The sequence below is a fragment of the Mizuhopecten yessoensis genome, unplaced genomic scaffold (genome assembly GCF_002113885.1).
Source record: "Mizuhopecten yessoensis strain PY_sf001 unplaced genomic scaffold, ASM211388v2 scaffold4511, whole genome shotgun sequence".
Lineage (NCBI taxonomy): Eukaryota > Metazoa > Mollusca > Bivalvia > Pectinida > Pectinidae > Mizuhopecten > Mizuhopecten yessoensis.
Window position 1 is genome coordinate 286,951 of NW_018405583.1, and position 72,089 is coordinate 359,039.

At 33.3% G+C, this 72,089-nt stretch overlaps 3 protein-coding genes and 1 long non-coding RNA gene across 15 annotated transcripts in view; 1 reads left to right on the forward strand and 3 right to left on the reverse strand.

Annotated features, from left to right (window-relative positions):
* Nucleotides 1–2,617, forward strand: part of LOC110449140 (carbohydrate sulfotransferase 1-like) — a 9,079-nt gene extending 6,462 nt beyond the window's left edge. The window contains exons 2-4 of the mRNA XM_021495784.1: nucleotides 620–859; nucleotides 1,292–1,457; nucleotides 1,825–2,617. Of these exons, the coding sequence (XP_021351459.1) occupies nucleotides 620–859; nucleotides 1,292–1,457; nucleotides 1,825–2,617 (1,199 nt within the window). The remainder of the gene's footprint in view (nucleotides 1–619; nucleotides 860–1,291; nucleotides 1,458–1,824) is intronic.
* Nucleotides 2,618–19,338: 16,721 nt separating this feature from the next.
* LOC110449150 (ankyrin repeat and MYND domain-containing protein 1-like) lies at nucleotides 19,339–54,674 on the reverse strand. Of its 11 annotated transcripts, none has more exons than XM_021495810.1 (22): nucleotides 54,596–54,674; nucleotides 52,771–53,036; nucleotides 52,223–52,317; nucleotides 45,501–45,647; nucleotides 44,618–45,289; nucleotides 44,091–44,465; nucleotides 43,215–43,495; nucleotides 42,597–42,768; nucleotides 41,263–41,295; nucleotides 37,927–38,067; nucleotides 37,326–37,427; nucleotides 36,689–36,796; nucleotides 36,015–36,146; nucleotides 35,323–35,430; nucleotides 34,108–34,273; nucleotides 33,113–33,302; nucleotides 31,104–31,172; nucleotides 28,589–28,743; nucleotides 27,433–27,723; nucleotides 24,893–25,017; nucleotides 24,331–24,399; nucleotides 19,339–19,596 (listed from the first exon to the last, which is right to left on the reverse strand). In XM_021495810.1, the coding sequence occupies exons 2-22, from the start codon at nucleotides 52,976–52,978 to the stop codon at nucleotides 19,450–19,452; spliced, it is 3,786 nt and encodes a 1,261-aa protein (XP_021351485.1). In that variant the 5' UTR covers nucleotides 52,979–53,036; nucleotides 54,596–54,674; the 3' UTR covers nucleotides 19,339–19,449. The 11 variants fall into 11 exon arrangements, with proteins under 11 accessions (XP_021351485.1, XP_021351491.1, XP_021351492.1 ...); XM_021495816.1 differs by lacking the exons at nucleotides 27,433–27,723; nucleotides 31,104–31,172 and adding exons at nucleotides 26,774–26,857; nucleotides 32,239–32,316; XM_021495817.1 differs by lacking the exon at nucleotides 31,104–31,172 and adding an exon at nucleotides 32,239–32,316 and having other exon boundaries at nucleotides 27,688–27,723.
* Nucleotides 54,675–58,001: 3,327 nt separating this feature from the next.
* On the reverse strand, nucleotides 58,002–59,283 carry LOC110449168. Its single transcript, XR_002462825.1, has 2 exons — nucleotides 58,794–59,283; nucleotides 58,002–58,716 (listed from the first exon to the last, which is right to left on the reverse strand). It is a non-coding gene; the product is annotated as an uncharacterized LOC110449168 (long non-coding RNA).
* Nucleotides 59,284–59,399: 116 nt separating this feature from the next.
* The window catches only part of LOC110449152 (kyphoscoliosis peptidase-like), a 19,084-nt gene continuing 6,394 nt past the window's right edge, over nucleotides 59,400–72,089 (reverse strand). Inside the window, exons 1-5 of one of the 2 annotated variants that reach the window (XM_021495821.1) lie at nucleotides 70,133–70,482; nucleotides 66,677–67,116; nucleotides 63,695–63,810; nucleotides 62,177–62,293; nucleotides 59,400–61,567 (exon numbers count right to left, since the gene is read on the reverse strand). In XM_021495821.1, coding sequence (XP_021351496.1) covers nucleotides 60,262–61,567; nucleotides 62,177–62,293; nucleotides 63,695–63,810; nucleotides 66,677–67,090 — 1,953 coding nt within the window. In that variant the 5' untranslated portion in view covers nucleotides 67,091–67,116; nucleotides 70,133–70,482 and the 3' untranslated portion in view covers nucleotides 59,400–60,261. Of the gene's footprint in view, nucleotides 61,568–62,176; nucleotides 62,294–63,694; nucleotides 63,811–66,676; nucleotides 67,117–70,132; nucleotides 70,483–72,089 lie in introns of those variants that run through there. The other variant, XM_021495822.1, reaches the window with a different exon arrangement.

Genomic DNA, 72,089 nt, shown 5'->3' on the forward strand with positions numbered 1-72,089 from the left:
ACATGTTTAGAAAGATTTACTTTTGTGTTCTGATTGCCTTGTTTTGGGAGGCATGCTTATTTGTTCATCTTTTGCGTGCCGTCTTCCCCACTGGCTTTATGTATGATAAAATCAATCCTAAAAGAAAATAGTAAAGCTGAACTAAAGGTTTAAATGCATCAGCATCTTAAAGTAACTGAGTTGACAGTGTTTAAATCCGGCCCATACTTCTCTAGAACAATATTGATAGAGACTCGAATTTAAAAAGAAATGGCGATGAGCAAATTGTCGAAATTATTCATCAAAGAGAAACAACGTAACGTTTCCAATCCGAAACGCCGTGGGATCCTACAAACTGGTTGGATTGAACAGAGTGTCAGAGTATACAAGTTTGATGAACACAAAAAAATGCGATAAGAAATGTCGTAACTGTTGGGTGTCAGTGTTGACCGAATGTCAGAATATTCAGGGGTTAGGCCAGACACATTTCATTGCGTATTCCTATTCATGTGCAGGTACCTGTGATATGTATGTAACTTATTGCATCCACATCAGTGCTGATGTAAACAGCCACTCTATTCAAATTATTTCCTATCTTTTAACAAGTACCTGTACTAAATAATTATCATTTTATTTGCAGACTGTCCAAGTATGGCTTTAAGACAAATGTTCAAAAAGAGGGATGACCTAGAAAATAGCTATTTATATAACCAACAAACATTAATCGGCAGACAGAAAGAGAGAATTATTGACGATAATGATAAAGTAGTATTAATGTTAGAATCAAGAAAGATGTCTAGTACAACAAAGAATAGTGCAGCCAGAAAACTGTTACGGGACGATGTAAGCCGGAAACAGACAACAATAGCGCCTGAAGCAGGTTAGTAGCCACATATGCGTAAAGATTAAACAAACAGGTGTTTCTAACTGAAAATAGTTCCCCTTTTTAGTTCCCACCTGCCGTTACTTGCTTTACAAATGATCATAATGTTCTTATTAAGCAATTCCAAGAAATGCTTTATACCAAATTCGGTTAATATCCGTTCTATCGTTCGTCTGGGGTTATCTGTTAAGTTAAAGTTGACAGACAATTAACTGTTGCTTTTGAAATAACAGCACATTATGTTTAGGTTTATATTTTTTTCCCATATCTTTTTACGCTATGATCTAGATGCCAGATGTTCAATCATGTTTATTTCTAATTATTATACAATGTATCATGCTGTGTAACTCGGGCCTTTATTGTTGAATCAAGCAATAATAATTACATACATTGTATCATTTTACATGTGTACTATTATTTCATCTGCAGGACCAATACCTATCCTGTTGGTAACATACATGCGCAGTGGATCATCTTTCGTAGGGGATCTGCTCAAGGCTTACCCCAAGACATTCTACGCATTTGAGCCCCTGCATATATTACAGGTCGACGTGAGGAAACAAAGACCTATACGATACTTCGACGGGACGATGAGGTACCTGATTTAAAAAATCATTTATTTGAATATAATCAATTCATGCATTCGTGTGTGCTTTTCAAATATTACATCAAAATTCGAATTGGGGCCAAATACCGCTCATGTAATTTGGTAGGAATAATACATACTAAGCTTTCGAGAACGCCAGTTTCCGTTGCCAAGCAAATAGTGCTCTTTGCTTGCCAAATGAAACAGACTTTTCGAAAGCTCGCAATAAGTTTTCAGTTACTGTTTATTCAAAAATAAACCTAACATTTAGTTACTCTGGAAGTTTCGGCAACAGTTGCATTTCATAATTAGGTACCATGCATCTTTAATTGTATTTTGTATTAATCTATAATCTATCACGTCTTTATCATTTCAGAAGTAGGAACAATTTCCTAGAACTATCAGTTGATACGATAAGAGACCTGTCCATGTGTAGGATGGAACAACTACCACTGTCATTTTACAGTGATGGATTCTTTACTGCCTGCACGGATTCCTCGAAATTCCACATATGCATGAACGGAAGTAAAATAGAAAATGATCTAGAAAGTGGAAGGAAATGTTCACGTATTCTTTCGAAAGCATGTCAGAGATCGGAATATTTTGTTACAAAAATAATACGTATGCCTCTTTATGCTTTGGAACCTCTCCTTGAGAAAATTCCAAGATTAAGAATTATTCATCTACTAAGAGATACAAGAGCGACAGTCTCCTCACAAGTCAACGCTGTTCGATATGCTATGGGCAACCTCCAGCCTTCAGTTTTGAAATTTTGCAACCGTGTGTATGATGATATCGTGACCAGGGAGGCTCTGGAAAGGAGATATCCAGGTCGACTGATGACAATTGAATATGAGGATATAATTAAAGAGCCTATTGATTCCACGAAAAAACTTTACCAATTTTCTGGTATGAACTTAACCCGACAAGTACAGAAGAATATTCTACGATTGTTTTCTAAAACCAGAAAAGGTGTCAACTTCACTGTGATATCTTCAATATGGCGGACAAATCCTAAAATGTCCGTAATTAAAACAGTGGATAATAATTGTCAACAGCTGTACACAAGATATGGTTTTAGAGTTTTGAATGAACAAGATTTAAAAAACGTTTCAGTATCTTTGAAACTGAAATCAGCACCAGCTTTTGATGATTTTAGAAATGAATAATATTAAAACGGAAGTCTATTTGAATATTTTCTTCAGATGTTATATTGCGTATTCCTCATAGATGTCATGATAATTTTCAACTCAAATATGAATATTGAGCTTAGAAAATATGTCGTGCGGAAGGAAAAAATCTATCGAACTGTAGGTTAACTAAATCAACATCATAACTCCAAACATTAACAATAAGAATAACCACGATTATACTCTATTAATCAAATTACAACTATTCAAACTAGCGTCAGTGTGATTTCTGCTAAATTGATATGCCCTACCCCCAACCCCCATCCCTACAAACCCACAACCGAGTCAACTAGAGTGATTGATATAAATTGGAAAACAAATTGTTTCATAATTGATGTAAAGTAAACTTAAAATAAAATAGCAGCTTTATTTTTGTTATTTGCTTTAAAGAGTTATTTCTTTGGACAGAGTTGTTGACTTTACGTCTTCTCAGACGAGCAGGTATGGATCAGTCATATATCTGTATTAGAATCATGCCGTGTATCAAATACAGACTCTAATGCAAATTTTATTTCTTCATTCTCGATCCCTAGATAGCATAACAAACAAAAGTGGGTTGCAATGTATACAATTTTCTAATAAACATAATAGCCAGCATAATAATCACAACTAAAGATAAATATAGTATTGGTGGTAGATAGTGTACATTGTTAGATTTTATTGTTTTGTCGATAGTATATGTTGTTAAATTCATTTAAATGTTAAAATGTTACAAACAGCACTTTTCAATAGAGCCTTACTTAGTATTCTTATATGGAACGGAGTTGATACCAAGGTTACTGACAAAGGGAAATATGGTACTTTTATGATTTTATTGCAAATGTGACGTTTCTCCTTAAAAAATATATTTCAAGTATTACTATTTACAAATCCTTTGTCCTACAGAAACAACAAAGTATTCATCTTTTGGATTTCACATTTTACTGTGATAAATAATGTATAAGCAGGCGTGTTAATTGTAGCTTACATATTATTCTTCATTTGACAAATAATGCTGTGCAGGAACGCTTACCTTTTGAGAGCGCATTGCTATTGATTCTGTTGTTGTGGGGTTCTTCTGGTTAGGTGCTACCTTGGTTCTTGTTGTTTTCCGTCCATATCAACCTAGAGTTCATATGCTGTCCTTTTGTATTAACGATGTGAGGCGCAGTTTGTCTCCATTTATCAAGGTTTATTTGCCACAATACACCGGCATAGGTGTACATCATATCTATTTCATTTTGTGGTACAATACACAATCGCAGGCTCTGATAGACTATGTATTAATTAACAAAACATGATATTAAAATGAAGCGACATTTCATCATAACTGATTACTACACCATAAGTTAAGTTCGTGTTTTATGAAAATGTTAATGTGAAGTATCAAAACCAATCATCTCAGCAAGCTTATCTTTTAATCCATAGTACTCCCTTTCAGTTCTGTTTTTTCCACTAAAATGTAATATCCGGATATTTTCTATTACACGTGTCATTTCACCTTGATTAATTTTCCTGTTTGAAGTCAGATACAGGTAGCTTGTATTGATATTGCTTCGCTGAAATGACACTCTCTCTCTTGTGTTACGGATAGGTCTTGTAGAATGACATGATTGCATTACTCTCGTTTGATAAAAGGTAAATGAAACAATTGTTAATCCCCTCAAGAAGTTAATTGTTTCGTTGTGTGTATCGTTTTGCCATAAATATAATATATTAAGATTAACATAAAATCTGACACCGAATTTAGGTCAACAGTGCATACAAGTTGTGTAGATGTAAACAAAGCCAATCTTCAGTGTATCACAAAACACATCATACGGCATATTTCTTTTTACAAAAGAGTTTGTGTTTATAACAATTATTCGTCAGTCAGTGTAATTGATGCTATATCAATGTATGTGAACAGCCAATGCTAACCCTCCTCTCACCACTGCTTCCTAACAGTGTCAACATGTCACAGTTAATTCGGTATTCAAGAGCTTACTCCAAATAGCATGACTCCCATGATAGATGTCGCCTGATGACGGACAACCACACAACACAGGGTTTCCAAAAGATGCATGTTGATTTAGACTATGAACAAGACTCATGATCAACTTCATGATATCATTGAAAATACACTATCTATTTGTGGGAATGAAGGTTGATTATTTTGAGTATCCTCATTATTGTGCTTTGTTGTCACTACTCGATTTCCCGCTATGATGACGTGACATTAGTTGGATTGGAACTAGACTTATATGGTGGGTGTCGTCGATGAAGCATAAAGCGCTTAACCTTCTGGAACATATGGTCTTATTCTCCTTAATTTGACAATGGTGTCAATATAAATCTTTCATTTGTTCAAATTTTGCACTAGTTTTATCGATTCTTAGTTAAGATTTTTGAAGGTCAATTCGATAGTTTCTTTTCTTGTCCAACGGATAAACGGCAGATAAATACCGATTTTTACTCCCAACTTTACGAGTAATAAGGTAAGTGTGGTTGCTTGTTGTTGTTGTTGTTGTTTTTCTTGTTGTTAGTATTCAAACATTTCATTTGAGTAACATTATTACAAACAATCTACATTTTTTCTACTACATAACTACTATTTTAATTACATATTGACATAAAACATTTATTATTTATATTTGGATACCATGTATACAGTTAAATCTCGTTATAATGTCGCCATTTGTCCAAGGAACGTTTAGGGGGTTTAATGGGCATGACAATAAATTAAGGGAAACGTAGAATTCTTAAATAACATAAAAAAGGACTTCGAAATACGTTGGCTATTATCGAGTTTATACGAGGGTCCTTATATCGAGGTTATACTGTACTTGGTATAGTGTCTGAAACTACATTGAATCAATAAAGTTTGGCACATTATATCTGTCCTTTAGTGTTCATCGCCTACTGTTGCTATTTGTAGCATTATTTTTGTATTCTGAGTATTCCTGTTGTTAGGCATATATATCCTACGTTACTTTTAACTCCGAAATGATACCAGTCACTACATTATTTAGAAACACTTACTTATGTGTGGTAGTGAGGACACATTCTGTGTCAATATTATGAGAAACAGAAATGCAAAACTATTCCCATTATCCTGAATGTTATAGACTGTTTCTTAGAGCCTCACCTATGGGAACATCTACAAACCAACAACAACATCACCAGTTGTAATACGTATTAAGAAATACTGCATACCGGCATGCATACATAAAATACATTCTAAGATTGTTATTCTTGATCTAACTATAAGTATTTCATTGCAAAACTAAAGTAAATGTATATTCAGTGCAAGCGTTTTTTAGAGCAGAATAATCTCAACCGAATATATGCTTCTTGCGATGGTCTAAATCCATGCTAGAAGCATAAAAATAAACGGTTTTAACTCCTAGTGTTTACATAAGGCTTGTAGCAGAAATCTTAATATATGTATTTGCAGTCAGCAATATTGTCATGAGGTCGTATTTGTGTGGTTAGTCTCCTAACTTTTATCGGAGCTTGTGGCTATGTTTTCACATACATGTCATAACGTACTTTATTTAATTCAAACATCCGAAGTGTAAGATACGGTAAGTCAGTTAAGACATGAATGTTGGTTGGTTTTTGTTTATTTCTTCAATGTTTTGTTTAGAAATGGCGAAATCATAATTTGAAAAGATAGTTGTTTCCGTTTCTTTTCTCGAAGTGAAGTTATTTGATTCATAACCAACAAGCGGTATCATATCATAAAATGGAATTCAATATAAGGCTGCTTTTGGAGAAGTCTTTATTTGTCTTTCCTTTTTGTTCCCTTTGCCACCATATCTGATATTGTTTCCTTTTAACTCCCGCTATCCTATTGTTCTACAAAACAAAAAAAATAAACTTTGATTATTCTTGAAAATATAAAAACGTTTAGAACTCATATGACAGTAGTACTATGGCAATACTGACGAAGATATTGATTTTAAGTAAGTCTTTGATATAACAAGAAGTCGAAGAAGCAGAATCCAGGTCGTTATTCTGCACAAGATTTGAACTTGTATCACAAAATCGGTTCAGAAACATGTGACCAATAGGAAGAAACGTTACAGTACAATCCCCGATCATACGACAAGGAAGTTGTGTGAGAGTGTCGAGGGCTTTCTGCTGGTCTTCATCTAGTGGTTGATAGAATACTACATCGACGTATATCTCAACACATTGTTTCTTGTTCTTTGTCAAACCAGGGATGCTAACAAAATCACTCATCCTGTAGAGTAGCTCTGAGGATAGAATATTTCTATAAAAAGTCTTATGATTGAAAACAGCTTTGTCAAGACCGCCAACAGTCAATAGCGGATAGACAAATCTGTAGTTAACTACACAAACGTTTGGTTGAAACAGTCTTCTACAGTACCCATCCACCTTCATATTTCCAAAACCACAATCTTTCCATTTTGGCATTCCAGTTTCCTGACAACGACATAGATGAAATAAATTATAAATGAACATGTTACATAATTTCTTAGTGTAAATTAATGATGAGAAGAAATCGATCTTTATTGAAATAGGAAATACATCGTATTTAAAAGTACTAAGCACTAGTTACGTAAACATTTTATCGACCTTTAAGGTTATAATGACAGTGTACAACCTACAGGAATGTTGAGAACACAACAGGAGAAAATACATGTACAAGCATGAAAATGAGACATATCAGATAAACGATAAAGACAGAAACAAATAGGGAAAAACATATACTCAAGAAAGGAAGGGAAGACAACAAAATTACGTTCATAATTTTGCAACAGTGCTGAGACAAGGGTGTTTACAAGCGGTTGAAGAATCAAAAGCTAAGGTCATAAGACGAAGATATCCACACAGGGTGGGAAATTCCAAAGAAAAAGTCATATGACGACGTTGTTAACGAATGACGGTGAAATCAACTTTTAAGATATGATGACAATGTCCTCAAATGAGGAAACGTTCAACAACTATTATGGAAATGGCGCTTTTATGTTCGAACTTTTACTGGTACCTTGATCTCTTACTCAGGCATATTGCTCTTAGCATTACAGAGGAAACAGTGTATTCAGGTCATTAATCATTGTATACATCATCAATAAAAAAGGAAGTAACAAAGAAATACAATTAAAGAAACGACAAAGACATAGAAAATTTGCCTTTATAAAAAAAGAAGACAAGAAACAAATATAGTGAAAGACAGTATACCGAATGCAGACAATATAAAGAAAGGGCAGACATTGTAACGAATGTTTCTCTTCAGTAGTAGGCTATATTCCGAGTTAAAATATACTTCAGTAAACCTAATATAAATCTAAAAGTATATCAGTATCTAACAGTTTGTGTTAGAATTCTTCATGTTTGATACGTCACGTCTATACCGTTTGAAATATTAACTCTTTTTTTTTGTCAAAAATGTTCAACATCAGATATAGATATGAAGTATGCAATAAAAATCTGCAAGAAAGGGAAATTTGGCACAGAGGATTGTATTGTCTGAACTAAATTTTGTTATATGTTGCTTCATTTTGTAGCAACATGTTTGGTCCCGTATTGGCTACTGAAGAGACCGAACAAAATATAGGGTCAATATAGCATCACAAGGACAGGAAGGGTACACATAATAAAACAAGGTCAGGAATGGTACATATAACGTCACAATGACAGGAACAATAGGGTATATATAACATCACAAGGACAGAAACAAAAGGGTAAATATAACATCACAATGGCAGGAACAATAGGGTAAATATAACATCACCAGGACAGAAACATAAGGGTGAATATGACATCACATGGACAGGAACAATAGGGTACATATAACATCACAAGGACAGAAACAATAGGGTAAATATAACATCACAATGACAGGAACAATAGGGTAAATATAACATCACAATGACAGGAACAATAGGGTACATATAACATCACAAGGACAGAAACAATAGGGTAAATATAACATCACAATGCAGAACAATAGGGTAACTATAACATCACCAGGACAGAAACATAAGGGTGAATATGACATCACATGGACAGGAACAATAGTGTACATATGAAATCACATGGACAGGAAGAATACGGTACATATAACATCACAAGGACAGGAAGGGTAAACATAACATCACAAGGACAGAAATAATAGGGTTAATATAACATCCCAAGGACAGAAATAATATGGTTCATATGACATCACAAGGACAGGAACAATAGGGTACATATGACATCACAAGGACAGGAACAATAGGGTACATATGACATAACGAGGACAGGAACAATAGGGTACATATAACATCACAAGGACAGAAACAATAGGGTAAATATAACATCACAATGCAGAACAATAGGGTAACTATAACATCACCAGGACAGAAACATAAGGGTGAATGTGACATCACATGGACAGGAACAATAGTGTACATATGAAATCACATAGACAGGAAGAATACGGTACATATAACATCACAAGGACAGAAAGGGTAAATATAACATCACAAGGACAGAAATAATAGGGTACAAAAGACAACACCAGTACAAGAACAATAGGGTACATATAAAATCACAAGGACAGGAACAATAGGGTACATATGACATAACGAGGACAGGAACAATAGGGTACATATAACATCACAAGGACAGAAATGATAGGGTACATATGACATCACAAGGACAGGAACAATAGTGTATGTATGACATCACAAGGACAGGAACAATAGGGTACATATGACATCACAAGGACAGGAACAATAGGGAACATATGACATCACAAGGACAGGAACAATACGGTACATATAACATCACAAGGACAGGAAGGGTAAACATAACATCACAAGGACAGAAATAATAGGGTTAGTATAACATCACAAGGACAGAAATAATAAGGTTAATATAACATCACAAGGACAGAAATAATAGGGTTAATATAACATCACAAGGACAGAAATAATAAGGTTAATATAACATCACAAGGACAGAAATAATAGGGTTAGTATAACATCACAAGGACAGGAACAATAGGGTACATATGACATCACAAGGACAGGAAAAATAGGGTACAAAAGACAACACCAGTACAAGAACAATAGGGTACATATAAAATCACAAGGACAGGAACAATAGGGTACATATGACATCACCAGGACATGAACAATACGGTACATATAACATCACAAGGACAGAAATAATAGGGTACATATAACAACACAAGGACAGAAATAATATGGTACATATGACATCACAAGGACAGGAACAATAGGGTACATATGACATCACAAGGACAGAAACAATAAAGTAGACATGACAGCACAAGGACAGGAACAATAGGGTTCATATGACATCACAGGGACAGGAAGGGTACATATAACATCACAAGGACAGGAAGGATACATAAAACATCACAAGGACAGAAAGGGTACATATAAAATCACAAGGAAATGAAGGGTATACATAACATTACAAGGACAGGAAGGATACATATAACATCACAAGGAAATGAATGGGTACATATAACATCACAAGGAAATGAAAGGTATACATAATATCACAAGAACAGGAAGTGTACATATAACATCACAAGGACAGGAAGGGCACATATAACATCACAAGGACAGGAAGGGTACATACAACATCACAACGACATGAACAATAGGGTACATATAACATCACAAGAACAGGAAGGGTACATATAGCATCACAAGGACAGGGACAAAAGGGCAACACTGTTAACGGATGGTAACATGACAAACATAGAAAACAAATCCAGTTCAACACATGAAATGATTAACATTAAGTTAGCAAGTACAATGTACCTTAGTTTGTGGACACTTCAAATGGAATGCAGAATTCTGTGACTCGTCTGGAAATATCTCATGGAGAAAATTCTCCATAAGAGGGTAATCTTGCCAACACGGACAGGCACGCAGAACATCAGTGTCACCGTCAAATACATATATGGCACATTGTTGTTCGTGTATGGTCGATACAATTGAATCGGTGAGTGTCCTGTTGAGTAGTAGAAATTTGTGTATGCCAGTCTCCAAATTGCAATCAAAAACGTTAACTACAATAGGAACTGACTTATGATCTTGCTGGCCATGACAAATGGCGCAAAATTTGTTCCTAAAAGTAACGTGCAAACCTGTGTTATTGACGGAAGCAGTGACCGGTACAAAGTCGTCCAGAGACTTTTCGTGTGGACCCTCACACTTTCGACGAATTTGGAAGTCCTTCCAACTGTCAGGGCATTTAACAATAATCTTATGGTATGTGTTTATACGATTGTCACATCCGGAACTATGAGAATATTGCAAATATGTATTTGTGAACCAACTGTTTCTGGCATAACATATGTAATTGTTTTCATTTTTCAGATTTTTGGTGCTTATTTCACAGAATGTCATGTCCTGTTGTTGTTTGACATCGGGGAGGTAAACAAAATTACACGAACATGAAGCAGATGCATCCTTGATCCGTAACATTTCACTTTCATCCGGCCGAGCGAATAGCACTTTTGTGTAAATAACTGCACATTTGTTCCCGGAGTCAAGATGATATCCGTTATAGCAAACACTTGAATACTCAATAATCCAAAGGTGTAATAATTCAAATGAAGATAAAGTGTCAAGTAGTTTCAACACCTCAAACACCTGAGCTCTGAATAGGTCACCGTCTGTAAATGAAGCCATTGATAAATCAAATGAGGAAATAAATGTGAAGGTATCAAGACACCTACTGAAAGCTATCACCTGACGACAGGTGCCGTTCACCTCCACAAAGCCGAACTCACAGTCTTCCTTTGGTCCATTAAACGTCTCCTGAAATACAGAAGTAGTGTTACTGATTTAAACAATAATAATTGATACAGTATTCAGCTTGCACTACTAAATAACATGTTTACAATTGCCCTTGAATTAATTAATAACACATGGCTATATGTGGTATCCTTTCTTTTGGAAATTACCATTTAATTGTAAATCTGCTCCCCAAAAAAATGACATTTAATGACAAGATGAAAGCTTCGGTTATATCATATTTCAACAATTGAAACATTCTTAAATAAGTCATCATCTTAGCATATAAGCCTTGTGCAGGTGATTCACTGTACATGTATATGTCCATTTTTTGAACGACTTTTTCGCTATTCCCGTTTATTTTTAATAAATGTCAAAGTAATGAAAGTCCTGAATCACTTTTTACATCTGATCATAAAAATGGTTTGCATGGCGGTCAGTACCCAATGCAAATAATGATCAATTGATTGGAGTATGCTCAAAATCAACAGTTTCTATTTATATTTATTTACACGGAGTGTTACTGTACAGCCCTAATTATTTGTTTGGATTTTTTTAATACATCAATATCGATTCATATTTTTATCCTTCGTGAAATCGGTTTTGTTTATATATATCTTCAAGATGTGCTCTATAGTACGAATATTCGCTGTACTACATTTGTTTATCGCAAAAAACCCCACAATAAGTGCATAACACATTTTTGTTAATTATAATAATCATAAATCGTATTTTAGAATTTAAAAAGGAATGCATAAACGATATATTGCTGCTGCAGACATAACGCATGACCCATCAAATAAATATAAAATAATATCCTTACAGAATTTGTTACATATAAAAGGCACTCAGGCCCTACCAGTGACATATATGTAGTTTCTTCTACGATGAACTATGAAACTGCCCCCCCCCCTCCACACACACACACACACACACACACACACACACACACAAACACACACACCTTTAGAAATATAAAGAAAGAAAAGGAAAGAAAATGGTCACACCTACCGAGGTATGTGTACAGTTTGGTGTAAATATTGGTTCAAAATCAACATCCAAGTCGTAAACAATTTGAAACAGCACACTCTCAGTTTTGTGAACAAAAGGAGGTTGACACGTACAACGATTAGCGGCATTCTGCATGATATATGGAATGTATGTGTAACATAAAGCAAAATTAAGCCAGAACTGCTTTGACACAATCTCGATGGTATGCATATTTAAGAAATGTCCAAGACTAGTAATGAATTGTTCTGGACATGTTCGTTGGTCAAAGTACATGGGTGAATTTCGATACTCTAACTCTGTGTGACAAATAGCGCAGTACTGATTTCTGAATGTTATTTCAAAACCGAAACGTTTCACAGTCACTGGTATGAATTCTTCCGGCGTCGCTGGCGTAGGTTTCTCACAACGATTGCGTACTGCTTGGTTGGTCCAGTCATTTGGACACCTCGTAACGATCAAATGAGGTGACAGGATCTGTGGGTCACAATTAAAGTACTGCTGGAAATCCTCCGTCCGATGAGAACTAATGTTGCCAGAACCACAGCAGAGACTTGGTTGCGGGCAATGATCTGTACAGGAACAGCTACACTGATCAAAGAAGGGTTGCTGAAAACACGTATCAGTGGTATGGTTAAACAGAGCGGACTGCGAAAATCCACAGGTAAGACGCATGATAATATACAATGTCATATACTGTAGTTTTATCATTGTACTTCTTCCACGTTTAAACACTTGAGAAGTTCCAATAGTATGACTATTAGAAACAAATTTCTGCAGCTTTTATACCCATATAATATACTGTGAAATGGAAGTATAAAAATACTTTGATTTCCCTATGAAATATAATCTACAACAGTAGATTATATTCCATAGGGAAAGCAAAGTATTTTGTCGAAAGACACTTAAAAATTATGAAAGAAAACATAGAGATATAATGATAACGCAAAAATCTAATTTCCTCACGTGACAGCTTCAAGTATGCAATTTACGGGAAATTAGTCGCAATAAAATAACTATCCAGATGATTGGCTCACCTGATCAATGTCTGATACAAAATAGAGCGAGATTAATGAAAAACAGGTTCGTGTTTCAAACGGGAAATATAACTTTTACAGTAAATGCTGATATTGACACCAAAGCAAAAACAAATCAATGTAAAAATTATGTATACATTTTTCTGATGCAATCACAAGTAGATTTCAAATGCCATTGCATGTAATTACGTAACATATACATGTAGATCAGATAAAACAAATCCTTATCCTGACCCCTCTTCGTTACTACCAACATGCATAAGCAATAGTACATAAAGTACTGAGCCAGTAAGAAAAGAAACTGTGAGCGAGGCCACAAAGATATACTCTCGCTTCATCTGATCTAGGTATTCCTTGGTGCCCCCCCGAAATCAGTTAAAATATCTATTAACAGTGTTCCTTCATGTACATCATCAAACGGAGTAGTTCATTTGTGTTAAGTTTCGACGAAATTCAATGTCTGGTTTAGGGAGTGTTAGGCTTACAAGATTTTCAAGCTACAAGTACTGTACAAGGTTACAAAACAATATCCAAAAATTAAAACAGTAAGAGTTACGCGTATACAGTTCATGGATAGGCTGGCGGACAGGATGATTCCTATAGACCCCCTTCCCTAAAAGTATAACTTAAGTTAAGTCTGCTGTCAGAATAATATCAAGATTTTCGTCGTAATAACACTCAAATATGCAGGCAGTCAGAGAGACAAGTAGTATGTTCACTCAATACGCGCCTTATAATATGTGGATGTCAAAATAGGTCATAAAGATGACTCAACTGGTAACCCCAGCCACCCCACCCCTCGTCTCTGATCATAGATTCACCTTACCTCCTAATCCAAATGGAGTACACCCTTCACGTTCCGTTCGGGATGGGGGGGGGGGATATGCCTGCTGTATCCAACTGCATGACGGTAAAGGCGACTAATGTGCCCCCCTTCAGAATCGGGGGACACTAAAAAAATCACATTGATCTGCTGCCTCTATTGCAACATTTCGAATCCTTATATACTGTATCTCTCTACTCTCTAAATGCCTTTTGTTTCCGAGTGTCTTCCGTATCAATACCTCTCTTTTTGGCCTCATTATTAAGTCAAGTGATGAAGGCATGCCGGGAAATATCAAATTTCTATACGATGGTAATTGTTATTCCCTGCTTAACGTACAGTATTTTTGAAAATGGCAACAACCGGTTCATCCGGGCGGAATGCTGTGCTTGGGGCCTTCGGCATGGCATTTAAGTGAGGTAGCACTATATGTCGGCATCAGATCCGCGCATAAGTAGGAAATTACACAGCACACATGAAAGCATGCACGTCCTTAAATGACCTTAGCTGTTGATAGGACGTTTAACCTTGTACAACAAACCAAACATCTGGATTGTTTGTTCAGTGTTTAACAGCGAAGGTCATTTAAGGACGTGCTTCCTTGTGCGTTGTGTATGTGTTTTGCAGGCATGGAAACAGAGGAAAATCAAAGAATCCAAAGGTGTTTTTCATCTGGTCGTGGTGTGAGTATATTGGTCATCGTCACCTCTGATTTGTATATCTTCAGATCATTTTCTTGCTTTTTTGTGATAACTGTGTTCAGATTGTCTTTATGTTTTGACGATTTGTTGCATACTGAATCCTTTTATTTTATTGAGTTTTGTACGTTCACTTTGAGTGTTTCATTGGTTCCTGTTAATGCGTTTTCTTATCAATTTCGAGTTTTGTTTCTGCCTTAACATGTTGAAAGTATGGTTCAACATACTTTTAAATGGGTATACAACGGGGGAAAGCTTTGAAACTTCAACAGAAAGCGTTGGGGAAAACGACCGGAATATATGGAAATAACCCGCATTTACATTTCAACGTCGAAATTTGTTTCCGCTCTTGTAATTAGTTACTCTAATGATTCAAAATAATATATCTTTGTAAACGTACCTGCCAAAGGGAGCGCGCCTCTGGAATTTCGAGTGTGTTGTGTATGAGCTAAGACAGAAAGCATATATCAATAACTAAAACAAACAAATGTATTGTAAAGAATGAAACCGATTTTATTGTATAGCAGATAAAACCGAGATAAGTGTGACGTCATAGTCACAAGGAAACCATATAACTATCAAAGCGCAGAGTCATTCGGAGGCCAGCAAATGGGGAACATAAAAATATAAGTAATAGTACTAGGTTTTAGACAAAACGAAAATCCCAAACCTGTATCATTTCTCAGATTTATCCGAATATTTTTCAATGTCCTTCTTCAAATATTCTGACAAAAATATTTTAGAACAAAAGTCAAACCCGAAAGCTCATACTATGCATAAACATCTAAAATGACAATATCAAATAAATGACACATTTCGGCTATTCCATATATGAACTGAAGAATTATTGTTTTGTTTTTCATCATTGCAAAATCTTTTAGAATTCCTGATCGTTACTTTGGAAGAATAAAAAAAAATCAGAACATTATACAGCACGATATTGCGGACGGATGTGTGTAAAATAATAGCAAACATTGTATGTTTGTACAGTAAATAATGAATAGCACATACGTCAACAACAAACCTACGTATATATATATGTGTGTGAAAAACAATGGCTAATACAAATACATTATTACAATTTGTCAAAGCATATGTAGATTTTGAGAAAGCGAAAATAAGGCATCTTGATAGATGTATATAGATATAATATAAAAAATAAAAGTTAACAATCTTTGATTTCATACAACGGAATAAAATAATGATTTAATAAATATGTTTAACACAAGAACAAAGCGTTGTAGGTTATGTTGTATCAAGAGTAACTAGGTTGAAGTCATATGAATTCAAATTTTCAAAACTCGTGAAAAAAACAATCAATATTTGTTTGATAGCTTAGCTTATCTGCAAGTGATCCCTGCAAGCCTTTTCTCAAATCACGTTTGTTATTGATTGATGTCAATAACTATTTCAAAATCATCTCTACACTTTACCTCAACATATTTTCCAAAACTTATCACAACCGTCACTTGACTTAATGTAATCAGTTACTTCATAAAATATGTCGAGGAGTGAACTAGAATGTGAAAGTTATTAAATGTATTCACACATTTGTTTCAAGTTGGTTATATGTTCCAATCTGCTAATTCGTAAATACGAAATTGTTAAAGCAAATTTAGATTATCTTTAATGGTTTTTTAAGAGAATCATGATTGATGTATAGAGACAGTCCCATTTCAACAATAGTCTATGTGTAATGACTTCTGCTAACAGTCTGCGAAAAACTATGTGCATTGAATTTTTGAAGCGTGTCCATAAGGCATTTCAATTTAATTCCACACGTACAGGGATATCATAAATATACGCACGTGTTTTCCAAAATAAAAAATACATTTAAGAAATACGCCAAAGAGTGTGAAAATCTAATTCTGAGTATGTGAAATTGCAACGTAGATGAGAAAATTGAATTGTGTCTATTCCATACCTCTATATTCATTATTATTTACGCAATCGATGTCAATGTAGCGCAAAAACATCATATTCTACAAACAGGAATTATCTCGCATAAACTCGCGTTTTCGATTGTTGGTGAAATAATTGGTATTTTCAATGATAATCAACAGCATGAAAAAGCAATAATTTCAACAAAAGATAAAAACACTAAAACGAAGCGTTCGTCTTGTATCCACCTGAATCATCTACCGTACGCGTCTACACTTTTGAAAACTGTTTTTCAACAGATTACAAATAAAAAAGGCACTTAAGATTATTTGTATAACTCTACAAAGATTATTGTAGTCAATGTTTTCTACATAAGTAGTATGATATTGCCACTGAACACGTATCAGTCCGTTTCGTATAATATTGCATTTGTGTCAGACGCCCATACAAACAGCATGCACAGCCTATCAAAATAGTTCACACACTATATCGTCACTTTAACCTTTATATTTCACGTGATAGCCTTTTTTTTTATTCCTATCGGATTACTTATCCGATTTGTTTAGATTTTTCTAGCAAATGAGATTCCATAAAATAAAATACTGGAAATGAGAGACAAGATGTTTAATTATTACTTGCAGAAAAAGTCTGTTATTTGCCTTTAAATCATGTAACATTTATCCAATTTCAATTAAAAAAAGGTGATTTATCTTCAATATATATCAATTATAAAGTATACGTTCCACTACCAGATTGGTCAACGGGATTGAATACTTGAAGAAGTTTCAAAAGTATTGGTTTCTCTGGTTTGGAATTATTTTTTATGAAAACTGAGTATTTAACGAAGTTTTGCAGAAGGTCACGTGTGTCTTTACTGATTAACTAGAATACCACTAGAAGTGCAACACGTACAACACAGTACGGATAATACAATAATACATTTGGATCATGTACATTTTGTAGTATGAAAATACAATTGTAGACAAAAATCATGTTTAACAAGTTAAAAGTTTATTCAGCAGTGTGACCACAATGGAATATCTATCACAAATCATTAATAAATTTCAGCAGTTAATTTTAGAAATATGAATTCTTCACAGAAAATTCAAAATTTCCGTTATACTTATCACAGCAAGATAAAAACTGAAGTTCTGTTCTCAAATAAGTTATCCTTAGTGAAATACTGATGACAAAATATGTCACACAAAATGTCCTTGCACGCGCTAGTCGACTCTTCAGTACGTGTCTGTATATACGTGCGTGTCAGTATCATCTTAACTCGCCAATGTAACTTTTGATACATCTCGACGAAAAAAGGAAAATACTGAACATAATTGATTCTTGACAAATTAAAATTGAATTCCACTAACTGGAAAGATAACAAATGCTTTCCCGTTAACAACTTGGCACCGATTATGGAAAATGTATTTGAACTTTTAATATATTTGCGGGTAAAGCTTGACATTTACATAAGACTTTTTGAACTTTTCCTTAATGTTTAAAATGATGATTTACTCACCTAAAAATATGCAGCAAACATTCTTCAAATAATACTTACATGCTTTTACATTTATTTAAAAATACAATTTCCGAAATATGTAAATGTAAATGTTTATACTGATTTAGTGTTGACATGTTCTTTTTCTTTTTGAAATTTTCTTTTCAATACTAATATGGATATTTCTCATAGAAATTCATGTAGGGCAATGATAAAATTAATTGAAACCATAAAACCTTTGTATAGCGTAGATTACAGTATCATATCACTATACAATTATAATAATTCCATAAGGCAAAGAAAACAAAGATATGGTGAGGTATAGCATACCAAATTTCACCTTAATATGTGTCGGACAGATGTAAAAGACAGGTGCGAGATAGTGCAAAATTGAGCAAAAACTAAATAGAAAGCTATCAAACGGACGTATGTCGTAATACAAAACTATAACAATGATAAACTATTTTTATTTGAATAAGAAAATAAAAGAATAAATAAACGACTACATTTATATTCAAACCAAATACTTATACAACTATATTGGTCACATGATCATATTTTTTAACAATAAAACAGAACACAATTGAATACTCTGTAACATGATTGACTGCACCACAGACTAAGGATGTTAATAAGTGTACACAAAGCTCCAACACTGAACGGTATAAGCTAGCAAATAATTAGCGGTACATTATGCAAATGATGAACAAATGCATAAAAATCCAAGGTACACATAACAAATAAAGGATAACCATGATCTATACACCAATACAACATAAATTGTGTCATGAAAAAACTCTTTATATTGAAATAATGTGATTTATCGCATGTGTTGCGGAAATAACAATGAAAGATCTTTTTTAGTTTCTTCTGTTTTTCTGTAATGTAGAGAAAAATAAATTGTCCTGTTTGAGAGGGGCAAAAAAAGAAAAAAAAATGTTTTCTTTATTTTTATGACTTTAAAAATAAGATTTTTCATAAAATCTACGACATATATATGAAATGCTTTTAATTTTATGATCCGAAAAAAAATCGTTTTTATTTGATGATGTTAACAATTTTATTTCAATTTAAATCTAGTGAGACCGGTGTATACTCTACATTTCTAACAGATATCTAAACATAGCTATAGTTATGTATAATGACACCAGGGGGCGGGCTAGTCCAACGTCTGTTGCCTTTCTCCGACTGCGTCATCCGCCGCATTGCATCCGTACCTATGAACTGGCCGCCGGCACTCCGACTGAACCCCTTATACGGAACCTGTAGAAACAAGACAACGGTAATGAGAGAAGGCAGGTAAGTATTACATCATCTATTTAAAGGCATTAGAATAGTAACTAAATAATATATAAGTAATGTAATTACAGCTACCACTACTTCTAATTTTATGTATGATATGTTAAGAGTCAATCGTCGTCACATTTATTGGCAAATCATATGTTATGCTGAACTATTAACGCAAGTTAGGAATGAGTTTACCGAAGAAAGGCAAACAGGTTACTTTAACCATTATTCTTGATTAGAAAAAAGTACATGGTATTAGAAAATAAAAAGCTTTGAAATTTAATCTAAAATATCTATCAAAAAGGATAGAAGATATTAAACTCTGGAACTATTTTGTTATTAATGTTATCAAACAATGATTTAAATGAGTTAGGATGAGTAGGGGAATACAAAAATCAATATTTTGTGTTTCAATTTTTTTTCACAGCAAATTAGCGGAAAGACCACAAAGGGTGACAGCATCGTAAAAACCTGGTTTTAGACATAAAGATGGAAATTTAACTTTGTGTTAAGAAATTACCTAAAAACACCTATTTTCACATCAAAATATTACAAAGACCACAAAAAAAGTTACAACATCGTAGAAAATTGTAGAAGAAATAAAGTTGGAAAGTTAAATTTGAGTTTTTCAATTACCTATAATACCTACAGTCAACGGTGAAGACCATTTGGTAAACTATATGTTGTGTAAACATTAAGCGCTGTGCTGTACTACGTTAATATGTAACAAACGTGGTATAAGATATGTTATATTCAAATAAAAATAAAAATGGCATGTATTGTTGAACAACAGCTGATAATTGACCATTAATATACCTTCCTTCATTTCCATGTCTCTGATACAAGTTAAATTCAGATGTTACTTTTTGCTATATTGCTTTATTGCACTACATTTGTATTTTTTGTAATTTTTATTTAACCGTGATTTTAGATTCGCTTTAGTTTGTCATAAACTTTTCATGGGCGATTTTTATGAACTTTCTGTTTGCAAGAAGATTTCTAGTAATCGAGCGTTGGACATTATTTTCGTTTTACATGTACACGTGCTTAGTTTATCGATTATACCTTTTTAATGTTTTCGCGTTAACTTGAAAGTGCTAAATGATGATAAGTTTTTAGTTTTCAAATGTTGCTATTATACATATTACAGATTATCGCAGCAGTTCAATCAAGTAGTGAAGTTATTTTCGTATGGTAAGGGATGAGCCAAATATTACATTGCGGCACTTCAATCTCTAGTGGGAGTAAATGATGACAAGGGAAACACACCAACCAGAAATTAGTACAAAGAATTGTAAGGTAAGGAGATAGAAGGGAGGAGAGATAAACAAATTTCCCCATCACCTCAAGTTACACTGCTCCGAAGTGTTTAGGACGATTTACCCTGCAACATCATCAACACCAAAAGATTTGTTGCAGAGAAATTTCAAACACAATCTCCAGTTTTGGAAATATCTCATTCTTAATCAGTTAGTTTTTACAACAACATCGTTAGTAAAAGGTTATCAGGCTAATCCAAGACAGCAGCTTACTTTCAAAAAAACCCATTTAGAAACGATGCCATTTAAAAGACAGAGTATTACATTTCAATCATTCATGCTCTTTAATTTAAAGTACAGCATCTACATCATAGTAATGAATAGAAAACTATAATAATGGAAGCTTATTTAATAAAATATGGCAACATTATCGTCTCTACAAAGTGGAAATAATCATAATATTATATATCGTGATGATCAATAAAATCTAAATATGAGAGAAATAGACATTTTAATACTTAAACGAAAGACTTTTCAATTTACAGTCGAGGTTTATACACTGTTAATTTAATGTGAAACATTGGCAATATCTGATATATCGATCTATAATTTATAAACAATTTGGCAGAACTTCTATTTTGTGCATAAATGAAGTAAATATATTGCGAAACTATTACACACTATCATGTTTTACAATGCACAATTTTATTGACATGCCATTATGTATTTCACTGTAATCGAAAACACCGCAAAAATATCCCGTTAAACAATATTCTACAAAGCAATATATTACATATTGATCTTTAATAATAATGTTAATGTCTATGAGTGATAAGCAATAAGATATATAAGACTGAACAATACTACATTATCATCTAATATGTAAGTGTAATCACACGATTCACATACACAAATGTATCTGCAAAAAGTAAAAATGTAATGTTACATTTATATTGGGGAATCATGTACGATCAATTATACATATTGGATGTGCTTGTGAATTTCTTATTAGTTCACGTGCTTGATAAACATACTTTGATTTTTTTAATAATAATTCATTTTAAACTTTCTGATGAAATTCACCATTACTATCAACACGCATACAATGCCAGGTTGTTGTTTTTTTGTTTTTATATTTAAGGTAACGTTTTAATCCAATTTCCGAAGAGATTAAGAAACTTGACACAGAAAAATCGCCCCTTTCCGATTTTTTTGATTTTTTAAATAGGAGTTTTACAATGAGAAATAATTAAGAAATTTCTATATTCCTTAGAAGAAAAATAAAAACAAAAGTCAAAATTGATATTCAAATTGCCATTGTGTATCCCAGCGGTTGAGGAAACGGTCAATTTCTGATCTACTCGGTCTTGATGTTAAAATATTTTGAGATAAAAAGTGAGTTAACTGCTTACTAAATGTGAAACCTAATTTTTATTTTTATTTGAATTAAAAAACAAAAACATTCTATTTACAGTAAAAATCATATCAATCCAAAGACACTTACAAGATGAGTCACTACTCTACTACTGAGGCTGTGCTGCGACTGCATTAGTGAAATCTAAGATTAAATCTTAAATACAAATTCATAGGTTAACTGAATCAAACTGAACATATTAATAAGTGATGATACTATCAGCTGTGACTTTACAAACATTCTTTTTGTCTGTAGAGCTGAATAACGCATATCTATCTACCAGTATAAGTAGTCTACATACGGATAACGTGAAACCCCGTTATATTCTTCATCTGGTATTTCAGACGAATTGATACGAAGTTGTTCAGACAAAACAAATAATAACTGTACATTATCATTTCTACGTATTTTTACAAATATACTTAGTAAGTGTATATAGATGTATCAATCAAATGTATGTTGATTGAAAATAAATATCTCTCAGATTATAATTCAAGGTGATTGGCATTAAAACGAACCATGATCGAAACTTTTAAATGATTTTGGAAATGAATGTATAAAGAAAAACACAACTTCACATTTTTTTCCAGAAACACAGAACTAACGTGGTTTCACTGCTGCCAAAGCTTCATCTATAAACGAACACGCAAAACCCTACGGTTTACGCGTCAAAAACTCTAAATTAACAAGAGTTAAGTGTTTACCCAATCTCAAATTTGTACCAATATCAGTAACCACTCTGAAATACACTGATATACAATACCTTCAACACAATAACTTACATTTTGTTTGCCTCTTGACTTTTTCTTGAAGATTAAATGAGTACATATTTTGATGTTACACACATCCACCCTAACATTTTACATATCAAACACTGTTACTTTGTCAGGTTGCTCAAAATCTGAAAAGGCTCTTTTGATAAAACCAATAGTTCTTGTTTTAACCGGTAATAATAATTAAAGTTTGATCATTTATCTGATGTCGTTATTGACTCCTTAAACATTTGAATATGGATGCTCTAATATCAATATTTATAAATTCATATATAATGTATGTGTATTACAGAGATGTATACATATACTGTAATCGATCGTATAAGCATCTGATCCCATATATGCGCCCTCTATCCCTTTTCTATTCCAAGCGCACATAGTGTATACTTTTTTTTGTTAAAACTTGAAATGCTCCGTTTTCTAGTGTTTCAAAATTTCTAAGCACAAAGAGTGTTTATTGGGTCAAATACAGCCAACTTTTTTCAGATTTTGGACAACAATATTCGAGAAGAGAACATAAATGTACGTAAAACCTTCCAATAACACAGCAACAACGGTCACACTATCATCCTGTAACATGCAGTGACCCAGCACAACTGTACACATACACTGTCACATGCAGACATTTCTCAGTGTTATCAACATTATAACTGTATCTAACTGGTTCTTTAGACAAACAGTTCCATTTCTTAACCGACATATTAGACCAATAAACGCTAAGCATGTTAAACACGTGATAACAAGTAGGCCACAGTGACCTAAAAACACATATCCTGCAACATGATTGATGCATTATTAATGTAGTAAGAACCATTGAATTTTGATGTCGCATTTTTTCAAACTGTCCAGATTTCCACTCTGAGAATATTGACTAAATGATACAAATTTTTTGATAACAATTGACCTTGAAAAATCAAAGTTAGATTTCACATTTAAAGATAATCCTAAATCTATCAAATTTGATATTTTTGAATGAAAAATAGATTCTTTTGTTTTTTGAAATATCAAACTTTAGATGAAAAATTAAGATTTTTTTGCTATGACTTCTAAAATGAATAGAATGTTTTTAATTTTAAAAGTTTAACTTTTAAGTAACACAGGACGTTTTGTACATCAAAATTTAAGGGTGTTGACTATGTGGAATTATTCAGCAGCTGCAGCCCAAAATGATGATAAAATGCCATGCAATCTACTGCCATGCATTGGCGGCCATTCCTGCCCATAACATTGGTATATACTGTGGAAAAGCCACAAACACCTATACCTCAGTGTAAGAGCGCTGAAACATGAAGCGAGGAGACAGAGGGGCCAGAGGTCGTCTCCGCAAGTATTTCTGTTAATAGGGTGTACATCATTTATTTTGTTTTATTTTCAAGAATATATAGTACATTTGAAGAACAATGAATCATGTTTGATCCTGTTAAAAATAATTTGAAGTTACCATTATGTATTTATGCATCTTCATTAAAAACGGGTAAAAATACAATTAAAAAAAATATGAAATTGAAAAAAATATTTATAAGATTTTGGAAAAGAACTAAATACAATTTTTGTTTGAAATTCAATTCTAATTTTTAGATTAATAAAGACATAGCAATTCTGTGCTTCGTTTAAATGAAAAAATGCTGGTCAAAATTATCTGTTTGATGTTGTATTCTCACGTTTATTAGAAAAAACAAGTTCACAGGGTCTAAATTCTAACTCCATTGCATTTTATTCTGAACTAATGATGGATCAGTGATTTTGCGAAATGATCCACAACACTGTTATAACATGGTACTGATAGATTTACAGACACACATGTTAAACATAACGTGAATACTTACGTTTATTTTGACACCCTTTTGAAGCTCAGCTGCAGTTGTTTTCTTTCCTTTGTTGATGTCGGTGGCTGGTGTAGGACTGTCGGCAGCGCCCTTTCTCCCCATGGGGCTCGGACTTCGTGATCGCCCTAATTGCATTAAATATGAAAATAATGAGTTTCATTTTTGTAATACAGGCATTTTGCATTATAAATTTTGATTTATAATACGTATAAATGCTGTGTTATATTAGCACTTACTGGCATTGATTCCCATAAATGTGAAAAGAAACCTTAACTGTAATTTATTTCCCATGACAAGCCATACACTGTCAAATTACGGTTAATCAGTTACATTTAAATGGTACATTTTGTTTTAAGAATATAAATGAATGGCACTATATTCCAACGAATTCTTTTTTATTCCTTTAACTTTGCTAAATAGAAATATTTTTTCGAAACTTTCTTAATAAAACGTTAATGTGAATTTAAAAGATCTTAACAAAGGACCATAGAAGCACAGATATGTGTATAAAAGCTGTGGAAAACAGTGATGACAATTCGTGTAATTTCCTGAATAATGTTAAACAGTTGTGTTGCGTGTCAAAGTACATGTAAGCAGACGATTTTGCATTCTGTTTGTGATACAATACTTGGCTATACAATACATACACACACCGTGAGTTTCAACTTATATGTAAATAGTTTGTATATAATCACACACTTGTAACACGTACAGTAAATCAGGTGTAAAACAAACACCCGTGGGACCTAAGAAATTTACAGTAAACTGTTTTACTGTCGTCTCTTTTCCAGCAAAATATTGACAATATCAAAAGGTCTGGAGCATTGTGAAGAGGGAAAGATACCAATTAAATATTACGAAAAGGAGGGACATTGGAATGCACAGGCCATTGCATGGCAATAAATGATTTTTATGAAAAATATTTCTTTTATCTTTCTTTTCAAAAAATTAGCGAAATTTTGAATTATTTAACTGATCATATTAGATGCAATAAATTAAAATTATACTACTTTTGTCACTAATAGTAAAGGGTTCCAAGTTCAAGTTACTTAATTAGTTTTATGCTTAATCAGTTCTAGCAGCAGAATTGTCAATCAGAGTTTATGTTTAATGGGATTCTCTACCATTTTTTTGAAGAAAAATCTTACTTCAAAATGGGAGTGAATATTACTAATTATGATATTAAGGTATACTAATATCAAATACCCCATAAACAAGTGATTACATAGATACAAAACAATATGTGAAACAATATGTGAAGCGCCAAACAAGTGGGTATCTCAGTAAATACATGTACATGAAATAATTCTGTGAACTGAGAATAAACGCAAAAACATATTTAAGTCTGTATTAATAATGAGTTCGTTTCTGTGTCATTTATATCTAAAATTTATCATAACACAAGACTTTAATAAGAATGAAATGCACTTAACACATCTATCAAAGATAAGTACCGACTGGGTTTTCGTTCTGGAAAAAGTAGTGAACAACTTCCCTTCACTACTTATCCTCTGAAAGGTTTTGCTGATCAATGATGTTTCTACTATTTTAAAGTACTCTATAAAACTGAACCTTAGTATCAACAAAACTTTTTTTTAATTAATCTCTCTTAAGGTTAGTACTTGTTACACATAATTCAGTAATGTATACGTACATTCAACAGATGTTTTAATATAAAAAAATATAGTCACCGAAAAATTGATTTCATCCGATGTTTAAATATATATAAAATAAAAACTGTTCACTTAAAATTCATTTTAAAAAGTGACAATGGAAATGAAATTGATACACAAGCGAAACATTAGTGCATCAAACTTATCATGGAGGAATGTTAATGACTGGGGGAGGTGTTCCAGATAAAACAAAATGCAGCCAACTTACGAGCCGCGCCTATAAAGGCCACAGCAGCCCCCACTTTTTGTACAGCAGATAAAATGGGAACATTTTCTGGTACATCCGGTGGACCTTAAAATACCATTATGATTTTTACTTTGCTGTCGTATTAAGGTATATTTGTGTATATTTATGTACAGTGAAATTTCAGTATTTGTTCCGTAAAATTGGGATTTTTTTTACATTAATCCCACAAAGAAAGTGTCTGGAATACTGTCCAAAACAACCCAATGTATGATGTTTGAAACAGTTCATCTACACACATTGAAAACATCTGTCGACTGCCAGTTTATAAAATAAAACTATCTCCATGACACCCAATGTTTACTTATTTCTCCACATGTTACTATACATAGGTTTAATTCTATTTCCATGCCTTAACAGTAAACTGAAACAGTTTCTGTCATTTTCATGAAAGTCCTTTAAACTGTGAAAGGAGGAAATATTTTTAAACAAAATACTACGGTAAGTTCATTTCTAACACACAAAGCACTAGACTATTAACTGAGAATCACACAGAACTAAAAGCAATCTGAAAAAAAAGTAAGCTTCAAACATGTCAGCAACCTAAATTAAAAATTGTAAAAGTCAGAGCTTTAGATGTAAGCAGTGTGTGTTAGAGCGCAGCAGAAATTGTGCTGCCTTGCCTCGTCTTCGGCCACCACGCCCACCGTTAGGCTGAGTTAGGCTGCCACGCCCACCATTAGTCTGGGTTAGGCCGCCACGCCCACCATTAGGCTGAGTTAGGCCGCCATGCCCACCGTTAGTCTGGGTTAGGCCGCCACGCCCACCGTTAGGCTGAGTTAGGCTGCCACGCCCACCATTACTCTGGGTTAGGCCGCCCCGACCTGTGTTAGTCTCATTAACCCAACTGTCAATGTTAGCACTTGATTTGTTTCTACCTGATGTCCATGACATACTGGCACTGAAAGCTCCGCCTGAGATCAAACGTCAAAGCATATCAACTTGGATTATAAAATAGATTGAAAAGCAGCAGCGAATACCCGGTAGATGAGAATATTTTGTTCTATTTATTTGTGGTTTTAGATTTTTCAGGAATAGCTAAATTCTGGCACTGCTGATAAAAGATGTATGTAAAAATAGCGTTTGTGATTTCAGATTATTTTGACGATAATTGAATGTAAAAATATTTTTCTGTATATATTAATTTAGTACAGTTGAAAATAGGTACTTGATTTCAATGCATCTTTTGATATTTTAAATGTGCACACAACATGTATGTGTGTGATACAATGACGAGGAAGACTTTGGAAGAAAAGGTACAAATCAATATCTGCCAAATGTGTATCTTATAATATTTTACGGAATTCCATTTCAAACCTAAGAAAATACATAAATAATTGAAAGAACTAAATGTTATATAAGGGGAGATAACTAGCTTGCAGCAAAGGAGCAACAGCATATCACTGCCCAGCAACCATGTTAGGGGTTCCAGCAAAACAGTGCTGTAGCTTAAATGTTTATACAAATGTGGACTTCATCCATCAAAATAGAAATATTGAAATTACAAAAAAGAAATTTGAAAATATATAATAGTTCAGTAGAAGTAACAGAAAAGAATTTTATTTTATTAAAAATTGTTAAACATTACAAATTTTACATAAAAGTGGTCTATTTATAGTAAGGAGAAATTATGTAAAATGTTAAGTTGTAAAAAGAACTTAAAAATGCAAAACAGAACAGGATATTTTAACATAAAATATCCAACATCCTCTATTTGAATGTTCTCTTCCAGCATCATAATTTTTCCATTTATGAACCATTTTTTTCAGAAATACCCACCTCCTATACGGATACATTCCTCTTTGTGACGCGCATTCCAGGCCTTCAGTTTGCATGCCTTACTGCAGTAATACACCTCTTTACACCTTGTACATGCAGACAAGCGCATGCCTACTGAGCGACCGCATTCGTAACAGTATTTGAAAATAGGCTTCCTGTAAAAAGAGAGAATGGAATATTAATGTGTTGTGGTTTACGACATTATCAGATATAGTAGAAGCCTATATTTGTTGATATTTATTTATTAATAAAATATTTATTTGTTTATACATATATGTTTAGAAATAAATTTAATAGTGTCCATGTGATCGGTACAATGAACATAAATGCACAAACTAGGAGACAGTGTAGCGCTAGCTGATGAATCGTTTGTTTTCTTATTTTTTACAATAGTCCCCCGAAATACCGTACCCGCTTTGTTCTATTGTCAACTCCACACATTGCCATGCTTTTGATAGAAACATTTTCCCTATTATATAAAACCCCGTTAATACTGCCATCTCCCGTATACTCAATCGGGAAAAAAATACATATTATAGAGCAATGAATTGACATTACTATGAAATATACAATACAACATCCCTGCCAACATAACACATGAACATTTCTACTTTCAGAGTGATTCTGATATTCAAAAGACTCTGGTAGGATACTGGCAACTAAAATCTTTCTCAGTCTGTATTATTTACATTAAATATCTGAAACTATACATTTATCAGAGATTTATTGCTATTGATATCAAAATATAATTTTAAAGTCTTCCGATGTTTCATCTTATTAGCAGGTTAACTCTGGGTTCAAAACTTACACTTGTAAGTATGCTAAATACAAGTTGACTAACCATTTGTAGGCTCAAATATTCCCCACTTGAAATATTATACAGGTTGCTATTTCCCAGTCTATAATATTCTAATACAATATTTTAAAATAGAATGTAACTACACTTTGCATTTTTGTTGACAGTTTATGATTTCATTCAACAGCTATATTTTGTACTTGCTTGCAAACTTTTGTGAGTAACTAAAAACCTTGAAGTTAGTTTCCAGCCAGTGTTACTTCTATGTATAGTTGAGTAATACACTCAACCATTATATACAAGTTTGTTTGTTAGTCATAACATTGCCAGGTTAATTCTTACAATTTCAAAATACTGAACACTTTTCTGGCATCAAATTTTCACTCTAAGAGCTAGCTCTATAAATATATAGAAATATGCAAAATCTATAATGAAGTTTTCTTTTATTCTCTTCTTGTTCACTTTTGAGAAGATGGCAAAAACCCTTCAATTCCTGAAAATTGTTTTTTCATAAACTTTGACATGCAACAGAAAAAGCACTTCTGGACATAGTGTTTAGTTAGCCTTTAACCATGTCACTAGGAATATAAAATCACTCATTAGATTATAACATTAATTCTTTTTAAATACATAAATTGTTCAAACACATATACATTTACACATTACAGTCATTTAACTTGTCTTGTTAACTAATTTTCTGGCAATTATTCAATGAAAATCAAACAAAATTTCACAAATCGTACTTAATTTTTTACTCTTGCCATATGTCTTCCAAACAAATATCAATAAATCCAATAACAAAAAATTGCACATGAAGAGGTCGAGTCCTCAATCCCTTGATTTACGACTTGTACCAGACATAAGGGGAAGGTTTAAGTTGTAAATAGAGCAAAACATTATCTAAATCAAAACATTCTTGAAACAGAAGTAGTAAAATAAGCTGTTGTTTTTTAAATTCGGTTGAAGACTCATTGACTTATCACCCGAAAAGATATGGTTAACAAGAAAAGTGTTATAGACAGTAAGGTAATTATTTAGCATGAACATCCACTTCAATCAATAACAGCACAGTCAATTTGACCAATGCAATATTTTTCCTGATTAGTATATCTTGGGATTCATCCTTGTAATCATCGGAGCAAATGCATGCATCTAATGTTGCTTTAAGTCAAATGTTTGTTAAAATGGTCAACCTTAAATTCAACAACAAACCATCAATGCTCAAATATCGTTGAAATACACATTTAAGGATTTTCTGAATTCTAATGGAAGAATTTATAATTTTAATGAAAGTGTCTATATAATGACAATGTAAAATTTTCAAACATATTATTTATCAATAAATTCTATAAAATAAAAGTGTAACCTTACAAAAGTTCTGCAAAATAATGAATTTTCAAGTATTTGTTTCTTCTCCTATCTCTATATTACAAATCCTTAACTTCGCTTATAAAATGCTTAAATCTGAACCTTTTGAATCGCAAACTAAACAAACTCAAATATAATTCATGTCAAATAGAGATGCTCTGGAATATAATTAAGTGCGGGTAGAGTGCAAAATAGGATTGAACATGTCACTTATAGATAGACCGCTGACACTGTTTGGCATGGTACTGATAATGGTGGTTGATGTTAGTTAAAACTTAAGGGTTTATTGGTAGATTAGATATTAGTGCTGGTCTAGCCCACACAGTTACAAAGACATGTAGAGGTACGTGCAGTGGACTCCAGTGATAGGAGCTCTGTAATGAGCTGGTAGACCCGTGCAAGTGGTGAATAAACTCTAGACTGGAACACAACAAAACATGGAATGCTACATCACTGCGTCAACTAAAGCTAATAATACAGGTCATATATCAGTTGTGCTTTCACTGATCATTAAAAAACTAAAAAGAAAGAAAAATACAAATTTATCAACAAAATTAGGTATCCAGGTTATTTTTACAAGATTTGAGGTTCAAATTTTTTATGAAAATAGTCTTTGATTTTACTCCCAAAGTTCAAAATTTTTCTCATGCTTTTTCTTTCTATCAGCTTCTTCAGTTGTCAGTATTTTTTTACATGTAGTGTAACATTATGTTATTATCATTTTACTCAGGTTCTCCTTGCTTTCACTAAACAATCTGTTATTATCATGATTTTTTTTTAAATTAATGAAATAATCCTTTTATCTAAATTAACTCTTTGAAAATGTAAATGGTTACCAAATAGAAAAAAAAAGTAGTTATTTCTCATTATGTATAGATTTATAAAAAAAAAAACATACACGGCTAATTTCTATTTTGAATGGACAAGAATTAAGAATTATAAAAATTAGATATGTTTATGGTATTCTGTTAAAATCCTAATGATATTTCTACAAAATAAAATCTACAAAATATCTACTGTAATGAAAAACTATTAAAAACTATAAAATATGAAACAAAAATATACATTGTAACTGAAACAAGATCATATTCAAAACTGAATTTCCAGTTACATCATTGTGTTAAAGAGAGGAAAATTATGACAATTATCCAAGTAAGAAAAAGGATAACTGAGTCGAGTCCACAGAAGACTAAACTAGCCAAGTCTCTAGAAGACTGACAGGTGTGTATTCCGTCTTTGCGTATTGCAGAGTTATCTTCTCTTGGGAGCAGGTATTGATTGTTACGTCATTGGTCTGTGTGAGAAAATTACGTCGTTTTCTCAAAAATTGATGACGTTTCTCTCACAAACAAGTGACGTAACAATCAATACCTGCTCCCAAGAGAAGATAACTCTGCAATACGCAAAGACGGAATATTCTACGATGGACTATTATCCTTGCAAGGGGAGACAACTACATTAACAAAATAGTCTGCTAATTTCAAACCTGATATTGTCTGTTTTATTAGTTTTTCTGAAGTATGACTTTGTCGACCTAGATCTCCGTTGTTTGCCAGACGAGGTGCTAGAAACGTTACAGACACAATAATGAAACTGACATGTGGGTAATGTGGTAACATTGGAGATGTACAACCAAGGGAGGGAACTTTTGATGTTACCTTAGATGTGGCCTTTTGTCATGGTGGAAATAAAAATGCTATGTGATTATTTTTCCGTTATAAAATTGAGAATTTATTGCAAAGGATTTTCTTTAATATACCTGTTATTTGACAATTAACAATTGTTTCTTAATAAAAAAAAAAAGTAGATACTGAAAGTAGAAAAGTTATATATCAGTACTTGTTTAGAAAAATACCCTTCTGTATCAAAATAAAACAAAATTTATGAAGCAGAAAATATCACGACTTGGATTAATTATGTGAAAGGTTCAACATTTTTAACAAAAAACTTGTTTACCATCATCAAAACAATAAAGAGAAAAAGACAGACGAAAGGTTGTTTTAAGAGACTACAATATCCTAGTAAATTTCAAGTTGATATATTTAGCAAGTATTTCTTAACTATGATAAGATGTAAATCAAAAGGAATAATAATATATACAATAAAATCTAAAATCAATTATTTCTTACTAAAAAAAAACAGATCCATCATATCATTAGAGAGAAATATGTTTCTAATCATAATCGGTTAAATCTGAAGCATCTTAAAGCATAAAGTTAAATCTAGCATGTAGTGATGTTTGCCTTTTGCGGAAATCGTGAGAAATTTTCAATTTAAAATAAAGTGCAAATAAAATATATTCTTTTCAAACTTCACAACTTAAACTGAAGCTAGTACAATATAACTTGCGTAAAAGTTACCTGGAGGGTAAAGTTCCCGGGTCCCGCTCGGGGTATCCTCTCCCCATTATTGCTCCTTCTTTTGTGGTGGCATCAAACGTCACCTTGCTCTCGCCTCCAGGATCGGCTCGTAAAGACTTTGGACGACGTGAGTCTGAGGGAAGGTCGGCCCCGGCACCAACATAGACAAAGTTAGGACTGGGACTGCGGCCTAAAGTAACAAAACTGACTGTTAAGTCTGCAGATTTCAATAGATATAAGTTATACAGAAATTTTTATGGATGATATCATTAATTCATTCACCCCTGAAATTTCATAATGAACTATTCCAACCTTTGAATTGGAAGAGTTCAAAGGTGTCTTCAGGGGTGAATGAGTAATTGCACTACTGAATGTTTATAAGATGTCTGTCAAATAAATGCTTTTAAGGTTTATATGTTTTGTTCCAATCAGAGACTGAAGGTAAGTTCTTGCAATTTAAAAAACAAATAAAACACCTTCCCAAGACATGCATGAAGGTTATTCACCAAATAGTGATGAATGTTTATCATGTTGGTTTAACTGTCTCATCTTCCTGATCAGTCAAAGAGAGTCAAAATGAAATTGAATATGCTGTTTCTTCGTTACAAATGGTACTGACCCTGTACAAAGTTTCAAAGAAATCTTCTAAACATTAGAGTAGGGTACGTCTGCCAATTTCACAAGAAGGGACATAATGAAATGAGGCATAACTCCACGGAATTGCATCAGAATGAAAAATAAATTCATTATTAAGACCTAATTTGCATAGTGATAAATTCTGTAAAGTTTCATTGAAATCTATGCAGCAATCCATCCAATCTTTTATCTATAGACCAACAGACAAACCACAACACTGATTCTAGCACATCCCCCATTAACTGTATTGCAGCTGTGTAAAAATAAGATATATTTCCAGAAGTCATTCTACAAAATAAGCTAACATGACAAGTAAATTCTTTATATCAATCCTGATATATAATTCACACAAAACTTACTCCTTTTGCCCAAACTTATTTCATCTTCTAGTCGTCGTCTTTCGCGATCCACTGCTTTGGTGCGCAGGATATCTCCAATATGAGCGAGCAGCTTACGACGAGCATTGTATGTTTCTCGCTCAGCATGCGTCAGTGCATGGTAAGGCATGTGTGCAATACGACGATCCTAAAGTTGTGATTGATAAAATTGTGATTGAACAAAAAAAATAAAAATTAATCATGCAACTTATTAATCATGAAACTCAATCGGATTGAATTTTCGAAGTGTAATAAAATCATGCAGAAATAATGAAATAAAATGGTCATGAGAAAAGTGAATAATTTTTAGGCATTTTCATGAGATAAAACATTGTTGAAAATAACATTGGAATTGATTACCATGATTTCAAAAACCTTTTGACAGAGAGGAAACAAATTTCTAGCATCAGCAAAATGAATTTTAATGGTGCTAACACAATTAATTTCAATCAAACCTAATTTTGACTTCAGGGACACAGAAGTAATTAAGAAATACTTGAAATATCAAACATGGAAAAATCCATATACCACCATTCCTGCATGGTGAAAATATAGCTAAATGATAAAGTTTAACTGAAGAAATGGAGCTAAATTCAAAGTATACTAAAGTAAGTTAAGCAAAATAAAACATATCATAGTGACCTACATTTGATATAATGGTAAAGTACTACTTGTATCCACTTAAAAAGTTTGATGACTTCTAGAGTAATGGAGCTTATCGCAAAGCACAATGTACTTAAGGAAATCCCAGGGCTCTACGGGGGCCCTATATATATATTAGTTGCCTCATATGATAATGCAATGGGAATGAGCAGGTCAAAGGATACTTTGTTCCCAAACCTAAAGAAGGCACTTGCTTTAGACAGATGATTTCATGAAAAAAAGGAAGATTCATTCAGGTAACAGTTCTTCATTCATCGATTCATCATTTTGATTTTATTTTTAGGAAAAAAAATACAGACTTGAGGTAATTTATTGTATGATTTTATTTGTCGCTATGTACACAATGGACTGTCTAGATTATATTCATCATTTTTATATATTATTTATAGGATTGACAAAAATGTGAAGTTGACTGGTAAATATATTCATGAGAGATCAAACAACAGAACTGGGTGTTGGGTAGGAAATGTGAGTCAAATGAGCAGGGGTTTCTGTGTAAATTAAAAAGGAAAGGGGCGACAGACAACGCCTTACCTGGTTAAACATGTAGTAGGCGTAATCCACCGCTGTGCCAATGACACGTTTTGGGCCAATCGGTATAGGAGCAAGAATGTTAGCACCCGCTCGCACCAGCTTGTCAATCTGTTCAGCAAAATAAAACTCCATTTGTGTATGAAAAGTAATACAGCAGATTTCACTTAAAGTCAAATCACTAAATGTCACATTTTTGTTAATACATGTAAAGTGATTTTCTAAAGTATCTTTTTTTCTACATCTACTGGATGCTATTTATTTTTTATTTTTATATCATGTGATTTCACAAGATCCCCTCTTAATATCATGTGCTATCATCAGTGTCCTAACACATGTAAAATGACCCATTTAGGCCTAACTTGACCTAGGGCAAATACTGGGGACTTTTTATTTCTCTTCCTTGGCTTGAAATGAAGATATTCAAAATCTGATCTTGTAAAAGATACAAAACTTATCTTCAAAGAAACATATTTTCGCAGGAAAATATTTCTGTTTATAAATTCTGTATATGAAATTATAAAACCATCTAAAACTGTGTAATTGATATGCACTGACAAGCTTAAGAATGAGATAAATGTCTTCAATCGATTGCCTTTTGTTTGAAAACTAGATTTCTATCAAATTCAAAATATACATTGATATATAAGCTTTCAATCAAACTATTGTTATTAGTATCAATTGTCAGTAGTTACCAGTTGAAGACGGCCGTTTATCTGTCGTCGATGTTCATATTCCGTGGAAGTGGCCGCACAGAGGGCGCTACCAACACCATGGGTTAGAGCGAGGCTCGTGTCGGCACCAAACAGAATCAACTCATCTAAGGCCTGTTGATAAAATGAGAGTTAAGGTATAGTGGGTGATTTAGTTTTCAATTTAGCTTAAAAAGCTAAAAAAAACTGTTGTGAATGTCTTTAAAAGGTGTATTTGGTTGAAAATCTAATTTTCATAAAATGGTCATGCAATTTTAATAATGAACATTTGTTTATTAACATTTCAAATGGTACTTACAGTACCATACAACATCAATTTATAGTAAGAAATTATACATTCAGATTCTTTTCATGTTTTATACATGATTTCTTTATAAACATATTCTAACATGTAGGCGATATAAAGATGTTTTTCACGGGTAAAAAAATGGATTACTGGACAACAGACTATAGCTATGCAAGCACCCCAATCATTAATCACACAAAAACGCGTTTTGCTTTATACAGCATGGTGGAATAGATATAATTAAGATATATTTGTACATCATGGTAGAATATACAACTCGGGATTAAAAAAAATAAACAATGACCTATTTTCTAATGCTGGTTACATATTCTATCATACAGTGGAACGTATCTTCTGCATCCAAACTTACTAGGTCATTTCCACAGGCTATTGTCAGAGCAATGGGAGAAAATCCGTTACACATGAGGTTAGGGTTGGCCTTGTGTTCCAACAGTAGTCGGGTCACTCGACAGGCTACCTGTGTAACACACAAATAATACAGAATCACAAAACATTCCGCCTTATATATAGTCTTTCTAATAACGCAAGTCACTTAATTTTTTAGATTGTTTTTCCAATGATTAAATGTTCACGATATGTTTGAACTTGTGATCAACTTACATTTGTCACAAAGATTAAAAGGTCTGGTAAATTTTCACTTTTATTTTTCGAAAAATTATACTTTTATTATCGCCATTTGAATTTACTTTAGCAAACAGTTAATTATTCAGAGCCACATTAAAGAATGGAATTAGTGAAGAATCTTTTAGTTCAATATTAAGTGCCCTGACAGAAATTTTTAATTCAATATTAAATGCTACGACAGATTCTCTGACTGCTGTATGTTGTGTTTTTAAGAAGAAAAAAAACATGATTATTACACTTTCTAATTTTTGTGGAGATGCCAAAACATTTTCCCAAATGAAGAGGCAAAGTCTCCTGTTGAAGGCAGACAGAGAAATCACAGGATTATTGTTGACTTTTATCCCCAATCCTAGTAAACAAACCTTGTAGTTGTCATCGCGTGCACATGCTATCTGTAGTGGTGTACGCCCACCCAGGCGGGCTAGACTCTCAGGCATAATGGCGTCTTTACTCCACTCCTCCGCCTAAAACACCAACCAAAAACTCATACTTAGGATCACATATGACATTAGGTGTTTTGTTCTATTTCACCTAATTGGCACTGATATTTATATTGATAACCTAACCTGTATATAAATCTAATTTCCTTTTTATTTGGACATCCAATTTATTACCATATTTATCCAGCAATAAGCCCTTGCCTGGCAATAAGACCACCAATATATTTTGCAGTTTGGTAGATTTGGTGGACATTCTGACAAATGTTATTTCATTGTCCTTTAATAAGTCCATGACTCTACTTTGATTCATAGATTATCTTGTATGTGTTGGCCCCCTGGGCTAACTTTAGGATAAATAAGTTAAATAAATTAAGTGAATTTTACAACACATTCAAATGGATTGATCTGATTCCTGTACCATAACATTTAGTTTAAAAAAAAAGAAAAACAATCCTGTACCATAACATTGAAGAAAGAAAGAAAAAACCAGAAATAAATTACGTATACAATTTTTCTATATTACCAGACTCCTGTTGAGAAATGAGTCATCCTCGGCAGCTCTGACATCAGGATCAGCCAGAGCATTGAGGAGGAGCTCAGTAATGAGTACTCCCTCCTCGCCCGGGATTCCAGCTGCAATGTGTAGCGGGGCCAGGCCTCCTTTCTGAAATACAGTAAGACAAGCCTAGTAGAGACAATGAATTAAACATTCCACTAGTTAAAACATACCATTTTTTGGCAATAATTTTAAACTGAACTAAATGTTTTTAAAATATACCAAGAGAAGATATAATTACAGTAACTGAACTAAAGCGTTTCCTTCCCAAAAACATATCATCTTTAATAAGAATATAAAATTGAACCAACCATTTGAAAAAAAATTAAAAAAATCATGACATATATATGTACGGTAGTTTGGTTTTATAACTTAAATTCATAAATTTTGATCACGTTCAGGGAATATAATCAACTGAAAAGGATCATTAAAGCTACAACAAATTAATTCTCAATGTAGAATTTTAAATATTAACACAATATTTAGTAAGAAATATATTTTTCTCTATGACAAAATATCAAAGTACCAGGTATGTTTAAAATATTTAATGTCAGTGTCCCTTCAACCTTCCATCACCTGTGAGAAATTTCTCGTGAAATGAGATTTTCTGTGCTTTGCAACTTCATCTAAATACCAAAAATAATCCACCATCTACACAGCAACCAAATACATTAAACTAATAACAATAGTGTACCATACATTATTGTATATTCCAAATGAAACTAAACTTAACACCTATGTTTCCGGTAATGGAAAGAGGGTAACAATTTTCACTCTGTTTAAATTAGGCTGACTTTTTAATGAAAAATTACATTAAGGTAGTTAAGGCAAATTAAAATTGGCAGCAAAACTTGCAGGGTATATGTAGTCACTTAAATTTGTGTATGTAGGTTTACCGGAAACACAGGTATACATGTATGTTTACTGTGGACCTAAAAGGGGTTTCCTTGAAAATTTTACTGGAATTGAAACGATGCTGCATGAATTATATACAATAAAACCTTGTTATACTGCCACCATTTATCACTAGTTTTCGTTATTTGACAATACATGCATATTAATGAATAATTAATAATAATAATAATTTTAGGTTCTTATATACCGCTTTATCTCAACCTAGTTTGTAGGTCGTCTCAAAGCGTTTCACAAATTATTATCCGTGGTTATAGGGACTTTGCAACCAGCCAATACCTTTCTCAACTCCCTAGGGAGCATACAGCCGGAGCTACCATTTTGGCGCTAACAGCTAGCATTCAACAATTCTAGCACCGCCCAACCACGTACTCATTTACAGCTGAGTAGACTGGAACAAGCGGAGTAAAGTATCTTGCTCAAAGATACAACACAGTGCCGTGACGTGACTCGAACACGCAACCCTTCGGTCACGAGCCCGGCGTCTTACAACTGGACCACTGTGCCTCCTGAGTAGAATAAACAAATGTTTAAGAAAGGAAACGGGAACACTGAGATAGTGTATGCTGGCAGTATGTTTTTTAACGTGGTGTCAAATGAAATAAGGGGCATAATATCAAGGTTTTACTGTAATCTAAATTACTGTATATGTACTGTATAAGTATGGAGTTTTGGGATTCTGGAATTTCTAACCACAGGTTAATGAGTCTAGCTATTTATCTTTGATCTATACAATCCTGATCTTGTTGTGTGCTTAATCTCGCTGTGTGCTAAACAGATTTAGAGGTTTGTCTGACCAGAACTTACATTTTGATGTAAAAGGTTACAAATTCAGTTAAAGGTTCAAATATCTCCTATAAAGTCACAATATGAGGGTGACATTACAAGACAATGATAAAATACTATCACAAAATCTATGATCTAGGACTTTCTTCTTTGTTACTGAAGCATTGTAATTAACCTAAGGCATACAGTGAACTTTTGTTCTACTAATGAAATTATATAAAATATATAATTATATAGTGGGGAACATAACATTTTCCATCCACATTTGCATTAAGTCATATATGAATTGTAATCGTTAGTAACAGTTTAGCCCTCTCCTGCCTATAAATTGTCTACAGAGCACCATACTGCCCAGAGATTTCCATATTTGGCACAAAAACATTACCATAGTTACCTCAGAATTAAACGTTTTACCATATTTACCATAGAACTCCATTTTACCATGTATTTATTAGTAATTTATTACCATATAGTTACCCAAGAATTATTACCATAGTTACCCCAGAATTGTTACAATAGTTACCCCAGAATTATTATCATAGTTACCCCAGGATTATTACCATAGTTACCCTAGAATTATACCATATTTACCACAGAATTATTACCATAGTTACCCCAGAATTACTACCATTATTACCACAGAATTATTACCATAGTTACCACAGAATTATTACCAGTTACCCCAGAATTACTACCATAGTTACCCCAGAATTATTACCATAGTTACCCTAGAATTATACCATATTTACCACAGAATTATTACCATAGTTACCCTAGAATTATACCATATTTACCACAGAATTATTACCATAGTTACCCTAGAATTATGACCATCATTACCACAGAATCATTACCATAGTTACCAAGAATTACTACCATTATTACCACAGAATCATTACCATCATTACCACAGAATTATTACAATCATTACCACAGAATTGCATGTTCTATCATATTTCCCAAATATATCTTTATTTACCTTACCCAAGAATTATTATTACCATAGTTACCACACAATTACTGCCATCATTACCACACATTTCAGTGTTACTTTCACCACCATGTGTATCAGTATATGTAGGGAAATACTTTTGCTCTGGGAAAACTGTTTAGTTATTGTGCTTGCTTAAAATATAACTTATACAGATGGTCCAAAATCTAATCAGATTAACCTTTAATTAAGTTAACATTATACATACAAATGTATATACATAAACTTATCCAAGTTGCATAGTTTTTATATTTTAAATTATAACTTCAATATTTTTATTTTTTTTAATTTAATATCAAATGTTGGATATTTATTTTCATACAGGGCAGTTTCAAGTCATTCAATTGGAACTTGAAACAATGGATATCCCATCCCCACTTCATTTCAAAGAAACAAAACTGATTAAAATAATTTGAAAGTCATGAATAAAAGAACTCTAAAATGAATCATGCACAATGAAGCATGCAGGTAATGACAGAAACATTTCATCAATCAGGTATTTAGGTAAACTAAACTGTTTCTAAAAGAAGGAAATAAAAAAATAAATGACAAAATAAGACATGAAGGGAACGAGAATAAAAGAGACTCCTACAACTGTGTAAGTGATAATGTACCGTGGTGTCGTGGCCATTGACCAGTATTTTGAGCTGTGGAACAAATGAAATCAATCCAACTTAAAAATAACACACATCAATCACACTCCAGGTTCAATAAACTGTCAATAAAATCAACATTTCTCTAATACATTACAGATTATGCTATAAAATGATATGATTATAAAATGATTATAATACATGCATATAAATATGTTAAACGCTTTTTTTGCTCTTTGTTTTGATAACAGGAAAATATAAGACAACCCTCAAATCAGAACTTAGTCTTGAGTTGTTCAAGATACAGGGGATTAAAGTTTATCACAAGTTTTAATCAGTCCAGAGTTTTTTGACAGGATTGGTTAAACTGTGATACATAATAATCCACTATCCACTATTAGTGTTTTTCTGAAAAAGGTAGAGGATTATAAGACCACTCTTTATACTCCACCATCACAATATCACATTTCTGTGACTACATGGTTATGCCGGAGTCATAATGACTTTTAAATAACATGTTGTTTTTTCGAATTATCTCCCTTCCATCACAATCCTGTTTTAGGGAGTGCTCTGCTACATACATCTAAATCATTGTTCATTGTACAGCATATAAACACTTACCTTAAAAAATTGGTGAACATGAGTTAGGTATGTTTGCATTTTAAATTACCTACTAGATGTATGAAATAAAATATGCATTTCTTACTAAACAATACTAAAACACTATCACACCAAGTGGACTATACGGCAGAACCAATTTTAAATGGCTGTCGTCACTGTTTACTTAATCCTTGTTTTGTTCAAACTAATTTGACATTTAATAAAATTCTTCAATATGATTTTTTATCTGATGTTCCTCAAATCCAAACAATTCCCCCAATAACCTAATCGTCCTTCACAATGAAAATGCTAAGTACAATTAGAAATGTATTCATATTCACCCCCATGATAAATTTGCCTTAATTATATAGAGGACAAAAAGAATGAAAATATACAACGCAAGTAAACACTTCCTGGGATGCTAAAGCATGCCAAAGTGAAAATAAATGTATAAGCATTGATTTGTCACGACCATAAAACAAATTGGATATAAATAGTGTTGTTTTTTTTCCATTAGACTCTATTCAATTTATAAACTTACATTAATCAAGGTTGTTCCAGATTGGAAATGTGTTGGGGTCTTAATATGGGTAAAAATTAGTTTACATGTTCAGATTTAACTAGTTTATTAAGACACTTACTATATTCCTGTTAGAACAATCCAGATTTTTTTAATTTTATTTTTAGATTTTTAGAAAATTAAGTATGTGTTATATTGAGGCTCCATGGTATTCCCTTTGTATTAGATATATTACCTCCTTCGGCAGGGTGATGGCTGTTGATGCTCCTTTCATCAGCAGGGTTTTGACGACCTCCACATCCGCTGACTTGATGGCGAAGAAGAGTACAGGCATTGGAACGCTTGAGGCGTTGGGGTCGGCCCCTCGCTTCAGCAGCAAGTCCATTGTGTTCTTCATCCTTTCCTTCCTAAAGTAGTAAATAATATAGATGGTTTAATATTTCAATATACTTCTCATAATTCAAACTCAATGAGTATTATATTCCTGACCTTACTTGAACATGCCTACATAATACTTACCTTTTTATAAGGAAAAAGATTTTAACAATATTTTTACATTCGTCAGCAAAATATCAAGGGGGAAGTTACTTGTTCTGGGTTTAACGTCTTATTAACAACTAAGGTCATTTAAGGAGGAAGAAACAAAAAAACAGAAAAAATGATTTTGACATTATTTGATATGCTGTTGGGTTTTTTTCAGGAATTGAAGGAGCTACAGGTAGAAATAAAGAATATTGAAAAATTGAGGAATAATCCTGATAATGTAAATTTATTGCTTTTATTTAGCAAGCGAGCTTCATTGAAAGCAATTATGAATTATAAAAATCAATATTTATATCAAACCATTACTCACTCATTCTTACAAACAGCTAGATGTCTGACAGTACCAAGCTCCATACTGCTGTGTGACCTCCGACCTCCCACTACTTTCTCATTGGTCGACAGCTGTGTGGCACACCTCTCAAGAAGCTGTTCTGACACCTGGATCTCGTAATCATGGAGCGTCACCGTAGACTCAAATTCTACTTCGTCAGGTCTCTCCTCTCTGGCGCTGCCCGGCTCTTCACTGTCTGCTTTCTCTTGGGAAGGGCGGGACACGGGTTTGGCCTGCTCACTAGGGTCCATGATTCTCACCTGCTCAAAATAATTGTAGTACATGTGTACATTGTATACGTAATTCAACGCGAATATTGTTAAAGTAAACAATTTTCAATCTCTCGTTTGAAAGGAATTACATAGCCCCTAGTGATCATTTGCATAAAAATCTAGTTTTCAGAAAAATATTCTGGTATCTTAATCTAATTTGGATATAATGAAATCTTACAGCTACAGTTCAAAACAAAAGTCAGCCTGAGAAATTAGTAAGAGCCCAGAGTACAGGGCTATAACAAATGTGATCAGGGCTGTCATAAAACTGCTTTTAATAGTGAAAAAATAATTTCAATTAAATTCAATAGGGCTAGGATAAAACAACTTCTAATTGAAAAAAAAAATCAATATTATATTTTAATATATATATAAAAAGAGAAATCATTATCCTTAATCTTGATATCTTTGAGCCTTCAGGTAGAAATATATATCATATGGAGAAATATCAAATTAAAAAATAAAACTCCAAACTGAAAATGAATGTTCAAAATTACAGATACAAATACTGTATAACATTTCAAATATTTGCTTTGGCATATCTCAAACTAACAAAAAGTACTGTTGAGACCAGATTCCTCACCTGAGGTTTGGAGGGACTCCCCATGCTCTGGTTGCTGTCAGTCTGCGGGAAGCCACTGTCCACACTTGTATGGCTTTGATTGGCTGCAGCTGGTTTTGGTTTGGCAATGATTCCTGGCTGGCTTGGCTTCGTAACAGCATTACTCTGTTTTTTATTTAAAATACTTTTAGGTTTGACAGGCACTTTCTTATCTTTATTCTCCTGTACTGGCGGAGGACGTTCTAGATATCGCTCTGCGATGTTGTAGTGGAATCCTTCCACCGGGTAAAAGAAAATAGTCCCTGCAGAAAGTGCCGAGCACCCTTCGTCGTTTAATTTGTTGACGTCAGCTCCATGGTTTAATAGACAGTTTATCACCTCCATATGCCAGTTTACCTGTCAACAAAATCAAATGTAATAATGTTTATGTTAGATATATTCTACTGTAATACTTGAATATCAACAGTTACATTATCTCAATAATAACAAATCAAATTGGATAACAAATCAAATAAATTTTAAAAATGTAGATGTAATAAAATACCTACCGTAGCACCAATTAAAGCAGTATGTCCATTCTTGTCGGCCACATCAGGATGAACAAGTCCAGCAGTAAAGAGGTCTTCCACAAGTTTGATGTCCCCACACGTGGCAGCCTGTATAAGTTCCTCTGAAGCACTCTCCAGGGGTCCTTTGGGCCCAAATTTGGACCGGTCACCTTTTAAAAGTTTCTGAACATCGTATGAAAGTTTTTTCTGTTCACTTTTATGCCTATGAACGTGCCTTTGCATTTTTATCACAGATGGCGTTTTGTTCCATGCTGGAACTTTTTCGTCCCGGTCCGATTTTTCACTGTCACTTCCGGGAAAGAACTCCTTATCGAACATGTCTCTGTTTACAGTTAAGCTACGAGGGTCCAGCGGTTCACTGTAAAGGTCGGTTACTCTATCTGATAAACGACTCTCCGGTAAATAGTCAAATATTTCTGGTGTTTGTAACATTTCTTCCACATTTGGTTTTTCGTCATCTTCCATAGAAATGTACATGACATGTTCCTTGGGATTAAAGTCGAATTCTTTGTGTTTTTCCATGGTAAAAGCGCCATCTATGGCTGAACATAACTTAACTAGTTTTTCTCTTATCCACAAACCTGCATCGTGTTTACCATCGGAATAGGACAGAACTCCCGGCCCCATTCTCTCATCATCTTTATATAAACCCTGCACAGGAAAGCAAATTCAATTTCAGATTATTAGTAGAAAGAAAGCAATTTTTATTCAAATTTCAATAATGATTTCCAAATGTTTCTCAAAAATTGATTTATAAAAATTATTAATTAAGCAACAATTTTCAGATAAACAAAACTGAAATGCATTTTTAAGGCTTTAACTATCAAAAGGACTGTCTTTGGTACTTATTATGCTGTGTTACCTCAAATGTATTTCCGTTTGCAAATCTGAAGATTCCGTGTCCCTCCTTACGATCCATGTAGAAGGTCCCTGTGTAGGTGGAGCCATCAGTCCAGGTATACTCCCCTTTACCATGGCGACGGTCTTTGAAGAAGGAACCATCATAGGACTAGAAAACAAAAGTCACAGGAAGATATGGATTAAATAAATTGAAAAGGCCAAGTTTCTTTCAATTTTAGGAACCAGGTAGATACTATTTATAACTTTTCAGTACTAACTATATGATCAGAACAAATTGAATGTCATTTTTGCCAAAACCAGTTTTGCAAATTTACAAAATGAATACATCAGAAAAAGGTCATTTAAAAAGGCCAAAATCAAACCAAACCTGTCATATTTATAGTCTGCTGCCTGTTTATTAGAAAACCATGCATTTTTTTCCCATTCTTATACTGCTCTAGTCTTCATAAATATATTAAAAAGTACAATATACTCTCCAACTGTTTGACAATATGCAGACCTAGAGGTATAAGGGGCATTATCTAGGATACCGCTGATAACTGGTCTGGTAACAGAAGGAAAAAAATATTCGAAAATAATTGTTTATTCATTCCTCAGAATTTCCAACTTGTGTAGTTTGAAATTATGTTATAATTTTGAATAAATGATGAAATATAAAAGGTTGTACAATGTTCTTGATTTTTCTTTTTTCTATAATTATACAATATATATCAAATGTTTATTTTTTTGGCCAATTAGCTCCTTTTCCTAAAAGTGATTTGAAAATGAAGATATTTTCGTAAAATAAATGTTAGTATTTATAAATATACATATGTAGGTGCTATGTTTATGGGCTGTGATGTGTTGAAATTGACTACATTAATTATCTATCTGGTAATGTACATCAGGCATGCATTATATACACAATTTACATAAGTGCCGAATTCAAGCTAATAAATGGCCCATGAACTATGTGCAACCCTATACACTTTTCTGGTCTGAGATTCCCACTATTAAGTCACCATACCCCGGTAATATACCAAATGACTTGAAGAAAAGTGTCTACTATAGTCTAGCTAATACTTTTTTGAAAAGACATTTGCTAATTAAAAGTCCTGCAAACATTTTGGTTTGCTCCAAAATGATATGCACCTAATTGGGTGCTTATATAAGGTCAAAAAGGCACATTTAATTTCATATCATATATGGATAGATAGTTTATACATGCATGTTTAAATTTGTTTCATACAGGGAGAAACTGATATGTACCATATATATATACACTTAAGTAAACAAGCCTAGGGGTGTGATTCAATAGGAAATCGATCTGTGCTCAAGTTCGAGGCGTTGGATTGCTATAACAGTGCATTATTATTGTAATTTTATATTTGGATAAAGACCAAATATTTCTTATGAATATTTCATGTATTTAATTCAATTACCGTATGGATCATATTACACAGGCAATTTATATATGGTAACATATACTGGTTTTGTGAACGCTTTTCTTCTAAAATACATTTACATGTATGTATTCAATATATATACACCTGCATGGTTATAATACATGTAGATGTATATGCTCCACAATTAACCCTAACTGTATTTTAAACATTTACACCCATTAAACCACTTTTAATATACTAACTCATTATATATCATTAAATTAGCTGATAATTAAAAAGTTAATAAAATTCTAATTTTGGTTTCAAAAGATTTTTCATTAATTTTAAAAGGTAAAATGTTTAATGTTTTTATTATTCAACCAGAACTTTGGTTCAGAGGATTAAAATAAAGGGTTTTAAAAAATTTGATAGAAGTTTGAAGGATTTTCTTTTTCAAATCATGAATTTACCTTTTATATGTGTATATATATATAGTCACAGACCCTGGGGCGACTCGTGAGAACTTGAGTAAAACATTTGATGATAACTTTGTTCTGAAATGTCTTTACACTTGATTTCTCAGTACACATACTACATGTACTAGTACACAAATTTACACCATTTTATCAAGAAAATCTTAATGACATTTGTTAAAACATTTAATTCCTTTAATTAGCTCGATAGCATTCCTAAAAATCAAAACAAATCGCATTTGTACCGAGTAAACACCACAGGAAGATAAACGTGTTTGAAAAGATTTATCTTTGTCTATTAATTAGTGTATCAACACATACGATGTACAAATACTGATAAAAAAAAACTGTCAATAGATCACACGGTCATTACTTGTTCAAAGATAACAAAACAGTTTTTTTCCCAGCAATATAAAGGAATATGTTTTGATGATAATTATTATATTTCTGTTCACAGGAACACATGCAAACTTAATCAGGCTGCTCAGATTTCCATCACAAAAATAATTAACTCATAATTCTTTATACACTGGGCATTCTAACCACACTTAAGATACATGTACATGTAGCTAGCTTGCATATATACAAACGTACATGTAGAATGTATACATATCTACGTATTTATATTTAGTTTTAAAGGTCCACGTTAAGATCTATTGTTAAGCAGTGAAATAGATGAATTATTTGATGAGTGACAATTGGATTCAAATTTAACACACTGAGGTCAGTTAAATGTTACGGTATAATATAATCTCAATGTTAAAGTTCAAGTTCTTTATTACGTCGAGTAAGGGTTTATCGGGACTGTCTGTGGGCTCTCGACAAAAGACCTAGTGTGAGAAGTCAGGGAGAGGACATGGAAAGCTTAAGTCATTGTTCGGTGTAACATCTTTGTAAACAAAATATCTTGAAATAAAGTTATTTCACAGCACCTTGTCTATTTATTGTAATTTTTTTTAAATATCAAAGAAGTCAAAATGATTATCATATCGACAGCACTTGCCTTTTCAAAAGAGGAATCCCTAAGTAAAAACTTATATTTTTCACGCATAATATTATGTAAGCATTCAGCAAAACAACAAAATGAAAAAATTGAAGTCCCTTGCAATTTTTTGTCCTTTTTTATACAAACTGGTTAAATGCAACCTGTCAGTCAGTTATGAATTCAGCTAATGAGAATAAGATAAAGAAACATTCAAATCTCATGAACAATGGGGAAAATATTCAAAATATGAGGTCAGAGGTACACTGTTTGACTAAAAATGTGTCTAAATAAAGGCTCCTTGCAATTGGCACTAGGAATCCATTTGTGCCTGGCACCTTTATGAGGTCAATGTTACTTTGATGTCCATAAAAAAATAATCACAGTGCAGCTTAAGGGTAAAATTGACAAGCTTTGAATTGGGGTGTCACTCTTTTGTAATTTTCAAAGCGCAGATATCAGCCTAGCAAATGGTCATTCATTTATGCATAAACCCATCAATCGCTAACTTTGTGCCATCAATTTTGTCATATATATGTATAATCAAATGGAAACTGATTCGAGAACCATAATACGTTACACCATAATCAAAATACAATGTACATACATTATTTGTATTTGTAAACATTCAACTTAGGTCATATGATACCATTATCAAATATTATTCATCAACAGTCAAGTAATACTTATCTGTAATTTATTTTTAATAGACCATTGTGTGATGTTCTTAAGTGGTTTTATCAGCATAGAAAAAATAAGTAAACATGCACAGTTGACTTCCCTATCATAAAAGCCGTCTTAAATATGTTTACAACAAGTTTCTATCCCAATTCACCTGAGAGGAAAACACATTATCAACGAACACTGTTACCTAACACAAAGCCCTTTGTTACAAAGAACCAATGAACCAATCAATTTCTTTCCGGTAGGTGGTCATATCACTTTTCTACCTCATACAGTGCAGGTCCTGAAAAATTATTTTCCTGTTAAATATATATTACTTCTGCATTATACAAGACACAAATAGGGTGCACACCCTCTCCGGGAGCAAGAGCACTTTAAAATATTCACTGTAGTGTCACAGAAAAGTATAAAAAACCACCATGACCTGTAGCACAGTGATTCAAAGACCGCAGCTTTATAATCAACAGGTTCCGGGATAATGATTGCCGTGGGAAGAGATACATTTTTTTAAGAAAAAGGAAATTGTAAAGTCATATGTTCCTTAAAAAACATATTTGCTATAGTAAAGGGGCAAGCATGCAAGTCCAAGTCAGAAGAAAATGCCAAATTATCGGAACTCTTCTTCATTGGAAATACATGCAGAGCTCTGGTACTCTAGATCTACCTTAAGGCTATACAAATATGTTTCCATGCAGTCTCCTAAAAAGTATTACCTATACATTTCTTCTTTATGCTCGGTATACTACTCTCATAGTCTTAAAATGCAATACGGAAACACATACATTTGTGGGCCTAGCTTTAGTTTATACAGAAAATTTATGTTGGGCACTGCACACCGGACATAAAAATTGTTATTATCTCCCTCAGTACAGGCTAAGTTAATGTCATGTTGGTTTTGTGATAAAAGTAAATTATTTATGATCCACCAGGTATGTATACGTTGTCTCCCTGTCTTTATCGCTAGTTGAATGCGATACAAATGAGCGTTTTGTTATACAGATACGTTATTGCTGTACATCTATCACTGTTTTGTTAACATACAGGAAACTTTCCTTGGTGTATTGGGAATCGCCATTACAAGAGAATCAGAAACAATTTGCTACATTTTGGTAAACAGAAGCAAGTCTCAAATAGGGGTGTCTCTAATATGAATCCAGAGATTGTATATTTAAAAAACAAGTATCTGCTATTTATCTCAACTGCTTGCTTATATAAATGCTTTTGGATTAATTGAAAATATTTTTTTTATGTTAATTGAGAAAAGGCTAATTTTCGTATGGGCAGGAAAGCCTCGAAATATATATGTTTTATGAGGAGACAAGTTAGCATGCCTAATTATATCCTTCAGCTCTAATAGTAAAAAAACTTGTCAACATTTGCATGAAAGAAATTCTGACATTAATTATAAAATTCTTGATTGTCCTGTAGTTAATTATATAATATGCAGTGAAATTTGGAAAATTACTCTACAGAAAATTACAAATTGGTATTCAAGTTTATCAAGAGATCAACAATGATTTAGTCCCAACTCACTAAGTAATTTCCCATTGGTTCTTTTTTTTCAGAAATGCTGAAAAAGGACATTAAGAAAATAATTGTTTAAGTTGTGAAATCAAAAACACAAAAGGGATTTCGATTTCTAGATAATTGTAGTACCAGTTTTTCCCCTAAGTTTTTATAGTAACAGTTCAAATCACAATTCAGAAGGTAAATTTCGAACAATACATGTATTACAAACAAAATTAATGTATTGGGAAAGTAACCTATATGAGTAGGGCAAAACTTAGTTTGAGGTGGTTACTATGATGCTGGGAAATACTGAGAACATCTAAAATGTTCCAAATTAATACTATTTGATAATATATATGTCTGAAATCACTCAAAACCACTACATTGTAAATGTTAACTTGATCAATTCATATCAATTTGAGTTCATGCACTGTCGATTCAGTGCTTCACGTTAACAATTTAAAGACGAAAACCACCTATGACGATACTCATCAATTTGGTGCGGTAAATTCAGTTGATTTTACTATTTCCATTCTCACGCAACGTAATGCAAATGTGATAACTGGATCTCTCTGATATATGAATAATTCATTCTCAATGAATAAATATTGATTGGGGTGATATCCAGCTTCGTATTACATCCAACAGGTCTACCGTCTAGGGTACGTACAACAAAGAACTTGTCGAAGGGTAAAGATATCTATCAGGTATAAAAATATATGCTGTGATAAAATACACTTGGTTTTTACCAATAATTGTTTTTTGAAATCAACAGGCTTAAGACATGCTAGAATATTGACAATTATTTATATAGCTGTCACTTCCTCATATGTAATGCCTTTAATATTTCGTTTTTTTGGCAGTACACTACATCTGTATATATATATATGTTAAACTTAATTGAGTGGTCCTATAATTATAAGGGCAAGAGTGGTCAGATGGGGCTGCAGTTTAAAGTGCAATCCACTTTTCATGGAATCATCTGTTTGACCACATGAGTTTCCTCTGTGTACTCATACTCCAGTTTACTTTCATATTCAGACCCCCTGAGTACTCTAAAATAGACCACCAAGAGGGATTAACTTGTCTTAATTTTTTATTTATGTTGTCATAAATATCAAAAGACAGATTGTAGAGTTCCAAACCATGATGTAAGCAAGTAAAGCTATTGTGATGTAGGAAGTAAGGCTATTACTGTTGTGTCCCTGAACAAGATACTTCAACTTAATTGCTCCAGTCTACCTAGCTATACAAATGGTTAGCAGCATGGTGGGAAGTACTTGCAAATCAATATAAGGAAAACAATACAACTCTCAGTTGATCAACATGGTAATTAAATTACATGTATAAGTTCACTGGCTTTTAAAAGATTTAATGAACTAATTTCATATTTATATGTCAGTGATACATTTTTGTAGAAACAGAATAAAGCCAGAGCCTTTTTTTTTACTTCAGCAATACTTTCCAAACAGGGCGTTTTGCAGACCCTTTAGAGCAAAAGTGTTTGACTCCCCAAAATGAGCTTTGACTCTTTGGTTTAAAGGATAATTGTCTATTAACTTGTGTTTTGACCAGTCACCTGACAGATTTCTAACAGGGAAAATATTATTTGACTTCTGAAACTGCTAAAAGTCAAGGTTCAACTGAAAGCCCTGCCAAAGGAATGTTTGCGAAATGCTCAGCTAGGCTTAAGGAGATTGCTAACACCCACCTCTCCATTGCTCCAAGTCAGTTTTCCACGACCATGTCTCATGTCCTCAACGAAATCTCCTTCATACCGACTCCCATCTTGCCAAATTTGAATACCTGAAAATGAAAAGAAATTCTAGATTTCTTGTTATTTTATAAAAAAAAGTTTATTTTTTGGGTTAGTAAGTAAACTAATGCTTTATATTTCCTACAACAGGTCTAGGATATGTACAACAAAGAACTTGTCGAAGTGTAAAGCATATCAATAAAATATGTATTTCTTTCTTTCTTCAACTTGAATATAAAATTATGTATTAGTCAGTTCAGTGTATTGCCATGTAAATCAATTAACAAATCCATTTTATTTTCTTGTCCAAGTATGCCATGCTGTCATAAAAATTTAACTACATCTGTAACACATGAAAAATTATACATTAATTATTGCTTTTTTTTTTTTGAAAATTTTGAAAGGTTCTTGTAATCATTCAAATTTTCCAATATTATTAAACACTCATGGTACTTAATACGGTAGACTATGGTAAGTTAATTAATTAACTTCCTGCAGCTCACCAGATCCATGTCGCAGATTGTCCATATAACCTCCCTCGTACTGAGCTCCGTTTGGCCAGGAAAATATTCCCTCCCCACATTTCTTGTGATCGTGTATTCCACCTTTGAAAGAAGCACCACTTTTGTAATCAACTTTTGTTTCTAAGCTTTTAAACTTTGCCTGGCGGAGTTTTGGGAGGGTTGAGCTTGAACACACAGACACCGACATCGTTGTAACTGTTTATATTTTACTCTTCCTTAGACAGCATCACATCAAGGTATAGGCTCTGAAATGAAAAAAAAAAGAAAGAATAGTTAAATGACACAAACATTGTAGCTATACAGAGATTGAACAGAACTATTTAGACAAGTATTATTTTCATCATATATATTTTGTGTATTTTTCATATTTTCAATGAATTCTGCTTTATTTTTTCAAATAATTAAAAAAAAAGATTCACACTCTCTGGAAAATAAAGATATCACATACATGGTTGTTTTAGACTTGTCATGATGAAGCACTCAGAAGCTAGATTGGAATGGGCGGGACCAATTAATTGCTAGCCTTCAGAGTTATTTACATGTAGTTTAAAAGATCTGATATAATATATTTGCAACTTAAATTTATCTCATTAACCCCCCCCCCTTTATAGTCTAAACTGTCTTGAAATTGTCAAATACCAATACATAACTTCTGTAACAGGAAGGAGAAAAGTGTGCTTCCACCGGCGATCGCACCCTCAATATCCAGGTTCCTAGTCGGATGCTCTACCACAGAGCTAAAGAGAAATTCCCTCTAGCTCGAAGCTATAAGGCGACCTCAATCCTTTGTACAATTGAACCCAGCCACACTACTCCCCCCTTTTTTCAAATGTGTTCGCCCTCGAACACCACAACCCAGGTTCTAACTCCCTGTCACTATAGATAGGGCCACAGACCATTTGTAACAGGAAAGAGAATAGTGTGCTTCCACCGGTGATCGAACCCTCGATCTACAGGTTCCTAGTCGGACGCTCTACCACTGAGCTAAAGGGAAATTCCCTCTAGCTCCAAGCTATAAGGCGACCTTAATACTATGTACAATTTAACCCCGCCACACTACTATATGCATATATTAATTTGAACTAACGACCTGGAAGTACCAATGACTGCAGATTTTACAACCTAAACTTGGCGTTATTATATAAAATTGAACAGGTAATTGGTACAACGGCGCATATTGGTAGTAATCCTGCATTCGGGTAACAGTTAGACATCAGAATTGATAAATTTGTGTGCACAAATGTACTTCATGTTGTTATTTATTTGATTTTGTTGACAGAATGACGCCCTTTTTTGCTCCAAGAGTTTAATAAAAGAACTTTGTGTTTTTTATTTCACTTTATTCACCATTTCAGTAATAAAATTGTTACTCAAATGGATAACTGTTACCCAAATGCAGGATTATTACCCATATGCGCCGTTGTGCCCAACCTGTTGAAATGGTTTAAAAATGAAAGTGTTGCAGAATAATTTAACACAATATCAATATATATCTATCATAAAATAATTCTATGTTTTATATTTTTTAAACAGCCTACATATCAATATTATAGCAGAACGGTGCATCGATTATATAGACTGAATCGATTTCCGTATCATGAACGGAAATGGATAAAACGACTTATAAATACATAATAGGCATTGAACCTCTGCATGCAAACTTACACTTCACCTGTGAAGAGAAAGTTTGATATTGCGATAAGAAATATGAGCATTTTCGATTAGTTTCCGTAACATATACTTATAGAAATTTTGTTGTCACTGTGTGGAACATGTCATATGCAATCTTGACGGTTGACATTACCTTTAACTTCACAAACTGTGAGAACCGTGTAAACAATCCGCCATTACTCGCACTGCCTTCCGCTTAAACGGTGGCGTTTGTTGCTACGCGACTTAACAGGGGAAGTAACTCCCACAAAATAGAACAGGTGCTCGTCAGTATAGTCCGAATACCTAGTTGACAACCGATACAAAAATGTTGGTTCTTCATTCAAGTGACAAACCAAACTGGAAGGTAATTATAGAATTAATTAAATAAAATCATTGATACTTTTAAAACAAGTTATGTTAAAGAAGCAGCCACCTATTTTCGCAATTTCGTGCAAATGTATGCATTTTTATCGTATGGATGTATACATGCAGTGTATCGTGCAAATGCAGATGTCCAGTCTTGTTAATGTATAGTATGTTTCGAAATCAAGTTTTCTTCGCTACAGAAGATAAAGTCCAATATATGCAGATTATCATTATCCCCTTCTTTCGTTTGTTCAGTTACGTTTTTATAGACCATTATCGAAAATGCATTCAATGAAACTGTGGTCTTGTAAAGGGTTTTCATTTGACTAACTTTTTCTCCCAGTGGCGTAGCATACATTTTTAATCATATTTTTTATGATTAATATTGACCCTCCGTATTAATCATAAAAAGGATAAAATAGTGTTGTTGTGTCTACACATATTGAAAAATCTCGAAGGTTTATGTAAAATTCCAAATCAGAAATTACTTCGTGAAAGTACGAAATTTAATAGTATTCATACAAAAAGTGGGGTGTTTTTTGTTAATAATCAGACTAAAAGGATTTCCCAGAATACGAGAGATTGCTTCTATAGGGCCTAGTAGAATTTTCTTTTTTTTCCAATGATTTGCTACGGCAATGTGACTCCAGTTGATATTTGAGAGATTCAAGTCCCCGGGATCAGCATACATCAGCAGAGAGGGAAACTGTTTTACTTTTCCAAGCACGTTTGTCATTGTTCTCTGTCCTAACAGATCAGTAAATAATTCCCATCAGTAGTCTGTCCTGTTTATCAAGTGGTATTTCGATAATGTTTTTTTTTAAAAAAAATACGTGAATTTTCATGTCACATCTTTTGCTGGCAGTAACTAACGAGACTTTAAAAGCAATGCATTGTTTTCATCTTCTTCTTTTTTCAAATATATTTTATTCACTTACTTCGTCTGTAGAAAATTCTTATAAATGTAAGCACGTCGAGATTTCTTGCCTTTCACGGCTTTTTCTTAGATAAACCCTATGATATGTGTATCATAATTAGTTCTTGTATAAGTTTGGTCTTTTATGTCGTAATTAGTCTGTGATTGTGTATATTCGATAAAACTGAGGTACATTAAAATTTGCCGATGGGTGCCCCATGACTTTGAATTTGAATTTTTAAATAGAATAGTACTGATCTTAACATAATGAAATGTTTTTGAAAATTGTTTAAATAAAGATATACATTTATCTTAGCAAATACCAATTACCAAAAGTATCATTGTTGGATTTGCAGAAATAATGGGTTTTTTTATCTTTCATTATACACGGTCTCCATTGCATTTTGGTGGCTATAGTTCACTATTTGCGCTCTGTCTTTTGCACCTTGTCATATACTTCATAAATTACCATACCCAGTACGTCAAAGATGTCCGATGTCGTAATGACGTTAGATCTCTTTCATTTGTTCCAACAGCTTTGTAACTATGGTCCGGAAGTTCGATTTCTTTTGTATTCTTTTCTATGACCCTTTCCAGATTATGTATTCTGGTTTCGAATGCCTCCATTACGGCGTCTCACCTTTCTCGATATCTTTCCAGTGTTACATGACGTTTCTATACAATCCTCCTGTATTATACTCACAACCGTATTGCTTCCAACCTCGGTTTAAATCGTATTCTGCTTTGGCCTTGACGGGACATGCGATGCAACTGATGGTATATGTAGCTATGCCATTCAATAATCTTACTGTTACTACCTAATAGGGTTTGGTGTATATTATCCATGCCCTTGCTGAGATGTCTCCTCATTTCTGTCGATTGCGCCGTTTACCACTGGTGCATTCGAGTATTTTTTCTTAACATTTAATTCCCAAGAGAAACTCATATTTTTTTATTGAATGAAGAAGATTTACGATGTTCATTAGCAGCTGTTCTTTATAAAATGTTTTATAGACTGTTTTAATAACTATTGATTATAATTATATGACAATTGTAATGAATATATCACAGATGTTACTAGCTTTTAATGGTAAAAATGAAATGCATATATGTAGATTGTATAGTGTCTCGTATGTCAGAATTGACCGGATATTTTAATATTACCTTGTGTAAATGCCGTGTTTATGTATGTACAATGTATGTTAAAACATGTTATACTTTAATAATAAACTATTTTACTACTACTTTTACTACTAGTAATCATATGGAACATGTCATTTAGGTGTTTAATGTACTGTCCCAATATGTACTGTAAACAATTTTTATAATCTTTTTTTGCTGGGATTTGAACTCGCTAAATGATCTTACGAAATACATGTGACGATATTTTTTGAAAAAGGAATTAATTCAATATTTATAAATGTTCAATGACATAACACTTAAATCAGTCAAAGATTTTGCAGTGTTTATTTAATTGACAGCAAGTTTAATGGGTCAATTGACACCTCTTTTTACAAGTACACCTATATAATTTAACAAATTAAGTAACAAATAGCAAATCACAATTCATTTAATAAAATGTTCTTTATAAATGTTGTTGTTGTTTTTTGTTTTTTTTTAACTGGATGAATATATTTTATATCAAATTGTGTATCTTATATTTTTTTGTTTTACTTTATTTGTTGCAGATGATTATACTTTCAATACTTTCAATACTTTCAATGAGAGAAGTTATCACTGATATCACGTGTTCCGCAGGAAACGCTTTTATTTCCGGATCACCTGGGTTATTCGTCTTTGTTTTAATAAGGTGAGGGATCATGATGCATTTCCTTTGATTTCGGTTTATCTATCCGGTTCCTGTTGCTTTGGGTTGGGATTTTTACCTGTGGGCTTTATATTGTATTTCGTTGTTTGTTCTTTTGGGATATCTATCCAGTTCATGTTGCTTTGGGTTGGAATTTTGACCTGAGTGTTTGACGTTGTATTTTGTTGTTGTTGTTGTTGTTGTTATTTTACTTCACATATACCGTTAAGTATCAACGTCTTTGACATGATTATCAGTTATCCACTAGTTCAATCAACTATTCAGCTTCCCAAACTAAATAAACATGACAAGCAATACAAAACAAACTTTCAGAAAGCGACTTATTTTGTAAATACATATATAGGTTTCGATAGGTAGTGATGCTTTGATAATAACTGTTACAAAAGTAATACTATTATTAATAATAAAAATACCAAGAAAACAAAAATAAAACAAAACACGCATAAATCCCAGAAACTTAAAATAACTTAATCGTTTATACGCCATATTAATTCTGTTATTATGAAATTGGGATGAAAGGTATCCCACATTGCATTGAACAATTTCTCACTCAATTAATGAATACATTCTCACGTAATTAATATTGTCACACTCGCTTAAAGGGCAACGCAGTCGTCACTGTTGTTCAACAGTATTAAGTTGTGTTGAGGACATAATTCATAAAATCCTTTTCCACGAATTCTTCAATAACAAAATGCACGTATTTGTCGTGAACACTTGTTTTTAATATTCTTAGCATAACTGTATAGGAATTAACATTTTAACAGAAACAACACTTTTCAATGCCAGTTTACAGTTGTAAATATGATGGGACCCTCTACCTTAATGTGGTACATCTTAGCGAGTGTACATGTTATGCAAATTTTCTCGAAATAAACCTCTTCAAAAAAGTTTATTGACATGAATCATAGTAAAACAGGAATTATTTGTTAATAACACAATCCTAGAGATAAGCATCACATTTACATTTCTCAATACTGATATACACAAGGTAAAATTATTCTCTCTATCTGCAATTCTTTCACGTTTCTTATTCCAACAAACCTCACATACAATGTGTCTCCACTACATCACCTTTACATCACGTTTACATCACCTTCACGTTTCTTATTCCAACAAACCTCACATACAATGTGTTTACACTGCATCACCTTTACATCACCTTTACATCACCTTCACGTTTCTTATTCCAACAAACCTCACATACAATGTGATTACACTACATCACCTTTACATCACCTTCACGTTTCTCATGCTGACAAATGTCAGATAAATTATTTTCGCCATTAACATTTCCTTCACATTTGTAATTCTAACGAACATCAAATGATACTTTTCTTGAGATATTTGTCTTCTTTACGTTTCTCTAACTGAAAAATAAGAGGTAACCTTTTCTTCGCGATTATAATTTTCTTCCCTTATTTTAATCTGATAAATATCACATAACATGAAATATATGTCTTATATACGTTTCCCATACTGACATATCATCAAGTAAACGTTTTCGAACTATACAGAACATATGTAATTGTTATTAAATTACTAACTAGATTCCTGAGAACTAGGTTAAATAATTAATTGTATTATTGCACATGACTATCTACTAGTGACTGATCTACATCATATCAATGTTGTCTCAAAATTAAGCTTGGTATCATGAAGTCATATACTGATATTCCGTCTTTGCGTATTGCAGAGTTATCTTCTCGTGTGAGCAGGTATTGGTTGTTACGTCATATGGTTTGTGTGAGAAAATTACGTCGTTTTCTCAAAATTTGATGACGTTACTCTCACAAACAAATGACGTAACAATTAATACCTGTTAAAAAGAGCAGATAACTCTGCAACACGAAAAGACGGAATATCAGGTATACTATAGACGTACTTATTTCAGCGTAGGCATAATTTTGCGCACTGAAGATTTATAACAGATATTAGTGAACTGTTGGTTTAGCATGCTCACAAAGCAAAAATTAGATACCGAAATTGCAATTAGCGCAATCGTTATTATAATAATAAGTGCAGAACAGAATAACCGCTAAATATGTACGTGAGCAGTGTTACCCTACCTTGAATTAGTAAAATGACTGTGTATCGGGTATATAACTATACCTACGTCCTATTCAATGTTAATGTTCAGAAACTGGAGTTACGTCCCTTGAAACACAGAACGACCTAGCCAATGTATCGATTCATGTGTACCCAAGAGGACATGTAAGCGTTTCTGCAGCGAAAACTAGCCTTGAACACAACCTGCACATTTAAATGCAAATGCATGTCACTGCTTTTTAAAGAAGGGTTCCTGGTTATAAGACTCATAAAGTGTTGATGTTGAAAATCAGTGTCTGTCCTAATCCAAAGCTTAACGATGAAGCAGTGCCAAAGAAACAATATCTATAGCACTACAAAACTTTTTATGCAATGCTACTGACCTCTTCCATCAAGTTATTGTTTATTCCAGGTGGTCATTAGGCAGGATCGCATGTTACGTTGAGCATCTGTTTTCAATCATTGACGAGTGAACAAACATGTATACATAGCAACTAACGATAGCTTACGCGAAATGCAGTGATTACACTTCACATTTCATGGAATGTCTTTCTTACATTAATAAGATTAAGATAACACTAGTCTAGTCTTCAATCGATGTATGGAATAACAAGATTAAAAAATATGAACATAAAACGTATTATCGAGATTACAGCAGTTACACTATCTTGAACTCGTATAAACTCTTGAACGACCCAGCAGTACCGGATATACTGCCGTATACAATAAATTTCTCTCCTGGAGAACATGACGTCACTACCGCTTCCCATTCATTGTTGCTAACGTTCTGAAACTTTCTTCCAAGAATAGTAGCGGCTTTCACTTTATCTGACATGAACCGCACATTTATTTCTGTTCTGCCTGTCACAAGAAGATCCAAAGGCTCGAGCAGACGACATTGGTATTCCCGGGCAAATTTGTAAACTTTGGGTAGAGGTGAGCTGAGTTCTATAGTTTTACGACATTCTATGATATAGTTAATGGCTTGTTTATAATCGTCTTTGTCCGACTTACTCATTATCTTGAGTTTGTAGAACCCATTCCTGGGAAAATGTGCTGTTATGTGAACTTCGTTAGCCGTACTCTCCAGCATTGCGTAGTCATCAATGTCTGCAATATTTCCCAAACCGTAACTAAGTCGTGTGACCGCTTCTATACATTTACTCGTTTCCAAGCTGAAGGTCACGCGACCATTGTCTGTGACAATAGAAGGATTTATAGACTCCGGGGAAACAAAACCGAATGATTGCACTGCTGTCACAGGACCCCAAGGTCCAAAATGATCCGGATACGGCTGGCAGTCTGGTATAGCTTCATGACACCGAAGGTAGTATTCCACAAGTCCTAGAGTCTCCGTGGCGTCAGGATCGACATTACCAAGAATTTTCAGAATGTATTTACCTTTTGTTGGCGGACGAACCGTCACTTGAAACTTTCCATCCGATAGCTTTAAGATCATAATATGATGTCGAATCTCTTTTTCATTCTGAATCAGTTGAGCACTCACAACTCCTAAGGAAACCTTATCGCCACTCTGAATTGTGACGTTGACCTTCTTCCAGACGTCTAACACACTTATTTTATGTGACACAAATTGCACTCCCCAACCGATGGCCCTATACACTGGTTTCAGAACTTTGTTGAATTTTGCTAAATCCAATGGCTCCTCAAGGAGTTGCCAGGGTTTACTCTCCGCCAGATCTGTACCCATACACGGAAAGTGTGCGAAAATGACTTCCTCTGGGTCTGGCATGAAATAAAACTCTTTAAACGAGTAAATGAACTTTTTGTTCGAGTCTAGATGTCCGGCGCCCCACGAACATTCTATAAATCTCCAGTCATCCTGCACATAGACGGCATTCCAGCAGTGATTGGTGGAGTCAAGCTCGTGGAAGTTTTCGAAAGGGTTGTAATCAAAGCCCTTTGCAAAACCTTGAATACACTTCGCTGGGATCCTGGCAACTCTACATGGAAAGAATACAAACATGAAGCATGCAGGATCGAGTCAAGTGTTTTATCTACTTTGTTCATTTCTGATAAATATGACATAATACGATAACAGGTAAATTGGTTAAATGCTGATCAATTTTATTTACATAAAATAAAGAATCGTGCAAAAATAAGCCCAGTTTTTAACCTATAAATCATTTTGTTATATCAAAGTTTTACTTCATACACTATGAACGTATTAAATGTACATTGTTTTTATAAAGTAAAACTTTGACGATTTTGCTATTTCCTTCTAAAATCGGCTTTCTTGAAAAAAAACACCAAACAGAAATTTGGTAGCTGTTAGACATTTTCTAACTAACTAATTTTGCCGTTTTGTTTGCTGCACTTTCCCACTTAATAAGCAAAAATGTACTCCTTGCTTTCAGAATCATTAACTTGTAAAACTTTGTAATTTTGTTTGATATTTCCTCAGTTCCAGTTGTCTTTCATTTGGCTTTGATATCTTCTCAGTTCCTGTTTTGTCTTTTTTCGACATTAATGTTCAATTTTGTCTTAGTTTGTAAATATTTAAAGTATAAATAGTTCTCGTTATGGTACATTGATACATTAGGTGAACAGACCTACACATCCCGGCGAACAGGTTAGAGTAGCCCGAACTAACTGCCCTCTTCAGCCTCAGAACAGACTCAGCGTCCACCGGCTTCCGCTTCCCGAGGAAATGGGAGTCAGTGTCGTACCTGATAAGGGAGGAAAACAGTATTACGGTAGAGTCTCGCCCGGTATTTCTTCTGTATACAGGCCTTAAGAGGATATGTTCCTGTTTAATTTATGTTGCTTCCTCCATATTATGAAAATACAATTGAATGTTTGGGGTATCTTTAAGGTGTAAGAACATTTTGATGTTATCTCAAGCAATGTTGCAAAAGTGTATTAAAGTTATGACCTAAGTGCATTACGAGAGTTTTATGCTTTCAAATAAAAGATCGAATTCCCGCACGTTTATGTTTTTTGGTTTTTACAAAATTGCGAAAAAGTAAATTTGCGCGAAGTAGCAATAACTACTATATGCTCTTTGTTTAATTGTGCAAACACCGTATTATGTAGATAAATATTATAAAACCAATAATACGGGTTTGTAGCAGTATACACAGTTTTGTTTAATCATTAACAATTTTAATTAACAGTAATGCATTGCATTTAACTATCAAGTTGAAATTGGTTATTTCAAGATTGATGACAAATTCTCTTCTGTTCAATTTTTTAACTGATATTTTCCTTTTGATTGCATAATTGTACGTGTGATGTATTTACATAAAAAAAAAGTCTTTTTCTAATTGTGAGTAAAATGTTTCAGGTTTATTCTTTGAGGAAACTCCTGAGTAAAATACTGAATTAGATATTTGATTAGACATTGACAAAGAAAGTGATTAAAAAGAAAACAAATAATGATATTATGTAACTATTTTTGTTTGATCCATTCACTTATTACAGCTTTGATGAATTTCATAGAAAACATTATCTATCTAAAATGACTGTTGCAAAATAAAAACAATGTGTTTATGTTGTTAGCCGTTAAGTGTTAGTGTATATCATAGTGTATATGAACAGTGCAAAGGTTTGTTATGTTTTAGCACCACAAATCACTGCCTAACACTCATCTTACGACAAAACAAACTCAAATATTTCACTCAAGCCACCATTAAACTAATCACTGCAAACCATACAAATTGATATTGTCTTAAACTAAAATTGTTTCGCATGACAGATGTTTTGAGCGATAAATATCTTGTTTTCTGTTTCAATTGCATACAAATTATTATAGCACATCCAATGAAATGCTTATGTGTGACGTTTTGATGACTAGTGTGGTGTGAACTTTGTCACCTATATCAGACAAAAGACACCTTTTCATTGTAAGTGCAATATGATCATGCATACAAGCTATATTTACCATCCTGAAGAAAATGTTAAGATCATTTTCTGCTTCAAATTAAATAACCATTCATCTATCACTACTCACTGTAAACATTAATCATGTCTTCAAATATATAATATGTAACATAACATATATATTTATTGATAAAAAGAGTGGAAGACAATGTATTGTGTCATACAGATATATATATATTCCGTCTTACGCAATGTTGTTTGTGATCCATCTGTAAAATCCTCGAACCTTCTCCAGGTCAGATCGAGCCGGTACCATTAGGTATCTTGCTAGGATCTCGACTGACCCTTCCATTGACCTCGGAGCCTTCAAATGTCGGGCGAATAAAAAGTAAATGACAAATTGATGACAGGATTCTATTCCCATATAAAGAGTGCAAGTCTGGATATTTCGGTGCACATTTATTACTAATAGATTGACAGAGCAGAGTTAATTCATTCATCTACTTAATTGATTACGTGATTAATATAGTGACTTAATTTATTCAGAATAGTTAATTCGGTATATCCGCATACCTTAAATGCGTGTAATACCATCACGGCAATGCTACATGAGTCAGCCTTATTTGATACATGTCGTAGGTACGGTTAATCTCTCTTCCTGCATGTTTCGCAATATAATGACTTTTTTTTAATGTGTTGTCAGCTTATGTTTTAACGTACCGTAATGATACAATACATACTTTCCTAATGTACTATATAGTATGGTCCATCCCTTATTTCCAAGGTAAACCTTGGGCTTGAGAAACGCTACTACTTTTGCCTGCCAAAGTGGCTTTTCGCTTTGACCTTTGATAGTTATATTGTTTCCATGCAAATCCTCTTTCTAATAGGGAACACAGGTTTATCTATCAAACATGAATTCATCAGTTCAAAGAATGTGACATCATGAGTAACACGTGCCAGAGTAGTCGTTCCTACAAACGGGTGTTATTACCGAGTATGGGGTGCAGGTTATAACTTTATTTTGGTTCAAACTATCCACTGAATCAATGTATCTGGTGTTTTCTAACCGACCTTAAGCCAATATGGTAATTCCTACGATTGATATATTTATAATATTAAGGTTTTATTTCATTCTTCCCTAACTTACGTTTTCCGTCCGTTACAAGAATTCAACAAACACACAATCTTAACTCATTCATCCCTTCATATATAAACTGGACTCGCCCAGTCTTTGGTTAGGTAAGGTTCAAATGTGACTTTAGGGGTTAATAGGTTAAGAGGATGCTTATTTATTAAATGTGTATCTCTTTATAGCAAATGTACAATAAAACTGGGAATGTAAATCTGGTTATTGTCGCTCCTTCTGGTAGTGTTCATTTTTATATAAGCTTTTTATGCTCACTTGTTTATTAATTAAACCATATTATGCAAATATTCTCTAATATGTTTTCGAAAAAAAAATGCCTTTAAAATTGAAATTTGTATTCTAGTATCACATACAGTGTATATTTTTTTCTTTTTCAGGAGCTGTAAGTGTAATATATATATATATATATATATACATATATATATATACACCTGCATTATTGAAAGGCTAACTTTTTCGTCCATACCAACACCATGCACATGCAGAAAATATGAATGATTTACAGTACCATATAATCCCGACACAATCCCAGAAAACCCCGAAATCCACCGACATTTTAATGAAAGCCAAGGTCATATAAACCTTCACCAGCATCATAACAAATATCAAGGTCATATAAACCTTTATCAACACCATTACAAAGATTAAGGTCATATAAACATTCACCAGCACCATAACAAAGGTCATGGTCATATGAACATTCACCAGCACCATCGCAAAGGTCAAGGTTATATAAACCTTTAATACTACCGCATCCTTCTTAATCTTTTCAACTGTGCTATAGCATGGTAATACTACTTGTGGGTCGTTCTGTTTAAAACAACGTAAAAGCAATCTATGTATACATACATTAAAAAAATCTTATAGAGTATAAAATGTTCAAGTGAAGGGTCATTTGATATATCCAATATAAAATACACAGCAGAAATTATTATGGAAACAATTATATTTTTCAGAAGAAAGTTGGCTTTAAAATGTCTTCTTCCAAATACGTAACAGAAAAATGTTAAAGATTAATGAATATTTTCGAATTGATGAATTCGAGATAATTGAGTGAATAATAACTATGTCAGACGTCGTGTATACGTAATAACGACGCCAAAGTTGTGTGTAGGTTATAATGTATGAGCTTGTTCATACATACTTACGTGGTCAGACTTTAGATGATCGTAAAATGTAGTGTATATCTCAAAACGAAGTCAATGGTCGACATTGTTCAAACGTTATTAAAATGTTAGAGATCGCTAGTACATTATAACGTTGTCTGAAGTCGTTTATTCGTAATTATGACGTCAATGTATATCGTTACTTACAACCGCATGATTAAAAAACATCGAAGTAAATGCATATCCATGTGTATATTTATATAACATTTCAAATGTTCCTCACTCTGACTCTGAAAAACTTTTATAAATATGTAACAGTTTATAGCGTACTACTTGTGTGAAAATGTGATTTTTTACTTCTTCCCAACTAAAGTGTTATTCTCGTGCAAGAAGTAATGGTGAGTTTAGTATAAAGTAAAACCTCGATATACTGGAAATGTTGGTGTAAAATACGTGATATGTTGTTAAACTGAGCTGTTAAGCGATAGAAAGCAACTTTTAAAAAGAGATTATTAAATAAATTTGAAGTTAACATAAAAAAAATCCTTATATCAAGGTTTTGTAAATTCATAAATAATGTGACTAACTCATACACACTCTGTTACTAGTTATATATATTATATAGAGGAAGGTGTGGTGAACAGTTAAAGTAATGAAACAAGGAAATGAAAATGACTGCCGGTGATTTATCTACATATTTACTATTAATAACACTATCCTCGGCAGAAAACGTCTATTTAGTGCATGCAATGTCAATTTGAAGCCAACCAACATGCAATAAAGCAATTCTCAATAACTGGTAACACAACATGCGCATCGTACTCAGTACAATAATTTAAAATAAAGGCTATTCATTTCTCATCTTACAACATATATATAAAGAAATGAAAAGATAGGTTATAAATTATCTGGCACGTTATAATTTAAGTAGAATAGGAAATAACCAATGCATTATGATATAACATTGAACTTACGGTGAGTGCATGCTCGTCTACTTTGTTTAAAGCGGCGACATCTGAAATGATGTCCTCCCGTTTAGTTGAAGGTGGACGTGGAGGGGGTAGTTCTACATCCGCCAGGGGTACCTTAGGTCTCTTTCTAGGAACAGTCAGTTTAGGTGAAGTCGGTACTAAAGGAGGCGCCATCTTGAAATTAGAAGCGCGTGTGTTGGCAGGAATCTTAGGCGACTGAACCCGTTTGAAGACTGGTCTACTTCCGTTGGTGTTGTGATTGATACCATTTTGTAGCCTGCTACCCGGTATCTTATGGAGGACAAATTCAGGGTCTGGGAAATGGACGTGGCGCTCTTTTCTCTCTATTGTTGAAGTGGTTGTAGAGGGTACATTTACTACTTGGATGAATTCAGATTTTGACGATCCACATCCCATTGTAGTTGGTTATGTGAAAATTATGCCTGAAAAGTAATATTATTGTAAAATCACGATATCGTTTGTAATACTTTGCTTAACATACAAGAAAACTGAACAGTTTCAATCATGAAAACATGGCCTCGGTAAACAGATATGTTTAGAGGTATTGTGAAAGTACCACATATTTCATTTAGATACAACAAGAAAAGAATTACGTAACAAGTGATAAATTATGTACTGATTTAAGATTGTTGAATTGATCGACTGAATATTTGAAAATATTCTAATGGTACATCGTTGCCAAACACTAGAATATAGGTCAATAAATGGTACCATCAACGATAATGGAAAGGAGTATGAAGTCAGAAAGACGAGAGCAAAACATAAATACATGTATAACAAATATTGTTGAGTTTTTGGAAATAAATTCGAGTGTACCAAAAATAATCTTCCGATATATCACATTCAAAGGAGGCGGGAGATTCAATAAAGATGAAATAGATACCGATTCACATGGAATGGTGAACTGCCCATTTTATTTTTTAAATTATAATGGCAAAGGTTTAACATATTTTGACTAATATATTTTTGCATTTTGATAGTGACTATACGGTGTTAACACACAGTACAAAGATTCTTTTTCATTTTTAGAAACTGTACAGACTTTAGTTTACTATTCAATTTTATTTTTATCATACAATGAATCTCCATGAACACCTCTATTGATAGTTTTATTTACAAGTGAGTTTAAGACGAGGTGTAACTTGCACATACGTAGACAGTATAGTATTACAGGAGGCTTTGTTGGCACACAAAAGACCATCGCTTATGTCGCCATTTTAAAGCTGTGAAACCGATGTCATACCGAATATCAAATAGGATTTATGTGACATCCTACCTGAACTAACAGCCATATGGTGGTAGATAAAATCGCAACGCGCCATGTGTCATCCTGTGTGAGAAATTTCCTTAAAAATGATTCACAGAGTTTTGCTTGTCACCCACACATAACGTTTCATTTTTTTAAAATGAAACTTGACTCAAGTCAAAAGCCTTGTTAGATTTACATGTTAAATTTCTTAAATATTAACATAACTAAGCTTACAATGCTAAGGGACACTGACTATAAGATTTCATAACACTATCTACTACAAATAAATAGGCCATGCTCTTAAGATTATAATATATTACGATTGCAGTGTAAGATTTAGTGGTATTAAGAGTGTATCGAATTTGTGTACTGAATGTGTCATTGTGTATTGACGGTACTTTTTGTTATCAATATTGCATGAGCCTAATTGATATTTTAATTTAAAGTTGACTTGGCCCAATATGCATGTCTATGGATTCACACAATCATATCAAGGTAATATAAATATAAACATATATACATATTTATTCATGTATATCTCTGTTTTTTTCTAATTTATAGATTGTTTCCACATATCATTATGTTTATAATCCAACTGAATTCTAAAGAAGATTTCGTTCGCAATTTTCCAAAAAGGATATAAATCAACATTGACGCAATTGATGGGAAACATTAATATTTCATGGATCACAACTATTATCAACTGCAATAAATTGCCTGGCAGAATCGATAAACGGGCTTAGCTCTTTTGTTATTGTATGTTACATGCTTTCCCTATGTCAAAAATATACCAACATGCCATTGTTAGATTAATGCTTTGTTTTTGTCCAAGTTAATATTGTTTAGAAAGTCAAACTGTGAAAAACGTGTCCTTGTCATAGACTAAGACGTTAGCTACAGTTTAGATCTCCCATACAATCTCTATTTCTCACCACATGCTGTTTCATTTTCCACCTCAAATCAAGGATGACAAATGATGGCAATTAAAGGAGTTTTGTTGTATACCAGCAAGTATCTCCTCTTTTTATCAGTCACTTTTATGAATTTGTTTATTGCTTGTCCAAGTGTATAAAATCATACATACACGGGCGGTTACGGTAGACATATGTTATATGGTATATTAACCCCGCACTGATTTTCTGCTTATTTCACCTGTTTATAATCCTGCTGTATTTAATCCACGCCCAGACGTAACCAGCGCTTATAGCCCCGAGTGAATTATTGTTACACTTATAATTCGCCTAAACTGTAATATGCCACGTGTTCATGCTGCACAATGTATAGGTTACAGAATGTCAGTAGTTTAAGGATCCCTGTACCACTTACAAATCCTATAACTATGGATAGAAGACTTGTGTCGGCATGGCTATAGTATTTATAGTTCAGTTCTAACAAAGCATTAACTTGTAGGGATTGTATAGTAGAAAATAATAAAGATAAAGTTAACAAAAAACAAACTAAATATAAAAATCTTCTGAGTATTAAAACATTGGGCCAGACCAAGATTCGAACCTTTGACCTCTGATCATTATATTGTTGGTCTACCGAATTGAGCCACCTGGTAAACCGTCCCCTGTCAAGTCGCACCACAGTAATAGGATAAACAAAATAAGAGGAGGTTACTGTGTGTACAAAAATGGAATTCGCTCTAGTGCTTTTGGCTGTATTTGGACATGGATCCTTAATTAGTTTTGCCATCATGGCTTGATTTCAAACGCACCTGCCACTGATAAAGACAAGTTTAAAATCAGTAATAAATCGCTTCATTCAGGGATTTGACATATTGATGAATGCCATATATGCTTCGGGAAACACTTATACCTTCGGAGCCCCAATTTGTGTGCCCTGAAAGTACTTATGATGTATTTCCGTTTTGTTTTTGGTCTTCGTTTCGTTTACGTTCCGTTGAGAGTCCTTTAGAACCTATCCGGAACAAAGTCAACTTAAAGACGTACGTAAACATGAACTATTGATGTGTATATCGAACGCATTGTATCAATTATGGAATATTTATGAACGTTCGTGACTCGTGATTAGCCATTAAGAAAACAACAGGTATACGGTATATAGTTATAATGCCGTGCCGGTGGGATTGCATTGACACAGCCAAGCAATACACGGATCTTCACTTATTTATCCAATCTATACAAACGTATGGGAACCAAATGTGATATTGACGTTTTACCTACCTCCCGTCAAATCAACTAAGAACACTTTCCAATACTGCTATACCCTAAATATCACTGTTAAACATCGCTAAGTACACATGCCCATGCCACTTGTTCATGTCTGGTGTTTTATCCATGTTAGGTTATATACTGTTCACCATCCATATGTAATAGTGTGCCATTAACACCATTCCCTGTTCATGCCGTCTGCTAGTATTAACTCGTCTGATGTTCCATACTTGAGTCCCAGTTAAAAAATCTCGTGTATGTAAGTAGCACAACAGACACCTGCAGGTTCTTGTATGTCTGTTGGGACAACCAGAACGTAATTCCAAACAGATTGGCAAATTGCTAGCAACCCAAGAAGTTTATAGACGTTGACCTTTGACCCCAGGTATGTCGGGGTATATACTTATTTTAATAAAGGAAGCCGTCACGTGGCAAGCTAACCTGGCTTTTAAATATGTTTGATAGATTAGTAGGTGATCGGGGAGCGAGATCGGTATGTCTTATATAGGTATTCTGTTATTATACACACACAACGTGTGTATATTTGGATCGCTCCAGACTAAATTGGCAAAGTATGTGAAGCTTCTGTGTATATGTCAGAAAATGGTAAAATGATATTTTTATAATGATATATGTGAATACCGTGTTTACACTTCATTAATAATAATTTAATCAAGGTCAGAAAAGCAGTTGCACGTCTCCGATTTAGGTCAATGTTGGAAAATAGGCTACTTTGACGTTTAAGGATTCCTAAAATAATATTTAAATGAAGTTCAAAGTTGGACATTTGAGCCAGGGTGTACCCTATTGTAGTTTTATACTATTTTTGGAAATGTTATTGTTTTCACACTATTATTAAGCCTTCTGTCCACAGTGCTGCGCAATATAAATTTACAAAGAAATACCGAAACAATTGAATTGTTCATATAACTGTCTTACACAATACACACAATTTTAACAAAGAATTGTAAATTAATCATCATCTATCATCAAAAAGATCCAAACACATCATCAGTATAAACGTTAAGGGTCTAGGTTTTAATCATTATTCCAAGGGGGACGTTTTGCTAATACTTTAACTATTGCATTTGCATTCAAGTTCTCAGAAACAAACAAACTATATCCTACAATATGCTGTGACATCGCTATTAGCTGGCTTCATTACTATCTTGTAACAAGGAATATTAACGTTATAGAATAGAACTTTAGAAATTAAGGGTTAGACACTAACTGTTTTGTTTGGTAGTCCACAAGACTAGTTAAATTTATTATTTGCTAGTCCTACGTCAGTGCAACTTGTCCAAACTTTCCTCAAGGAACACCTCTAGCATAAAACATAAAAATGAAAAATCTGATGGTAGGAGACATAAAAACCTACTAACGTAAAGATATTGTTAAGTTTTAGGACAAGTTTGATAATTTTCATATCATATATCCGTATTTTAAGCAGTTTTTCAAAAGGAATACTCTTATCTGATAATATATCTATCTCATGAAGTTGTGATACTACATTTTTCACAAGTCCAATGGACTAGTTAGGGTTAGTGGTTGTACTGGTCTAGTCCCGGCGTACAGAACAGGTGTCGAACCCTGGGCGCACGATAGAGAACAAAACAAATATTTAAATCGATTATCAACATTTTATTACAAAGGCCTCATATAATGTTAAAGCATTTGTGTGATTTTAGTTGTTGTCATATTCTTTCTCCTCTCCCTCATTCATTCATTCAATCAGTCTTTCTCCTCTCCCTCATTCATTCAATCAATCAGTCATTCTTTTTTTTATTCTGTCAATCAGGCACACTCTCACTCATTCCCTTATCTATTTATTCACATCTTTCATATTCATTCATTCATTAAACTCATTCCTTTATAAAAATTCATTCATTCATTAATATTAAATCATTCATAAACATTCATTCATTTAATGAATATTTATAAATGTCAATACTTTTATATATAATAACAA

Coding starts and splice junctions, on each gene's coding strand:
- LOC110449150 (XM_021495809.1), bottom strand. CDS start 52,978: ATGTCGGTGTCTGTGTGTTCAAGCTCAACCCTCCCAAAACTCCGCCAG. Junction 52,318..52,770: donor CAATCTGCGACATGGATCTG/GTGAGCTGCAGG, acceptor TTTCATTTTCAG/GTATTCAAATTTGGCAAGAT. Junction 44,466..44,617: donor CTGCTTTAATTGGTGCTACG/GTAGGTATTTTA, acceptor TTTTGTTGACAG/GTAAACTGGCATATGGAGGT.